The sequence below is a fragment of the Gossypium arboreum genome, chromosome 1, assembly GCF_025698485.1.
Source record: "Gossypium arboreum isolate Shixiya-1 chromosome 1, ASM2569848v2, whole genome shotgun sequence".
NCBI lineage: Eukaryota > Viridiplantae > Streptophyta > Magnoliopsida > Malvales > Malvaceae > Gossypium > Gossypium arboreum.
The window spans coordinates 109,848,090-109,916,663 of NC_069070.1; the positions used below are offsets into that span (position 1 = coordinate 109,848,090).

General features: G+C 33.0%; 10 protein-coding genes and 1 long non-coding RNA gene across 16 annotated transcripts; 3 read left to right on the forward strand and 8 right to left on the reverse strand.

Moving 5' to 3' along the window:
- Positions 1–736: 736 nt before the first annotated feature.
- LOC108480960 (protein HOMOLOG OF MAMMALIAN LYST-INTERACTING PROTEIN 5-like) lies at positions 737–3,267 on the reverse strand. The gene is made up of 6 exons (XM_017784117.2): positions 3,080–3,267; positions 2,880–2,980; positions 2,334–2,443; positions 2,008–2,083; positions 1,746–1,886; positions 737–1,626 (listed from the first exon to the last, which is right to left on the reverse strand). The coding sequence occupies exons 1-6, from the start codon at positions 3,171–3,173 to the stop codon at positions 886–888; spliced, it is 1,263 nt and encodes a 420-aa protein (XP_017639606.1). The 5' UTR covers positions 3,174–3,267; the 3' UTR covers positions 737–885.
- Positions 3,268–4,138: 871 nt separating this feature from the next.
- Positions 4,139–9,033, reverse strand: LOC108483404 (65-kDa microtubule-associated protein 1). The gene is made up of 10 exons (XM_017786780.2): positions 8,835–9,033; positions 7,777–7,871; positions 7,474–7,677; positions 7,072–7,323; positions 6,783–6,998; positions 6,390–6,545; positions 5,998–6,309; positions 5,544–5,631; positions 4,904–5,052; positions 4,139–4,720 (listed from the first exon to the last, which is right to left on the reverse strand). Exons 2-10 carry the CDS (start codon positions 7,846–7,848, stop codon positions 4,418–4,420), a joined length of 1,752 nt encoding a protein of 583 aa, XP_017642269.1. The 5' UTR covers positions 7,849–7,871; positions 8,835–9,033; the 3' UTR covers positions 4,139–4,417.
- An 11,533-nt stretch (positions 9,034–20,566) lies between these two features.
- Positions 20,567–22,375, reverse strand: LOC128285703 (uncharacterized). The gene is made up of 3 exons (XR_008276249.1): positions 22,324–22,375; positions 21,509–21,573; positions 20,567–20,745 (listed from the first exon to the last, which is right to left on the reverse strand). It is a non-coding gene; the product is annotated as an uncharacterized LOC128285703 (long non-coding RNA).
- Positions 22,376–22,931: 556 nt separating this feature from the next.
- On the forward strand, positions 22,932–27,126 carry LOC108483685 (phosphatidate cytidylyltransferase 1-like). The gene is made up of 12 exons (XM_053030273.1): positions 22,932–23,114; positions 23,438–23,566; positions 23,915–24,168; positions 24,252–24,403; positions 24,706–24,847; positions 24,962–25,118; positions 25,497–25,544; positions 25,630–25,704; positions 26,038–26,166; positions 26,270–26,326; positions 26,489–26,572; positions 26,719–27,126. The coding sequence occupies exons 1-12, from the start codon at positions 22,941–22,943 to the stop codon at positions 26,806–26,808; spliced, it is 1,491 nt and encodes a 496-aa protein (XP_052886233.1). The 5' UTR covers positions 22,932–22,940; the 3' UTR covers positions 26,809–27,126.
- LOC108483684 (trigger factor-like protein TIG, Chloroplastic) lies at positions 26,794–30,858 on the reverse strand. Its single transcript, XM_017787219.2, has 13 exons — positions 30,468–30,858; positions 30,245–30,328; positions 29,827–29,952; positions 29,629–29,717; positions 29,270–29,453; positions 29,010–29,100; positions 28,570–28,724; positions 28,299–28,391; positions 28,110–28,202; positions 27,931–28,011; positions 27,698–27,847; positions 27,488–27,583; positions 26,794–27,350 (listed from the first exon to the last, which is right to left on the reverse strand). Exons 1-13 carry the CDS (start codon positions 30,774–30,776, stop codon positions 27,273–27,275), a joined length of 1,629 nt encoding a protein of 542 aa, XP_017642708.1. The 5' UTR covers positions 30,777–30,858; the 3' UTR covers positions 26,794–27,272.
- Positions 30,859–31,380: 522 nt separating this feature from the next.
- LOC108483548 (uncharacterized) lies at positions 31,381–33,159 on the forward strand. Its single transcript, XM_017787004.2, has 3 exons — positions 31,381–31,830; positions 32,236–32,397; positions 32,697–33,159. Exons 1-3 carry the CDS (start codon positions 31,552–31,554, stop codon positions 32,823–32,825), a joined length of 570 nt encoding a protein of 189 aa, XP_017642493.1. The 5' UTR covers positions 31,381–31,551; the 3' UTR covers positions 32,826–33,159.
- Positions 32,736–35,801, reverse strand: LOC108483546 (grpE protein homolog 2, mitochondrial). Its single transcript, XM_017787003.2, has 6 exons — positions 35,516–35,801; positions 34,604–34,814; positions 34,308–34,519; positions 34,053–34,220; positions 33,588–33,716; positions 32,736–33,386 (listed from the first exon to the last, which is right to left on the reverse strand). Exons 1-6 carry the CDS (start codon positions 35,651–35,653, stop codon positions 33,273–33,275), a joined length of 972 nt encoding a protein of 323 aa, XP_017642492.1. The 5' UTR covers positions 35,654–35,801; the 3' UTR covers positions 32,736–33,272.
- Positions 35,802–37,383: 1,582 nt separating this feature from the next.
- On the forward strand, positions 37,384–39,963 carry LOC108483545 (GDSL esterase/lipase At4g26790-like). Its single transcript, XM_017787001.2, has 3 exons — positions 37,384–37,981; positions 38,068–38,557; positions 38,767–39,963. Exons 1-3 carry the CDS (start codon positions 37,616–37,618, stop codon positions 38,958–38,960), a joined length of 1,050 nt encoding a protein of 349 aa, XP_017642490.1. The 5' UTR covers positions 37,384–37,615; the 3' UTR covers positions 38,961–39,963.
- An 809-nt stretch (positions 39,964–40,772) lies between these two features.
- On the reverse strand, positions 40,773–45,088 carry LOC108480393 (EH domain-containing protein 1). 6 transcript variants are annotated; one of them, XM_053030275.1, is made up of 17 exons: positions 44,963–45,088; positions 44,716–44,873; positions 44,567–44,646; positions 44,209–44,277; positions 44,059–44,116; positions 43,824–43,879; positions 43,691–43,733; positions 43,543–43,604; positions 43,142–43,255; positions 42,926–43,028; positions 42,779–42,828; positions 42,447–42,575; positions 42,112–42,363; positions 41,914–41,993; positions 41,645–41,771; positions 41,403–41,546; positions 40,773–41,263 (listed from the first exon to the last, which is right to left on the reverse strand). In XM_053030275.1, exons 2-17 carry the CDS (start codon positions 44,798–44,800, stop codon positions 41,078–41,080), a joined length of 1,638 nt encoding a protein of 545 aa, XP_052886235.1. In that variant the 5' UTR covers positions 44,801–44,873; positions 44,963–45,088; the 3' UTR covers positions 40,773–41,077. The 6 variants fall into 6 exon arrangements, with proteins under 6 accessions (XP_052886235.1, XP_052886236.1, XP_052886238.1 ...); XM_053030276.1 differs by having other exon boundaries at positions 44,716–44,869; positions 44,963–45,082; XM_053030278.1 differs by having other exon boundaries at positions 44,716–44,814; positions 44,963–45,043.
- A 4,602-nt stretch (positions 45,089–49,690) lies between these two features.
- On the reverse strand, positions 49,691–51,603 carry LOC108481905 (uncharacterized). Its single transcript, XM_017784971.2, has 4 exons — positions 51,054–51,603; positions 50,510–50,959; positions 50,121–50,430; positions 49,691–50,004 (listed from the first exon to the last, which is right to left on the reverse strand). The coding sequence occupies exons 1-4, from the start codon at positions 51,450–51,452 to the stop codon at positions 49,868–49,870; spliced, it is 1,296 nt and encodes a 431-aa protein (XP_017640460.1). The 5' UTR covers positions 51,453–51,603; the 3' UTR covers positions 49,691–49,867.
- Positions 51,604–58,149: 6,546 nt separating this feature from the next.
- Positions 58,150–59,521, reverse strand: LOC108480230 (ethylene-responsive transcription factor 3). Its single transcript, XM_017783144.2, has one exon. The coding sequence runs from the start codon at positions 59,043–59,045 to the stop codon at positions 58,356–58,358; it is 690 nt and encodes a 229-aa protein (XP_017638633.1). The 5' UTR covers positions 59,046–59,521; the 3' UTR covers positions 58,150–58,355.
- Between the last annotated feature and the right edge of the window lie 9,053 nt (positions 59,522–68,574).

A 68,574-nucleotide genomic window follows, 5' to 3' on the forward strand; every position in this document is an offset into this window, starting at 1 on the left:
CAAATGACCAAAACCCCCTTGCTAAAACCATTTGATTCCATATTTTCATGGGCCGAACTTGTCATTTTTGGTAATAGTTAAGTTTTATCTTAAATGCCATCAACAAAACAAACAGGTTAGAACGCACTGTCTTTGACTTAACCACCTCTACGTATATGCTGCCAAAAACTTTCTTTGTTAAATTTGGTGAAGAAGGCAAGAAAACCAACATAAGTAGCTAGAAAAGTTGTCAATACACCCAAATAAGGATTGATTTGAATAATAAGAGCAATATATTACTGGTTAGCTCCATCTGATGGAGCAGTTCAGAGGTCCTTTGCATTTATCTCCAAGTTTCCAAGAACTAAGAATTTGGATATTTCTTTCCCTAGTTCTGAAAAAAAAAAAAAGAGATTATAAATATATGTAAATAAAGGCCAAAATATTTTTAAAAGAAAAGCCCATAAGTATCCAATATTGCCTTAGTATGATCAGGAAATAGTAGCAAGCAAGCATGCATGCATCTTGCTGCATTTGTTGCAGTGTTGCTTATTTCCAGTTAATCAAGTTTTTGAAGTTTTGAATATCTGTTTGAATAACTTGTTTATAACAGCTATATGATTAAGGATTGATTTCTGGCAATCATATTTGTGTAGTGATTGATATCTGAGTTATGTTTTTCCTATGTTTTTGGATTTACTTTGTTGATTTCTTACGGGAAAGGAAATGGGAGGAAAAAGCAAAACCCCGCTGAATCTTTAATGGAAAACCACATGAAATATTTTGATTCTCAAATGAAAATTACATGACAGGTAACAGATGTTCGGAATCTCCAATAAAACCTATACAAATCAAATCATATGATTCAAAGAAAAACCATGTGAATCTATCCACTGGGTAACCAGCTTACTGACTGGCTGATGGATTAGTCAGCAATTCAAGTGACTTCTTTAAGTAATCTATTGCAACTGACACATCATCAAATGCTAAGGCTCCAACCGCAAACCGTGCAGCCTTGTATGCCTCAGCAATTTTCTCCGGTGGTGGCTGGTAATTGCTGTCATATTGGTGTTCTTGAGACATAGTTGGTGCAGGTTCTGAGACTGTCTCATTTCTGCTAGTTGAAGAGTATTGGGATGTTGATGGATAGCTTGTTGTTGGAGGAGCAGACTGGGGAGTGTAAGAAATCTCAGCACCTTGATAGTAAGAAGGATAGTTAGATGGGGCAGAGGGTAAACTACTCTCAGAGAAACTTGGATAAGACTGAAAATTAGGATATGAATATGGGGGAACGTCAATGGATGGGAAATTATGTGGTAAATGTTGTTGCGGTTCTTGTGAATAGGGTTGATGGTGGTATGCATGGGGATATGTAGGATCTTCGGACTTGCTCGAGGGAGGTGGTGAAGGGAAGCGTCTTTGGGGATCTTGTGGAAAGGATTGTCCATGAGAAGGGTAACTGCGAGGAGAAAATGAAGGATGTGATGGTAAAATATCGAAAGAATGCTGCCGGTCAATCTTATCATGGAACTGAGTTGACGATGGAATATTAGCATGGTGCTGGTTATTTTTTTCATCATGGAACTGTGATGACGGATCAGAATCTTGCCTGGGACTGGTAACTGGAAGTTCACCAGGTCCATGATCCTGCAAGGATAAACATAAATGAAGGTTATCCAGAATTTCTGTTTATTTAATCAAGGCCAAGTATTGCCATTGTCCCTATATTGCTAATGACTAAAGCACTGTTCTGATAAGAAACATACATATGAACCGCTATGTGTACTTGATAGAACAGACAAATCTTCGTCACCATTAGGAGGGCCACAGGTAGGCTTTCTTCCTTCTTTCAAAGCTTTCCTAATATCAGCAGCTTTCCAGGCAGCATACTTCTGTTTCTGCTCAAGCTGTATAATAAAACCATAAGAAGTTCAAAACAAAACTAACCGAGTAATGCATCAAAAAAGTAAGAAATCAACATTATTAGCGCAAAATTTTAATGCGACTCTATAACAACTAGAAACTCACATCAGGCTGAAGAGGACCAAACTGGCTAATAATCTCAAAGAAAATGCTGGCAGCATAAAATGTCTTTGCTGTATTCCTGTACCAAGCACCCAAAAGTTAAATCTTAAGTCATTTATAGAAATATCAAAGTACTAAGGTAAGTAAAAGGGTGTAATCATGTAATGTAGCAATTAACAGAACTTTCTCATAATTTAGAGGGTAACACAAAATACACTAACTAAAACTACAAACATGCCATTCAGCTTATCAAATGAACTGCTTTTGCATCTTCTAGACAAAATACAATTTAGTGCAACATGGATATATTTGAAAGAAGATTTGCTTACAAGTCTGCTCGTCCAGCACGATCTTGTTTGTCCGCCTTTGCAAAGACATTCAAGGCAAATCCCTCTAGATACAAGTTATCCTCAGATCCCAACGTCAATGACTTCTTATCCTGCAAAGTACCAATACCCTTAGACACTGATGAAAGGTGATTTATTGTTTATCTATATCTATAAGCTATCTATAAGCTCCATATATATCATACAACAAACAATGCCATTGCAATGATCAATAAATAGCTATGTGATTCTAGTTAATGAGAATTGTTTAACTAGTAATCTGAAGCTTCAGCACTAGATCAAATACACAAAATAACAGCAACTCCCAGTATCCAAATTAGACCCAGTAGAGAAATACCAAGGTGTTAAATTTAAATATTTTCATGTAAAATCACATCAATCAATCAATAACAACATCTAATTCAACATATCCATTAAATTTTCTAGGAAAGTAAAGTAGACCCAATTGATTAAACAGCTCAAATAACACAACTCATAATTCAAAATCAGCTAATCATTAAAGAGAGAGAGAGAGAGAGAAGAACAGACCTTTTCAAGCTGTTTCATGAGAGAAACAAGAAGAGCACTGGTAGTTTTGGTTCTCTCACTGACGGGTATCTTCAATCCTTTTTCCATTGCATACAACCGACCTTTAAAAAAGAGAAAAGAAAATTTCCAATTAGCATCTACAAAAAAGATTAAAAAGAGAAGAGAAAAAAAAGAAGGTTTAAGATGTAATTTTCATTTACAGTAATAAGCGACAAGAGGCTCGTGTTTTTGAAGCTCATCGGCTCGTTGAAGGTACGGTAAGAGCAGTTTTGCTGGCTCATTCTCGTTTGCCATTGCCTTTGGGAAGGAGAAATGGTTTTCAATGTGGGGAAGTGAAGAGGAAATGACGTCGTTTATAATGTTACGACTCTTCTTAGTTAAGTTTTTGAAGATTAGATGACAACTTTGGAAGTTGTTGGAAGAATTGCTAGTTTAGTCTCTTTAGATTGAGGACTTTAACAAAACACCCAATAACTTTTCTTTTTTCCATAATTTGCAAACAATAATAGTGCAATTGTTATTGTTGTTGAATTTTTAATGGAAAATAGGCAAATTTATGTTCCACGAATATTAAGGGTTAATTGCATTACACATCTTTACATTTCAAAATGTTATAATCAAATCCTCAGAGTATTAGTATTATATTAATCAACTCCCTCCGTCGGCTTAGTCTTCAGTTTTGATATGAGGTGGAGCATTTAAAACCTATGAATCAAATTGTAAATAAATGTGTACATAATATATAGATAGTTTGAATTTATTTTTATCAGTTCAATATTGAGAAAGGAAATGAGAGATGACAAAGCATGAACCTCTATCATCTAAATGTCAAAGAAGGGTTCTAACCATTGCTCTAAATAAGTCTTAGTATAGACCACCTGAATTTGATGTATTAAGCACGAGAGTTATTTCTTTTCCCTTTTACTATGTCGAATCCAAGTAGTTTATAGAATAGATATACACCTATTTACAACTCAATCCACATATTTTAAATATGTTCCATGAAGTTGACATTTAATGTCAATAACAAAGTTGATACAACAATACTGGTAATTTAAAAACTCAATTCGTAACTCTACTATCAATATTTGAGAATAATAAAATAATAAAATAATAATAACTCTAATATCAATACATAACCGCTCCAATGGAGAATATGAGTTTTAACGTACAGCATGTTGATCCTGAATTAGTATAAAAACAGGTTCAAGTTGAATGATTTGAGTGAGTGCTTGAAAGGTTTTCAATGCCAAAACTGATTTATAGGGAAGAAACTTGTACCTTGTTGCCATTTCACCTCTTTCATAGTAGAAAATGTAATAACAGATCTGACTAATGCAAAGGTAACAACATGAATCAAAAACCACCTTCCAAATGCTAAATATCACAAATATTACACAGCTAATAACATTATACTCTCCAGTCACTGACTATATCCCTCTACTACGACAGCTCTTCGATTCGGGCCAATTCACTAATACTATCCGGTAATAACACTAAAAACAAGACAAGGGTGTAAAATCTATCAATTTATTATTTTAGGGTGATGCTGGAACTGGATCAGTTCCCGATACATGGGAGGCAGCGTCCTCTTTTGATATCGCTACGAAATTGGCAGGAGCTGCAAGTTTCATGCTGTCCCTCCTCCCATCTTTAGTTGCAGACCTGCTTCCATTTTGAGTAGCATTTAGAGACAACCGTCTGCTAGGGGTTCCATTGGTTCCTCCATTTGCTCGAGGACCCACCACCTTCTTTGTACCAGATGGTCGAGCAGGGCTTGGCTTTGAACCGAAGATGGCTTCTTGTTCCGTGTTTTGCTGCTCACCGTACTTCTTCTGATCCTGCAAGTCCATAAGTTAAACCATATTTAGCAGGAGTAAAAGGAAAAAAAGAAAAAGGACACTGTCTACATGCAAAGCAAGAGACATTTAGCTGAAAACTCTTTTTTGAGTTTACCTTCTTCCTATTTATCTAGGTCATGCTTTAAGTTATATAGTTAGAACTAAAATGAATCAAAACCTTACCCTAAGCTTTCGCTTTTCTTCTTCTCTTTCTTGCCTGAGCATGGCATATTCATCTAGCATAGCAAGGAGGGGAACACCGTCATATGAAAACGATGTGCCGCGATCTTCTTCCCAAGCTCGAGTTTTGGCAACCAAAGTGTCAACCATACCTACCAAAGGCCAATAAAACTGATTAGAGAGGAAAATAAGAACTCAGGCCATACGTGCATGATATGCAGATCTAATGTGGTAGCATTATAGCAATTCTAATGTGATATGCATGATATGTTAAGGCAAACATACCATCAATGGATGGAAACTAGGAATTATAGACTTCTGGGAAAATTTCATCTCTTAATATTGGAATCCCATGCAATTGCTGTATTTTGAACGCCTAAATTCAAATTAATTTTATCCTCAATAGAACCTTCATCTTTGAGATTCTTTTTTTTATCTGATTACCACATTCTAGATTGGCAAAAAGGAAAATGTAGGGAATACTTTCTATTGAACCTAATCAAAAATAGATTAGAAGAAACTTTAAGACCAGAAAATGAATTGCTAACGATGGTTCAAGGTGAAATGCACATGCAGATGCAAACAATATCTACCAATGGCATATGAATCATCATCCTGTAAATATGATTCTAGATGGCCCTACCTGGAATTTTGTTGACCAGAATGCGAGCTTTCTCGGCACGCTTGAGGTTTAAGTGTGCGCCCCTGCTTGAATTGTACCTGTTCTCGTCCTGTCTCAGCAAGAAAATATCAGTAGAAGCGTAACACTCAATGTCATTAGAGGTAGTAAGATATGAGCAATATTAGGAATGCTGACGAGCATGCAGTCACTAATATTTTAAGAGTCCAAAACATTTATCAGGGAACATTGGAATAAGACGAGGGATTCAAGGATCAGCATTAAGGCTCAGGCCACAGCACTCAGGCCAAGATTCTTAAAGGTATCATGTTAGTATAACAGGTTGGACAACAATATTATGGCCAGATTATTCTTTTCTATTTCCTAATCTTCAACCCAAATCGATAAATCCACCAACAAGGGAGATAGGGGTGGGAAAGAGAAGCTAGAGAGAGAAATGTTGAGAGATTAAAAATACCCGATTGTAGTCTTCGAGCCAACTTTCTTCTTCACAAGCTGACATCCATTTTTCAACCCTATCCAATATTTCTTTTCTACTAAGGACTTCTTCTTTTGCTTTAGCTATCTGATTATCCATGTCAGCTAGTAACTCAGTAGGCTCAACATTCCCAGAATCAATCAGAGCCATAATTTTCTCCCTAGCAGCCTCTGGATCTATCTCTATGTGAGCACAGGCAAATATCTCCTCAAGCTCCACTTGTTTTTTGAAGGCAATTTCCTTCATCCTGCTTGCTTTTAGCTGATCAAGCCTTTCAACTTCAACCTCCGCCTTCAGCACAAAAGGAAATGAAAATAAGTAAGCAACTGTTCTCTATCAAACTTGGACACCAATTGAGAAACTTGATTTACCTGCTCAATCAGATCCAGAGCAAGAGCACCAGGAACAGTCACTCCATCAACTGATGCAGAGGTGTGGCAGGTGACATGGTCTAATAATATTCTTTCTTCTTCAGGAGTGTCCATCAAATTCCAAAGATCAATTAGCTGAGTTGCTAACTCTTGAAGCTGTCAAAGGGGGAAAAACGTTAACCTTGTAATTTCATTTATTGGAACAAAAGCATGAAGTGAAGAAGAATATATTAACTCATATATCCATGTCCACTATAAAGATGGTTCCATAACGCCTTATATCAATGTGCAATGGTTCAAGTAGCAAAGCATCAAGAAGAAAAATGGGTGGTACATTTTTGAAGAGGGAAAAAAAAGGGGAATGAAAAGAACTGCTACATACAACAAAGATACCTTATGAAGCCTCTGTTTCTTATCTTCATTTAGAGCTGAGACTGTCTCGGCCAACCTCAATAGCGTGTCATTGCTGATGCTTTTGGACTGCACACCAGTAGTGTCATCTAAGCTCGGATGAACTTCAGTTACAGTACTCAAGAAGTCCATTCCAAGGACAGCACAGAGATCATGCACAGTGCTGACAAATTCAAGGACTTTATGCAGTCGATCACTCTGCAATGCAAATAAGTTAGTGAGTGATCCATGTAAAGACTAGAAACCAGGATATCCAGGGAAATAGATATACCTTCTCCTTTTGAAGTTCTTGAAGCTTTACTTGATATTCATTCAACTTCTTCAGGGACAAGTCAGACTCATCCACTGCTGGAGCACCTGTCTGCTCACTGTCATTCCCAGCAATTTCCCCACATATCTTCTGAATCTGAGACTGTACATCAGAAAATTCCTTAACTCTCTCCTCTTTCTGTTTCAACAGCTGTTCGAGTGCTGGTGCAATAGCAGCAAGTTGTTCATTGATTGTTCCCAATGTCGTCTCAGGCTGTAATCAAACCCAAAGCACTAATGAGGAATGCAGCAAACAGTATTTTATGGGAAACTTGTAAACAGCATTAATTTGCATATAAAGGAGTAATGACATCCTATTGTCTATAGTAACTTTGAATATAGGGTGAAATAAGTGAGCACTCACAATGCTAATGAAACTTTTGTCCCCGAGAGCTGATACAAGAGTAGAAAGCTCAAGCTTAGCATCTGACAAGGCCTGAAGAAGTTGCGCTCTTGATTTTGCAGCCTGTTCAACCTTCCTCTTGTATACATCCAAGCATTCTTGTTCTATCTGAAGAAGCATCTTGTCTCTCTCTTCGTCACTTTCACCAACTTCATCCCAAATTTCCTACAATCAATTTGCAGAACATTTTACCAGTTATATTCTACAGACGAGTACTAGAAACAAAGATTTTAAGGGAGGGAACCAACTTAAAAGCCACATTACCTGCAATTTCTGCAGTAAAGAACCGCAAGTGATTTCTCCTACAAGAGGATTGTCTGCCTCTGTTACTGCCATCGACTCTACCACGTCAAACTAGCCTGCACCAGGGGAACTATTTAATCGACATTTAACACAATTTTCCTTTGAATCTGGAGGCACACGTGAAAATAACAAACCAGGACTAAAGAACAATATATACATCTCACTGACCAGCTAGAAACAGTACTGTACAAGATTAAATGACATGAATACCTAATAGAAAAAATCGAAAGAATGGCAAACCATTAAGTTAGAAGAAGCTTCAAGAATTACAGTAGTAACTAAAGAATATCAAGGCAATAAAAGATTTAAATCTACAACGTATAAAGACATCAATTGCTAATGCATTGACATATTGAAATGGTATAAAAGAACCTCAAAGGAGTATACAACGTATGGTGCAACTATGGCATTTAGCAAACAGACTAGATAATGCCTCTTATTTATTGTTTTTTGGGAACTGCAACAAGCTGACTAATAGGAAGTATTTTTCAATTCAGGTAACACTAAAGAAGAAGTTAAAAGAAAAGACTTAATCAGAGACATAAATTGCACAAAGGTGCAACCATTGAAGCATACTAGCAGAAAATTTGGCTTCTCAAACACTGAAAAAATTACAAAAGTGGAGAAATAAATCTTTAATAACTTGTAGCAAAATCATCAACAACTCAGCATTAAAAAAAGTGCTGAACTCCTTCATCCCCACATTCCTCGATCAACAATCAGAGAAATCCTTACTTTGATTCACTAAAACCAAACAATCAGCTTGAACAATAAAAACCCAACCTCACAAATTCACTCATTTCTCATTATTCACCTAACAAAATCCAAGCTCCAAAACTTAAAATTTTCCAAATAAAACAACACACATTTAGGAAAAACAAGTGCAAGAACAACTCCAAAAACGCTCTAGATCTCCCTGCTACCAACAAAAAACATACTTTGTTTAACATCAAGATCAGAATAGCTGAAAATGCAGCAAAGAGAACAAAGAAGCCGAAAGAAGAAAAATTAAGGCATACCCAGATCTTCCTTTCAGCAAAGATTTCTGGGTGTTTTTTTTTCTCCTTCAGATCTAAAGCTTTGATATTTGCAGAGAGCAAGTTTGTGAGAGTGAGAGAAGCTTAGAATTAGATACAGAGGGGAGGAGTGGGAAATGCAGAGTGTGGGACCCACTAATATATCCAATGTCCAGACAAATTCTTTTGATGGATAAGTACCCGTGTTTTCTAGATTATTTACGATGATGGCACTACATCAATGTCTATCGTAATGAATTTACTTGTTTGCCCCCCAATTGAGATTTTGTTTTTTAATAAAAAGAGATAACAAGGAGTGTTAATGAGGTTTTACTTCGAATTCCAACGTAGTACAAAGATTATTAAAATTATGGGTTAATAATAATAAAATATTATTAAAATATTATTAAATAATTAAAATAAATTATAAATGATATAGTAAAAAGTTCATAAAATAAAATCTCGTAAATAAAATCCTATTTTCATATTTGTTATACATAAAAAAAAAAGTTATAATATCAAATAAGCTCCAGCTAGAATTAAGTTGATTTCAACAAATAACCTAAATATTGGAGAGTTTTAATAAAGAAATGGGTGGTGAGGGAATAGGAAAAGGAAGGCATTGAAAGGGACCAAAGAAGGGTTATAGTTGCATAGGTGGCATCACGAATGCAACACTTACAGTTGGTGTCTCTAATCTCTAGCTTACACATATAAATCATTAACATGCAAAAAGCTGAGATTGGTATTTATTAGTAGCTCTACATATTGCTGTCATAATTAAAACTCTTGCATGGGTCTTTTTTCTTGTTTCTTTTTTTAGATTATTATTTACTTTGTGTTTTTGGTTGTTAGATTTTACCAAACATATCCATGCACTTTTTTATTATTATACATCTTCCTCTTTATAATTATATTAGCTCCAATTAAATTTGATGTTAAATAAGTGGGATTTATAAATCATAATAGTAATAAAAGAGGACAAACTATATATTACATTCTTTTCTTTTTTTATTTACAATAACAAAATATTCACATAAGATGTGTCATGTGAATTGATGGTCATTACAATAAAATCATTGTTAAACTTCGTTGTGACTAAATAATTTCCATTGCATGGAGCAAGAAGAGAAAAGACAGTGGGGGAATAGTTATAGTCTCAATGAAATTTTATAATGGAAAAACTTGTGCACTTTAGAGATTTAAAAAGAAATATTTGATTAATTAAGTGGTGCTTAGAAAATCCCATACCAAAAGTAATGGAAATGAAAGTTTGACTAATGTTTTGGATGTTCAACATTTGATTGACTCAAAAACATGTGGACTATATTTTAATATATATATCTTTCACCCATAATCATGTTTTGTCCTCAAAAATCTATAATCTAAAAAAGGATGGGGACAAATGAGAAAAGAGATTATTTATTTTCTTTGTTATTTGCTTTAGGTAAATTATACATATGGTCACTTAACTTTTAAAATTTTCAATTTAGGCATTAATTGTGAATTCGTTCTTATTTTGGTCTAATTTGTATGATAACACATTTAATCCTCAATATTTACATATTCTAACAAATTTGATCCTAATTTAAAACAATTCATTAAATTTAACTCTTCATATTTACAAATTCTATCAATTTGATCTACAAACTTTCTAACCAAAGCTTTCAACTTTTAAAATAGAAATATTCCACGCCTATAAATTTGTAAAACCCAAAAAAAAAAAAACTTCTCCAATAAAACAAATAATTAGGATATAGTGCACCTTATATTTTAATTTAAAAATAATTAAAATATTTTTTGTAACTAATTAAATTTTTATTATTTTTAATTGAATATTATTGAATATAAAATGAAGATAACAAAATAAATAGAATAATGATTAATTAATAAAGGGTATAAATAGAATAATGATTAATTAATAAAGGGTAAAATTGTTCTTTTATTTCAAACTCATTTAACTAGTGGATTTTCCATCAAACTTTAGGAGAGTGATTTCGTATTTTCAAACCACAAGGGTAATTGGATTTTTATCGATGATTTTAATAATTTTTCTATATTTATACTCAGTGGTACCCGAGAGTATATAATTTTCTTTTTATCCATTACTAATGAATCAAATGATGACACATCAATTAAAATAAAATTAAGTAATTGTAAATTAATTTTTTGAAAATATTAAATGATGTATTATCGTATAATTTATTGATAATACATAAATTATACTATAAATACATCAAATTTAACTTATATATATTATGCTTATACTTCTTTAAAGATTAAAACTGAAGACAAATAAAAGTCCAATAAACTCAAAACTGAAAAGCTAATGGTCCAAAACGGAAGTGTCATATGTCCACACAAATACTTGGTTCAATGTAAAACATAAACATATATCATAGTTTTTATCGTAAATTGTATTTTTCTTTTTTGGGTTTTACAAATTTATAGGTGTGAAATGCATTTGTTTTGAAAGCTAAAAGCTTTGATTAAGAAGTTTGGGAATCAAATAGATAAAATTTGTAAATGTGAAGGATTACATTTATTGAATTATTTAGAATTAGAATCAAATTGCTAGATTATGTAAGTAATAAGAACTAAAATGTTTTATTATACTAATTAAAAAAGGTTTTCCTTTATCAATTTAACGGTACATGATAAAAACTGAATAAATTTAAACAATAATGCTCAAATTAAAAATTTAAAATTTAGATGGCTAAAATAAAATATAAATATAATTGAGTGACTATTTATAGAGTTTACCCTTTATTTTATGACGTCTGGATGGAGTACTGTTTAGGGGACATTTTTCACCACTCAAATCCCTCACATGACTTTTGTCCTTATTTACATCAGCTCAAAATTACAAATATCTCCATCGTTTAACATTTTAAAGACCATATAGCATGAATGAGTTCTTCGGATAATATTCGCAAAAGTTGGAAGATTTGATTTTTCAGTACTTGCATTTATTACACGGTTTTTAGACTTATGTACCAATTTTATCGGTCTATTTTATAATTATTTGAATATTTGTATTTATAGTTATATTATAACTCTACTTTTTAACTTAAAAATGAATTTTAAGAAAATTAATAAAGTTGATGATTTAATTGGGCATTTTGGATTATTTTCAATTTCCAATAAAATTTAGTTTGATTCATTAAAATAATTTCTAAAAATATTTTAATTTTCGATAAATAAAATTGATATCTTCTAATATATGGTTAATTTTGTTAGGTGTGGGTCCCACTATGTGGGAAACTCATAATTTTTGCCACATTTTATTGTCTCTTTTTGGTTTTGTCAAAAGCCATTTTTGGGGGGCTTTTAACGGGTGATGTGGGCAGAAATTTTTGTAGAGCTAAAACAAAAAAAAAATCTCAAATTAAAACAGAGAGAAAGAGAGAAGAAAATTTCAGTTTTTCAAGCTTGGTGCAGCAGTGATCAACTCTTCAATCGAAGGTACATCCGTAGTTCGATTGAGCTGATTTTTGGACAGCAGCTAGGCGATAAGGTGTTCTTGACTTTGTACGGTCGGATTTTTCATCCGAGTCTTGTAGCATCGAAAATACCCATTTTTCAGCAGCTGCGTTTTTGGTGATATTCTCTCATTTTTCTCTCTTTTGCTAAAGATTATATATTGTTAGCCTTGTTGGAGTTGAATGTTTGTTGTAGGCTTGATATTGTGATCTTGTAGTTGAACATTTGATGATAGTGGAACTCTTGATCGGACTCTAAAGTCCCGTGGTTTTTACCCTTGATTTAAAGGGGTTTTCACGTAAAATTACCGGTGTCTCTATTTATTTTTGTTGTGGTTGCATTAGTTGATTTGTGGTTGATTAAGGTTGCTAGAGAACATATCTTGTGCTATTGTGCTTGCCATAATTTTTGACAGGAGTTATAAGGAGAGAAAGAACACCGGTTGTGCTTTCGCTTTGTTTCGGTTGTTCGGTTTCTTCCCAACAAACTGGTATCAGAGCTTGGTTATTGTGTCAGATAATTATGGAAATTAATACGAGCAAGATGATTATGTTGAATGGCACAAATTATCAACTTTGGCGGAATAAAATGAAAGACTTGTTGTTTGTGAAGGCTTTGCATCTTCCGGTCTTTACTACTCAAAAACCCAATTCGAAAAGTGATGAAGAATGGGAATTTGAGCATCAACAAGTGTGTGGCTTTATTCGGCAATTTGTTGAAGAAAATGTTTACAACCACATTGATCAGGAGACACATGCTCGAACATTGTGGGAGAAGCTTGAAAGCTTGTATACTTCGAGGTCGGGCAATAACAAGTTGTTTTTGCTGAAGAAAATGATGGCGCTGAAATATAAAGAAGGAATGTCTATAGATGACCATGTTAGTGAATTTTAGAGTGTGATGAATCAGTTGCTTGGTATGGGTGTCAAATTTGATGACGAGATTTTAGGACTTTGGTTGCTTGCTACTCTACCAGACTCTTGGGAGACCTTTCGAGTCTTACTCATTAATTCTGCCCCACAGGGTATTATTACTTTGGATTTGGCTAAGAGTGGTGTGTTGAATGAAGAGGTAAGAAGAAGATCTCAGGGTTCTACATCACAGTTCGAGGTGTTGGTTATCGAGAATAGGGGGAGAAACAGAGACAAAGATGGAAAGGGTAGAGATAAAAGCCGAAGCAAGTCAAGATCGAGATACAAGAATCTTGAGTTTCATCATTGTGGTAAGAAAGGTCATATCAAGAAATATTGCTTCAAGTGGAAGAAAGAGAACAAAGGTGGTGGTGATAAACACGATCGGAATGACGATGAAAATCCGAAGCGTGTTGCTATCATACTCGTGAAGATCTGTTAGTTATTTGTGATGAGAATTTGGTCAACCTAGCATGCGACGAGACTAGTTGGGTGATTGGTACTGGTGCATCACTTCATGTCACGTCGAGGAAGGAATTCTTCACATCTTATACTCCGGTGATTTTGGGGTATTGAAGATGGGTAATGATGGTTTGGTTTCGGTTATTGGTATGGGAGATGTTAGCTTGGTGAGTAACAATGGAACAAAGTTAACTCTCAAGGATGTCGACATGCACCGGATGTCCGCTTGAATTTGATTTGCAGAAAGCTTGATGATGAGGATTCAGAACACCTTCGGTGAAGGGCGGTGGAAGTCGACTAAAGGCTCCTTAGTTGTGGCTCGAGGAAAGAAGAGCTCAAATTTGTACTTGATGCAAGCTTTGACTTCTCGAGAGACGGTGAATGTGACATCGAATGATGACTCAACCGAAGTTGTGGCATAAACGACTCGACCACATAAGTGAGAAGGGCTTAGCTGTTTAGCGAAGAAGAATAAACTTTCGTGTTTAAAGAATGCTACATCAAGAATTGTGCCCATTGTCTAGCAGGAAAGCAGAGAAGAGTTTCATTTAGAAGCCATCCTCCTCATAGGAAATCAGAGTTGCTAGAGTTGGTCCATTCAGATGTTTGTGGTCCGATAAAAGTAAGATCACATGGTGGTGCACTTTACTTTGTGACTTTCATTGATGATTGTTCAAGAAAGCTATGGGTTTACACTTTGAAGTCTAAAAATCAAGTCTTTGAGGTGTTTAAACAGTTTCAAGCATCGGTTGAAAGGAAACGGGAAGAAGTTGAAGTGCATTCGATCGATAATGGTGGCGAGTACAGTGGTCGTTTCATGAGTATTATCTGCGACAGGAATCGACATCGAGAACACTACCAAAGACTCCACAGCTTAAATGGGTTAGTGAAAGAATGAACCGAACATTGATTGAGAGAGTCGATGTTTGTTGTCGATGCAAAGTTACCAAGATCGTTTTTAATGAAGCTTTGAATACAGTGACACATGTGATAAATCTGTCTCCTAGTGTTCATTTGAAAGGTGATGTGCCAGATAGAGTTTGGTTTGGTAAAGACGTATCATATGATCACCTACGTGTGTTCGGTTGTAAAGCATTTGTTCATGTTCCAAAGGATGAAAGATCCAAGTTGGATGCCAAGGCTCGACAATGCATTTTTATTGGTTATGGTCTAGATGGTGAGTTTGGTTATAGACTCTATGATCCGATTCGTAAGAAACTCGAAGAAGCGAGATGTTGTCTTCATTGAGGATCGCACCATTGATGATATTGATAAGACGGAGAAAGTGGATTCACAAGGTAGTGGTGACTTGATCGATGTGAATCCGGTTCCCTAGACTCTTCACCGATCCTATCCGGATGATGTGCATGGTGATGTTAGTGGTGACCATCGACTATAGGTGACTTTGATACTCCCATGGATGATGTTGTGAATGATCAACAACAAGCACCTATAGCTCCACCAATAGTTCCACTTGAAGGTCTTCCGAGATCGACGATCTTCCGTCGTATTCTCCTGATGAATATGTTCTTTTGACTGACGGGGGAGAACCTAAATGTTATGAAGAGGCTATGGAGAGTGAATGCAAAGATCAGTGGGTTGAAGCGATGAAAGACGAACTTCAATCCTTGCATGAGAACCATACTTTTGAATTGGTGAAACTGCCTAAGGGCAAAAGAACTTTGAATAATCGGTGGGTTTACAGGTTGAAGCAAGAAGAGAAGTCTTCATCTCCACGATACAAAGCTAGATTGGTCGTCAAGGGTTATACTTAGAAAAAGGGGGTTGATTTTGAAGAAATATTTTCTCCGGTTGTGAAGATGTCCTCTATCAGAACTATATCGAGTTTGGCGACTTGTTATGACCGGAGGTTGAACAAATGGATGTGAAAACCTTTTCTTCATGGTGACTTGGAAGAAGAGCTTTACATGGAGCAGCTAGAGGGTTTTGTTGCACAAGGAAAGAGGACTGTGTGTAGATTGAAGAAGAGCTTGTATGGTTTGAAGCAAGCTCCAAGGCAATGGTACAAGAAGTTTGAGTCTGTTATGAGGGAGCAAGGCTACAAGAAGACTACTTCTGATCATTGTGTGTTTGTTAAGAGATTCTCTGGTGATGATTTTATTATTCTTTTGCTCTATGTTGATGATATGCTTATTGTTGGCCGAATGCTTCTAGAATTGAGAAGTTGAAACAAGAGTTGAGTAAATCCTTTGCAATGAAAGATTTGGGGCAAAGAAAGCAAATTCTTGGCATAAGACCGACACGTGATAGAAAGGCCAAGAAATTATGGTTATCACAAGAGAGGTACATTGAGAAAGTACTTCAAAGGTTTAGTATGGACAAAGCTAAAGCGGTGAATACTCCCTTTGCTATGCACTTTAGATTGAGTGTTAAGCATAGTCCTTCCACGAAAAGGAGAAGGAAGAGATGCGAAAATTCCTTACTCTTCACCGTGGGTAGTTTGATGTACGCAATGGTTTGCACGAGACCGACTTGGCTTATGCCGCTGGTACGCTTAGTCGGTTTCTTTCTAATCCAGCAGAGAGCATTGGAATACAAATGAAGTGGATTATGAGATATCTTCGTGGCACTTCCAACATGAAACTTTGTTTCAAAGAATGAGAAACCCGTTTTGTTGGGTATCTGATTCGGACATGGCCGTAAACATTGACTCGAGGAGATCTACTTGAGTTACTTAATCACTTATGCAGGGGAGCCGTGGCATGGCAATCGAGATCGCAAAAGTGTGTTGCATTGTCCACCACCGAATCGAGTTCATTGCAAAGAACCAAAACGTGTAAGGAGATGCTTTGGATGAAGAAGTTTGTGCATGAGCTTGGTTTTACTCAGGAGAAGTATGTCCTGTACTGTGATAGCCAGAGTGCTATTCATCTTGGTAAGAACTCAACTTTTCATGCTAGATCTAAGCATATTGATGTGAGGTACCATTGGATACGAGATGTTCTTGAAGCTAAGCTGTTAGAGCTTGAGAAGATACACACTAATGATAATGGTGCTGATATGTTGACGAAGGCCTTACCAAGAGGAAAGTTTGAAGCATGTTGTTTGACCTCCGGCATGGAGGCATTCCCCACATAGTTGGAGGGGGAGATTTGTTAGGTGTGGGTCCCACTATGTGGGAAACCCATAATTTCTGCCACATTTTATTGTCTCTTTTTGGTTTTGTCAAAAGCCATTTTTTGGGGGCTTTTAACGGGTGATGTGGGCAGAAATTTTTGTAGAGCTAAAACAAAAAAAAAATCTCAAATTAAAACAGAGAGAAAGAGAGAAGAAAATTTCAGTTTTTCAAGCTTGGTGCAGCAGTGATCAACTCTTCGATCAAAGGTACAGCCGTGGTTCGATTGAGCTGATTTTTGGACAGCAGCTAGGCGATAAGGTGTTCTTGACTTTGTACGGTCGGATTTTTCATCCGAGTCTTGTAGCATCGAAAATACCCATTTTTCAGCAGCTGCGTTTTTGGTGATATTCTCTCATTTTTCTCTCTTTTGCTAAAGATTATATATTGTTAGCCTTGTTGGAGTTGAATGTTTGTTGTAGGCTTGATATTGTGATCTTGTAGTTGAACATTTGATGATAGTGGAACTCTTGATCGGACTCTAAAGTCCCGTGGTTTTTACCCTTGATTTAAAGGGGTTTTCACGTAAAAATACCGGTGTCTCTATTTATTTTTGTTGTGGTTGCATTAGTTGATTTGTGGTTGATTAAGGTTGCTAGAGAACATATCTTGTGCTATTGTGCTTGCCATAATTTTTGACAGGAGTTATAAGGAGAGAAAGAACACCGGTTGTGCTTTCGCTTTGTTTCGGTTGTTCGGTTTCTTCCCAACAAATTTTACATAAATATTTATATTGTTTTGATAAGTTTTTAAAAAACAATTAGTGAAAAATTATTTTTAATAAAACAAACTTGGCTTAAATTATATTTGTTAGAACAAAATATTACAAAACATTGTATTTTGTAAATTGAAATTTATCTTATAATAATGATCTTACCTTACATATAGCAATATTTAATGCCTAATTAAAAACTTAATTCGCATGTATGTGAGTTATAGTGGCACATAGAAGTTAGAGGATTAAAGCAGCATTTGAAAAATACTTATATTTGATTCGAAAAAAATTATATTTGTATTATTAAAATATTCATACTTTATATTATAAAATATTTGTTAATGAATATTTATAAATTATAACCTATATTTTTATTATTAAAATATAAATATAAAATATTTTTCAATAAAATATTGAAAATGTTATTTAAAATTTAAATTTAGCATGAATTCTGAAATTTATTATTAAAATAAAATTGTAATATCAAATAATTTCATTTAAGTAATTTATTATTAAATATACATTCATGTTTACATTAGTGTACTCCTCAAGATATGCAATTTTATCATTGATTCTTTTTTTTTTCACATCCACGTGATCTAATTTTTACCATTTGGGATAAGAGGTAACACTTGATGAAATTCACTTCCAAAACCAATTACTTTTCCTAAAAAAATTATACTATTCATAATATTTCTAAAACTTTAATCAACTATCAACTTTTTCAATGCAAATATTTTTGCCATAAAATTAAAGACGTTCTACGTAATAACTCTATAATTACATCTTATTTAGATAAATCATAAAATTTTATCTCTTTAGATTTAATAACAAAACAAATTGTAAATATGCTGTTCACCTTTCAAATAATATTGTTGCAACTACATTAGATGTCATAGCATTGATCTCACATATGCTAGTAAAGCTTAATAAATAAATGTTTTACACGTACCTCTCGGTTCATCAGTAAAAAATGCACAACTTTTCTTTGAACTAACTCTTTCAATTATAATTTTAAACAACGCATCTTGTTCAAGATTTAATTTTCTTTCTCTTGTAGCTATTTTTCTTCCATTAATTGTCAATAATTGATATTTTCATATTTCAAGAAATTAATATGTGAAAAAGTGAATAATAATCGTGTATTGTTTTGTCCCATACTTACAAAGAATTAAATAATATATAAAATCAATTTAAACTACAAGATATTAAAAACAAAATTGCATGGACAACATTATTGGCTTAAAAAATACTCTTGAATTACCTATACAAAGATGAAATTAAAAATATCCAAAAAGCAAAAAGAAGAAAACTTAGCTTGAGTTACTTTTAGCTTTAGTGGATAAAAACAATCTCCAATGAAAGGTATTTTTACTATTTAAACCTCGTGATAATTTGTTTACATAAAAGCTAACTTTTTTTTTAAATAAGGCAAATTACATCACAGGTCATCCAACTATAGTTCAATTTTTTTTAGTCACTCAACTATTGTTTATTTTCTTTTTGGTCAACCAAATATCAATTTTTTTTTTAATTTAGCCGCCCAATTAATCGAGATTTTTTTTTTGGTCCATTTCAATTAAGTGTCATTAAATCTTTGATGGGAGAGTGACATAACAGTTAAAAAATCGATATAATAACAAATTTAGCCCTCAATTTTTACATATTATATCGATTTAATTATAATTTTAAAAAGTTAACCCTCAAAAATTTACAAATTGTCCCAAATTGATCCTCAAAATTTACCTTATTCTTCCGCTTCTTCCACCACCACTACTATCGTTGCCTCCACCTCTACTTCATCTACCTTTCTCGAAAAAAAACTTCTCTTTTTTCTTGCTATTGGAACATAATTTGTCGTTAAATAGTAGCACATATTTTGAGCGCAAATAACTTTAGTTCTTCAAAATTTAACGATAAATTAGGTTTAAATAGAAACAACAGAGGAATTTTTTTTGGAGAAGGGTGGAGGTGGAGGCAATGATGGTAGTGCTGGTGGGAGAAACAGAAGAGGAAGGTAAACTTTGAGGATTAAATTGAGACCATTTGTAAATTTTGAGGGTTAATTTTTTAAAATTATAACTAAACCGATATAATATGTAAGAGTTGAGGGCTAAATTTGTTATTATTCCATTTTCAACTTTCATGTCACCCTCCCATACGAGATTTAATGGAACTTAACAGAAATGGATAGAAAAAACAATCTCAATGAGTTGGGTGACCAAATTAAAAAAAGTTGATAGTTAGGTAACCAAAAAAAGTTGATGCAGCTTACCCTTTTAAATATTGGCGTTAGTTTTGATTTTTTGATTTATAAGGTTTTAAGTCATTTAGGTAATATTTAATCATTTACACATGTAATTAAGCATTAATCACATTCAATTTATGTTATACAATCATTTCTAGGTCTTATACGAGCTTATGAGAGCTCTTTTATTAACCCGAGCATGAAATAAGACGAAATTGTAAAATTTGAAAAATCTCGGGCCAATGTCACGACCTCACAATTTTCATGTCGTGATGTCATCAATACAGTAAGTCACGTCGTAACTTCATGCATATCAACGTCGCGACGTCATTTCACTATTAGCCAACGTTATGACATGGGATGTTAGTCATCAAGACGTAGCCCTTGTTTTTGACAAAATGCACATTTTAATACCTATTCCATAGCTTCAAACCAAAACCTTTCAACATTAACAACCAACTAGCAATCTTACCTAACCAAAACATGCCAAACAAGTTCACTACAATTTCAATCAATCATTTAACATGACATTCAATACGCATTCATCATTTAGACCTAACCAATTTTCTAATTCAATCATTCATGCATTAATCATTTAATTTACTATCTCAATCCTGTTCAATATGCAATTAAGAACCAATCAACTTAATAAACTTGACTTGAAATGATCAAGCACATACCAAACTATATAACATGCTTAATTATATAAATATATATATATATATATACCATTTATAAGTTCATTCATCCAACTAGATATTCCAAGTAAAAACTTTGGCATTCAAAACCACACCAAAAACTTATGATCATTAATCACAAAGGCATCAACTTTGACCATTTACTCAAAAAGATACTACTATATCGTAATGTCTAAACTCAAAATAGACACAAATCTAATGTTTGTTGATAGTGCATGATTCTTAGCTGATTCAGCTCGACAAGTTCCACAATGTGACAATCTACAAGGGAAGGAAACAACGGGAGTAAGCATTTAGAATATTTAGTAAGTTCAAATGGAAAATACTACGCTCACTTTATTTTACAATAAGCATTAAAGCTACCTTACTTTGACCTAACTTTGGTTAGAACATGGCACTAAATACACCAAAAAGTTGAGCAAATATTTATAACATGAACTTTAGATGCTACATGTAACTTAGCATTCCAATTCATGTTACTTTCATGTAACCTATCAAAATGGCAATTTCATTAAATAAATCATAAGATTATATCAAGCTTACATAATTCAATTCAATCACATTTGCTATCAACAAACATAAGAATATATAATTTATAATTCAATCCATTCAATGACTTTTCAATTTGAATATCAAGTCCATTTCATCACATTTTCAATTTTCAATTTTCAATCCCATATCATTTTGCGCTATGAAACCTAGTAAATAGACTCAGATACATAGGTAAAATACACCATACTAATTGCTCGTCTGAGCTGAGTATATATATCAGGTTACCTGTTCGAGCTAAACCAATATCATAACACATCAGGTTACTTATCCGAGCTAAACCTGTGTCACATAATATCCAAGAATCCACAATAATGTTGGATCTCATTAACATCTGTGATATATCCTGTACAAATGCGCACAAAACTTTACTGACATGCCAATCGTATCTTAACTTTTACTAAGTTCACACGGGCACCAAGTTTTTACATATTTCAATATCAACCATGTAATCATTTATACTTATATAACATACCTTATAAAGGGGTCACATAAGATGTTTCCATATCATGTAATCATCCATATTTACACATTTATATCCTGTATTATTAAATAATAACCAACATTACAAGTAGTCCAATTCAGTCCATTATTAGCCAGTTATATCAAATTCCATGATATTTCAATTATATACAAATATTTATACTAAATTAAACACAAGCATACACATATAATACAAAGTGAAATAGTAAGTTCTATATGAATTTACCTGATGAAAACATCAAACAAGTTGATTCTTTAGGGACTAATAAACAATTTTAGTTTTTCCTTGATTAACTCCGCTTTGATCTGATTATTGATCTATACAATTATTTTATACATTCAATCAATACTAACTATTTTCATATTATGCCATGACATGAATAAATCTATACAAACTCATTTTACGATACTCCTAAAATTTTACATTTTATTCAATTTAGTCTCTGAATTCTAAATAACCATAACTTCTAATTCCGAGCTTCGAATTAGAATTCGATTTCACATACTTTCATTAGGGACTTTATACTTTCTATTTCTAACATAATTTCATGATATATTTTAATTTATTCAATTTGATCCCTAATGTAACAAAGTTAATAATTAAGCTAGATTAATTTACAATCTAGTCATTTTCTTAATCCAAGCTTAAAATATATCAATTTCACACCTAATTCTTCAAGAAATCAAAAATGATAACTTTTCAAAACTTTAACACTCTTACACATTGGTACATAAGCTAGCTAAATCAAACTCTTATGAACTCAAATCTATAAAAATTACAAGGAAAAAAAAACTAATTTTACTTACCTATTTATGGTCGAATATGTTCGAAAGTTTGAAGCATTTCCCTTTTGTTTTTCTTTCAATTTGGACGGTAATTATCATATATATATATATATATATAAAGGAAACGCAACAAAATATCAAAGTTCAGATAATGGCACATAAGATACGGCAATTAAAGTTAAAGCAACGAATCACCATCTCTTCAAATCCAAAGAAAGGATAGATCATTAACCAAGAGAAAGTTTTGGACCCACAATCTAAATGTAGATTCTCTTTGGATGGATTATGTGTTTATTTATAATTAGTGTAAAAGTAGTGGTGATGGTGAGATTAAATACTATAACAGTATTATAAAGTGAAACAAAAAACAATTAAACGCATCACACTTGAGATAAACACTCATCTAAATAGACCCTTAAAAACGATGCTATTCTGATTAGTCAAAAGGCCCATCTTCAAAAATCATATTATTTAGCTTCAGACTTGATCGGTGATTTGAGCCCATTTGAATCATGTTGGGCCAGAACAGTTTAGAGATGAAATAACACGTGGCCACTAGAATGGAGAAATCCACGTGGCTGTCTAACGGATGGAGTTGCAAATCATCTGGGTCCCGTAAAGAAGAGTAGAATTTGTTCATGTTTCTTCTTTCACTCTCTTTTGTTTCCTGTCCCATGAATCGGTGGAACAACCAAATCCATAATAACATTCTTTCACTTCCTTCTTTCTTTTTCTCTTTTTCCATTTTGATCCCTAACAATTTCTGGGTTTGCAATCAAGGAACGTCTAAACCTTTCACATTTATTACAACCGTAAGGCTTCACCTTGATTCTTTGTGTAGTGTAATCGATTTGCATTTTATTGTTTTCATTTTCTATTATGTTGAAAATGTTGTGTTTCAGTAGTATACGTTTTTGAGATTCTTGAAAGAAAGTTGAAAACACTGATATAAGAAAGAGCAGTGAGTTGAATTTCCCTTTCAGTTTTTTAAGAAACAAAGGAAGAAATCTAATCAAATAAATATGTAAATGGGTCAATGCCTGCTACTCTAATTTTATTCCTAAAAATTGCATCCTTGCAGTGGTTTCTTTCGTGTGTATGTTTGCTTCACATTTCTTTGCTGATTGGTATGCAGGGGTCTGTTTATATTGTCTCAAAGGTTATCATAAGGCTATATAATAATAAAGGAAACATGCAGAAGGATAACAGTGCACCATCTACACCTACTAGTGCTCGAGCTCGGCACCGAAGACGGTCCAATGAGGTTCGTACTCTATTACTACAGAAATATATGCTTATTTTCATGTCCTGTCTCTCTCTATCTTTGTTGCTTGGCATAGTTCAGGCATGTTTGTAGGTGCTTTTCGTATGGATTTGCATATGAACGAGTGAATGAAACATATAAGTTAGAAGCAGATTTGGGACTGTGTTGTGCTATTCGTATCATGAATTTCAGAACTTGGTTGGGAACTGAACATCTGTGGCGAGTTCGGATGCATGTTATGTTGTGCCATTTGTGCTTTTTTAAGTGCTAAGATCCCTTTTTCTTTCTGTTTTCTCCTTGAGTGGTGAAAGTGTCATGATGATTGATGATGGTGTTCTTTGCAAGCAGTTTCCAGCTGATGAGAGCAAAACAAACGGACATCTTTTACTAGTAAATGATCACAACAAATACCGGTCAATGTGGATTCGAGCTTGTTCGTCTCTCTGGATGCTGGGGTTCTTCCTCCTCGTTATCTATTTGGGTCATCTTTATGTATTGGCCATGGTTGTTATTATCCAAATATTCATGGCAAGGGAGCTCTTCAATCTACTCAGAAAATCTCACGAAGATAAACACCTGCCGGGGTTCAGGCTCTTGAATTGGTAAGAATGATTATGATGCAAGTTTCTTGTTGTGATAAGCACCTAAAAAGATTGATATCTGGTGGTGTTTTATGTCCTTGCAGGCACTTTTACTTTACGGCTATGCTCTTTGTATATGGTCGCATTCTTAGTCACCGGCTTGTGAATACAGTAACTTCAGATAAAATTTTCTACAGGCTTGTGAGTAGGCTCATCAAGTATCAGATGGTTATTTGTTATTTCTCATACATAGCAGGTTTGTATTTATTTCGATTTTGAGCAAGACACCCGTTCCCTGTGCATATAAGCCCCTGAACAATTTCATCTTGATTGTCTGTGCTTGCTTTTTTTGAATTATAATAGTGTCTATTAACTTGCCTGGCTGTCTAGAAATTTAAGTCTTGTGTTACTTTTCAGTTTTCTGGAATTTGAGTCAATCAGAATAGTAACCTGCATTCCCTTGTTATCTCCATTTCCCTGATTATCCTAACGATCTGAGAACTACTGAACTTATATTCTCTTCGGAATTGAAAGGGTTTCAATTTGTTTTGGATTCAGGTTTCATGTGGTTCATTCTTACACTAAAGAAGAAGATGTACAAGTATCAATTTGGGCAATTTGCATGGACACACATGATTCTTATTGTTGTTTTCACTCAGTCTGCATTTACTGTGGCCAACATTTTTGAAGGCATCTTCTGGTAATTTGCAAACCGAAATAACATTGTAGATGCTCAAGTAATTTTATTGGCACTCCCATATAGGATATGGGTCATAATTAATTGCTGATTAATTGATTTGTTTCATTTATGCAGGTTCCTTCTCCCAGCATCACTAATTGCTGTCAATGATGTTGCAGCATATTTCTTCGGTTTCTTTTTTGGGAAAACTCCTTTGATCAAGATATCTCCTAAGAAAACATGGGAGGGTTTCATTGGTGCATCGGTTGCAACTACAATCTCAGCATTTGTGGTAAGAATTTTTACTTGGCTAGTGTGACATAGTCTTCAACTTGTTTTGGATAGAACTGAAAAAAAAAAGATTCCTAATTCCTGGTTCGTTTTTGTTCCATTGATGTTAGATTAATTCTTGAGATATAAGCCTTTTATGCTGCAAATGATATGCAGTGTGTGCTTGAAATAGGTGTTTATAAATCCATCAATTGAGTCTAATCACAAAGTGCTTTTTATCATCTGGGGGAAACCGTTTATCTGAATTGTGTTGAAAATAGAACTAGTAATAAATGTTGTCAACATCTGATTTATCAATGGGAACCGGGATGAATCTCTCAACAACCTTACGTTCTGTGATGTATTGGTGACATAGATTCTTCACAATCATTTTATGCAGCTCGCAAATATCTATGGTAGCTTTCAGTGGCTGACATGTCCTAGGAAGGTAACACATCATGGAACAGATTCGTCTTTAATCAAGAAAAAAGTTGTATATTCTGATAATGATAATATGACTTAAATGCATGCAGGATTTATCAACCGGTTGGCTTCACTGTGATCCTGGTCCACTTTTTAAGCCAGAGTATTATCCGTTGTTACCATGGGTGAGTGAGCCATCTAGAAACAATAATATGAATGGTCAAATTAGATAAGCAACCAAAAATGAAATAAGCCCTTCAAATATGTTTATGTCATTGATAAATTTTCCTTGACTGTGGGATGTTGTCTCACTGGTCACAATACATGGCACTAGCAACATCTATACCTAACAATTTGCATGTAGATGAACGAAATGGACTAACAAGCCCCGCTTGTTGTAATAGCCCAGTATAGTCAATGCTATCCATGGCCGAGTTCTTGACATTAGAATTATGAGTATTAATCTTTCTAACAAAATATGAGCTGCTGAGTAATTTACTTTTGGTAATATGTTGCAGTTGCCATGGACAGAGATAGCAATTCTGCCAGTTCAGTGGCATGCTTTATGGCTGGGCCTATTTGCATCAATTATTGCACCATTTGGTGGCTTTTTCGCAAGTGGTTTCAAGAGAGCTTTTAAGATTAAGGTGAACATATTGTTTACTATTGTGCTGTCTAAATAGTAAAACTGAAGAACTTTTTCCATGCCCCTGCCAACCACGTTGACCAACTTCATGTCGGGTTACACAGGATTTTGGTGATAGTATACCTGGGCATGGTGGACTTACCGACCGAATGGACTGCCAGGCAAGCTGCTAGTTGCATGACTTGATTTCTAAAACATAACGGCATCCTTATATTCTACATATCAATTATCATGTTTTTGAATTTATCTTCCGTTTATATTGTCTGTGGCTAGTTTTCTGTATCATTGTTTCTGTTAAATATGGTTAATGTGTTGTATTCCAGATGGTAATGGCTGTTTTTGCATACATCTATCATCAATCGTTTGTTGTTCCCCAAGATTATACAGTTGAGACAATTATGAGCGAGGTAACCACTTATTCTCATCATATATGGAAATTAAAAGATTCGATTCTTCTCCTTTTCTTATCTAGTTTCCGAAACATGAGGCGTCTTTTCATACAAGAACCGAGTGTGATCTTATGTTTGTCTTGCTCCCCCCTCTTCTGCTCTAGATATTAAGCAGCCTTACCTTGGAAGAGCAGCAAATACTGTATATGAAGTTAGGACAGATATTGCAGGAGAGAATGTTTGGATGGGACTGAAGTTTATTCAAATGCATTTTGAAGGTGATTGCGATCAAAACACTTTTTGCTTCTCCAGTTACAGTTGGACTTGATTACAGTCTTCGGATGTCTCCTGCATGATCCTTCCATCTTCAACAAGGTAAACTTTTACAGTTGGTGAACTTAGTCTTATGACACCAAAGAGTAGGATTATATATTCATGTTTATGATGAAAAAGGAAAAAAAAAAACATAGGACCTAAGCAAACTTAGTACTCGGGAAAACTCGATGTTTTGAAAGATGTTTGTTCTGATACAAGGTTGATCACAAATTGAACTGCTTCATCTTTTGAAAGAATCTACGTCTCATAGTTTCTCAACCAAATGCAGATTCTATTCTGCATAAATGAAGATATTACTTTTTGTCGGCAATTTGACAGTCACCCCTAATCCGAATGCACCCCTGATTCGGTCCAGGGCAGAATTTTCTTCTTTCTTTTCTGTTTATCTAGTTACATACTGAATATCTGCATGTTCTTTAAGCCATTCAAGCACTTTTGCACCCTCTAGCACATCTTGTACCTAAACAATTTCAAAAGGACATCATCATATCATCACTGCACTAAATAATCTTCTAGTGGAAAACAAGGAAGAGTGAAGCATGTTTCCCTCAGTTTAAAATGTGTAAGGAAGTAAAAGAAAAGAAGTGAATACTGGACCTGTTCCCTCACGCGTTCCTCATCATATTCTTGCTTGTGTCGTTTGAATTCGGCGACCGAATTCTGTACCTCTTTCACAAGCTCCTCAGTTGAAAACTACATAGAAAACCCGAGAAGGAACATATTGAAAAGGAATTTTGATGTTCAATTATTATTAGTTACAAGTCAATCATATCGATTATGTCAAAAGTTGGAAGCAATATACATTACCTGCAAATTTTCACGTTTGAAAATATCTCCTACTGCGAGATTCTGCTTTATCAAGTTTATTATGTTCTCTCTCTGGTTCTCCAGAAACTCATTCACCGCCTTAGGACTTGATAGAGTAGCCAACTGTTGTTCATTTAGCTTTACATTCGCCTGCCAATGCCAAAATAATGAACAAATGAAAAAAGCAGACAAGTGACAAACATAAACAGGTAAATGGTTTTTTTTTTTTTTACCTGAATCTCTAGAAGTCTAGCTCCATAAAGCTGCCTACCTTGTTCCTCAAACAAGGATTGGGGAATATCGATCTCAACCATCTGATTCAACATCATGATGTAAAAGTTTAGTATTCTAGGAAAAGACGAAGAGAGACCTGAAATTACATTAAACTAATAATCGTCAGTATATCAATAACCTTGCAAAGCTGGTCTAGAATTGCAGTATCCGTTGCTTGGTCTTTCGCAGCTTGCTCCATTTCTTGGCACTTTTGCAATAACGACTCCTTGACCTGCAGATTTGTGCGGCGGAAAAAATTCGTGTCAATGCATTTTTCGGATTTAGAATTGGAAAATAATGGTGTGTGAGTTCATATCATATCGATAACCTGGTTTAAGTCGGTGCAACCGGGAAAAAGCTTATCGGCAATAGAGTCATTTAACTCGGGTAAATCCCTGTAGAATAGTTCTTTGCATTCAACCTATAAGAAAACCAAGAAAGGTAATAAGATTAGAGTTTCATACCATTGCATATAAATTCCATTAACACCAAATCAATTACCATTGCGTGTCAATTCCTTTAACTGATCTTTTTCATTAAACTTAGCAAATGAGAAAAACTATGACAACTTGGAAACCATAAAACAAAATGGAACTCACAGTAAATTGAGCTTCAACACCCCGAAGAGTTTCTTGTTGCCATGTTTCTGGGAATACATATGGAAAGGACTTGGTTTCACCTTGTCGAATACCGATTATTGAATCAAGGAAACCGGGAAGTACTTTATCATCATCTTCTGTATCAAACTGAAAACCTACAAAAAGAAGAAAAACAGCTAGTAAACAGATATGCAATATGCAGAAACAGTATTGGAAACATAGAGACATAATGAGATCGAATGCCAGAAATTTTCAACAAGTCTTTGTAAATCGAAAGAACTGGCATTTTCTTTTTCAAATATTCATTCTAATATCAATTCCGACCATTGATATATTTTGACATTCTGGAGAGAATTGAATAAAATAAAACTAGGGTAGACATAAACATGCTTTGTGCAGTAAAAAGGAAAAAATGGGCAGTTGGACTCGTATTGGCAGACCTTTACTCTCTGCAGCTGGAACTTTTTGAACCTTAGACTCATCTTGATCAATAGTTGTTGCTGATATATCAAGGACTGCGAGATCACCAACCTGAAAATATTTGAACCTTCCATAAGTTATAAGACCTCTATGATAACCATCTTTCATAAACAAATATGAGACAATCGACACCGAAAACATCGATTGCAAGGAAAGTTAAAGCGTCAGCGGTTAATACTATTTTGAACAAAGAAAGGGTTTTTTCTAAAAAATGAGTAACCTGTAGTCCTCGGTCAGTTACAATTTTCAGTGTGCCTAAGGACTTGTGGCGGCGTTTTATTTCCTGTTCACAGGCTTTTTCAGCTTCTATGTCATGGTCTATTTCGACGACAATCTTCATGCTTTTGTATCCGTTCTCGGATATCCATTTGACTTCAGGTGCCACATCTACAATCACATCGTAACTGCAGAAACAAATCAAATTAATAACCATTTGTATCATTGCTGGTAGAGGCATATGCATACTAATATTGCAAGTCTTGCCACCTATTAAAAGCCTCTCCCTGTCTCTCTCAAGTATCTAACAGGAATGATTTTGAGCATATGAAAGTGATATTTATGGATGTAATATTTACCAACCTAAGAGAGCTAAGAGAAGAGTAGCTTTTTTCCATATCGGAAAATTTGGTGATTATTCGAACCGAATCTCTCAAAGCTCTTCCGGTTACCTATAGAATAAGATCAACCAAATATCAGCAAGTTGATTCTTAACAATGTATAGGCCGAAGCTCGGGAACAATAACCAGACCAGACCGGCCTAATCATTAGTAACCATACCGTAGACATCGCATGAGGGAGGGTTCTTTTCAGAATGGATTCTACTGTGGCCTTCTGAACACTTTCCTCACCTACATAATTAAGAAGAATACTCTCCGGGATCTTCCCTGGGCGAAATCCGGGTATCTGGTTCATGTTAAAAACGAAATGAATTTCAGCATTCAAAATGAATCTAAAAAAGCAAACAGCTACATAAGAGCATCTCAGCATACTAACAAAGAATGTGCTAGTACTACATATAGCAAAGTGGGGGAGAATTAAACAGCAAAACTATGGATATTATCATATAATCAACATAAAAGTTTGAGGCATGAGATCAAGAAATTGTAAACGAAGAAGGCTTTATCATGAACCAGATGACCTTACAAATGACAAAACTACAGCACCACTTAAAACTGAACTTTGACCAAGAAATTACCTTCGCTTGCTTCATAAACTCCTTTAGGACCCTTTTGTAACAATCCTCACCTACTGCAGCCGGAACTTCTACACTCAACCTTACCTACAAAAGAAGTCAAATAAAACAAAGAAAACAACTATTAATTGTCTCAGTAAAAAATAAAAAATAAAAAGAAATTATATTAAGAAACACAAACTTCAAATTATGAAAATATCAATAGAACAGACCGCTAAAATCTTACTCTTGAATTAGGCTCTTGAGTCTCAGTGACCATTATATCAGCTGGAAGCTTATCTGTCTCGGATCCAGAAGTCGCTGAAGAAGCTGGTGCAGCCTTAATCCGAGATGAGATTGGCCGTTGAAGCGACCGAATTTGGCGGGAAAAACAAGAGCGTTGGTTAAGAGGATAATTTAAGGGTCTTTTTTGGACATTGCTATTGAATTGGAGAATTGGGTTTTTTAAAGAATGAGAAATGGAGTTTCTGGGAACGAAAAAACGGGTGTTTTGGTTCAAATTGAGGATTTTTGTGGAGTTCACACAGACCTCCATTGTGGCTGCTCTGTGGTAAAGCTTGAAGCTTTGGCTGTTGAAGATAAAAAGACTTGACAACCTTGCTGTGTGATATTTATTTTTGATAGGATTTTCAATGAAGTAAACGGTGCGTTTCATTAACCATTTGATTTTGAACAAATAAATTCCCTTCCGTCGTTTTCCAATAAATTTTAAAATTATATAACAACTTTGATTTGATTTAACGTGTAATTTGATACATAAATTATAATTTGATGTAATTATATATATAAAATTTTAATTGCAGTTCAAATGTATATATAAAATTTTAATTTTGATTCAATCATATATATTTAAATAAATAAATATATAAATTAATTATTATATTAGATAAAAATAATTATTTTTGTATTTAATATATAAACATAAAATAAAATTATATCATTAATTATATTAATAATATGTAAAAATTAGATTAAATTATATAAAATTTTACATTAAATCAAAATTAATGTATAATTTTAATTTTTCTCTTTCATTAAACTTTGTTTTATGTTTGCTTAACACGTGGACTTAATTAATTTATTACCGGCCTAATCACAAGTACAAACTGAACCGACGCCGTTCTCTTACAGGCTTGATTATTGTCTTTATTAATCTCGTCTGTCTGGTTTTAATTACTGAACCGAACCCAACACCTACAACTGTACAAAACGAACTTAGCACTTTTAAACACTTCCGCTTTCACTCGAAAAAAAATTCTTCTCTCTGCTTGCAACTCCTGATAATTATCTTCAAACTCTGGAATATAGAAATGGAAGGAGTGGGCTCCACCAGGCTGGGCCGAGCTTCCGCTAGGTACGGAGGTTCAACGGCGGTGTTCAATGGACCAGTGAGGAAGTGGAAGAAGAAGTGGGTTCACGTATCGCCTTCATCCACCGCTAAACTCTCTCAGTCCAACGGGAACGGTTCCGCCGCCTCCAGCATCCTACTTTGTAGGTGGACCCCACTCTCCTTTGCTGATTCCGGGTCCTCCGCCGTCGATGGCGAGGACGAGGAGCAACCCCCAAAGCGCAAGTACCGTTATACCCCTGTAAGTGTGTGTGTATGAATATACGTATATATGCTTGTAAGTACACGTATCTGTCCGTGTATAAAGCTTCGTGTCCTTTTTGTGGTGGTTTTAGCTAGGGTTTTGCTCACTGTTATTTAAAATTTCATGTTTTTGATTCAATTTGGAGCTAAACCATTAACTTTTCTTTAGTAAATGATAACCTGTTTACCCATTTTTTCTTGGAATCAAACATAAGACTTTGAATTTCCAATATATTTTATTGTTAAAAATGGGTTTTTTTTCCCCTGTAGTTATTCCACTAATTTGTTTATTCTGCTTGAATATTCTCACTTATTTTTTCTGACACAGTGTTTTGGCTTCTGTTCTTTAAAAAAAAAAAACAGTGGTAATCATAAAAATGGTTGTTGATGGTCATTTTTGCAGGTTGCTGTGTTAGAGGAAGAGCGTAGAAGGGCAGCTGCTGCAAAACAGGTTGAAAATGAAGCTAAGACAGATGAGAATAAGACCAAGCGATCCCCAGATTGGCTGTCTTCCAAGACTGATAACGAGCTGAACATGAATAACATTTTGAAGAAAGAAACTCAGGTATCACCTTTAATTCTTATTTGAACTGTCTTAATTGCGTTTGAAAGTTGAACTTAACTGTAATATGACCTTTTCAAATGGAAGTAAGAATTAAAAATGGTGGTTGACAATTCTTGTCTGGAAAATTTGACCATGACAAGGGGTAACAGCACTTCTTAAATTTGTCATGGTTTATGGAAGAACATTCTTGTCCCGTAGTTGGTATTGTTAAAATAATAGTTGAGTTGCTCAAAGTTGAAAATGAAGCATTGAATTCCCTTTCAAGACTGGATTAAGATAAAGACCTACCTGTTTTGCAGGATTCAAGCATGGGTAATTTGGACTTAGGTTTGTGTCTGAAAGGCCATGACGGCAGCCACAATTCTGTTGGCGAGAAGGTGGATCAGGTGAAGCCAGCAAGCTCAACGGGATTTTGGGCAATCGGTTGACTTGTAATTAGTTCAAGGGATAGGGTTCATGTGCTGAAAAGAATCCGTATATTTGGTCACTCCATATAGTAGTAGGTACATACATATGCTTGATCGTATAATCAGTGTGTGGTGTATATTCAAGCCTTAGCAGTCGTTTGCAACTTATCAGACCTTGTCATTGTAGCTATTATACATAGAATAGAACCCCTAGATTTGATATATATATCTCCTTTCATCATGTGGATTACGCTTTAAGGCAGAAGTATTACATAAAGGCTTAGCCTATTGTGACATCTTTTATTAGGCAGTGAAACAAGATATTGAAGGCCAAAAATTTTGATAAGGAAACAAATTTTCAAAGATGAATCTTTAACATAAGTGAAAACCTCATTATGATATATAAATTCTTATGACATAGGCAAAGTTTTTGAAAATTTGCCCATGGAAACTTTACCATGTTTATCATCAAGCATCAGAGTCTTTGTTACTTGTGTTATTCTTGTCTGCATCAGGATCCAGTGCTTGAGTAACACCGACCTCCGCTGGTCGAATAACTCGATTGTAGAGCATGTATCCTGCCTGTAATAAAGGAGGCAAGATCACTTAAGGCTGTTTGAATAGCAGCTCATGGTTAAATTCTATCTGGTAAATGATTATTATATTTGAATAATCTTCTTGGTTATCAATCATATTTCTTCACCCAGATTTAACTTTGAATCGGCTCTAACGGACAATACGTAAATGGAATGGTTTCAATAAAAGTGGATTAGAAAGAGATACCTTCAACACATGAGCAACAGTGCCCGGAGGCTTGGAGTTATCAGGAACTTGGAATACTGCATTGTGCATGTTTGGATCAAATGGTTCACTTGTAGGGTCGAATTTTTCGATCCCGTACTTTCTAAACACCTGAAAGCAAAAACATTTCTAACTGGTCAGTAACAATTCTAACATGTTATGGAACACATGTTGAGTCCAAACATTGTCAAGAGTGACAAGAGACAACTTGTTGCAAATTAACTTCACAAATGGCTGTGTATAACAAACTTTCGGATGAAGCTGCAATGGTTGAATTGATTTTAGTTTGCTAATTTTACTCTCTTACTAAGAACAAATGCCGAAATCAAACCTACTAATTCAAGTATAGGAAGTTACCAACTCTAGCTTGGATTGACGAGAACTCACAACACCATAGGAAGCTGTGAAACAAACTACTGAGTTTTGGTTAAGAGTCACAAAAATTACCTCTCCAAGCTGTTTCTCAGTCATTTCAACTCCTTCGAGGAGTGTCTTAAGGAGTGGTACAGCTCCGGCAGTATCATTGGATTCGTCGATCTTAGAGAAACTGCCTTTAACATGGGCAGAAGCCCTTTCTAAATTGTCTGCAACATCTAATAGGTCCTTCGCAAAATTCTGCAGCATATTGACAAATAATTCTCATCACTTTCATAAGATCCCGAATACAACAGAAATCAAGTGATGTTGTGTCACCAACAATACCTGTACAGCAAACTTTTTTGAGTTGTCTGCTTCACGTCGTGTTCTGGCCATAACATTCTCCATTTCTGCAAGGGTTCGAACAACTTTGTCCTTCATTTGTTCAATCTCCTTTTGTTTTTCCTCCAAGAGTCCATCTTTTTCCTCCACAAGTTTGATCATATCAGCCATTGATAAGTCACCATCACTCTCGGAATCAGAATCTGAACTTGAATCTGAATCAGAAAATACAGTCCGTTTAGCAGCTCTCCTTCTTTTATCAGATTAAGGCATTGTATCTTGGAAACCTGGGTTAAAACCTGATTCTTTTGCTTGATCGGTAACTTCAGCCCCTCCAGGATTTGTACCCCCACTTGGCCCTGCAGGCTCTTCACCATTACTTTGTGCAGAATTCTCATGCTCCCTTTTCGGAGGCTCAGGCGGCGAGGCAGTCGAAGAGATTCCATATTGTTGGAATGCAGAGAAATTAAGGCTTGAATGATGCAGCAGAAACACATCGTTTGTAACCAACTGCACAGAGAAGAAAGCACATACAGCCTATAATAGTGCATCAAACCTCAAAGAAAAGGCAATATAATGAAAAATTATGTCAATATGTAAGGGTGATTATGTTTTGCAAGAACCAAAAATATGGGTTTAGGATCCTAATTCCTATATGATCACTCAATTACTTAAAAAACATGAGAACCTTAAAACTAAACAAGATCTTAATCAAAAGTATATGAAGAATGAGTCTACAAGTTTTAAATCACAAATGAAATATCTGCATTAAGGCAATTAGTAAAATTGCTCCTTTGTTATGTTTCATCCATAGCAATAACAAAAATTATATCTTTTACTCCTTCGTGTTAAACTTTTACACAATCAAAACATACAATTTAAATAAGAAGGCAGCAAAATCGATCAAAAAGACCAAAGAAAAGGGGAAAAAAAAGATAGTGTGAACTGTGAATCTTAAGATCCTAAAAGGAACTTAGTTTCATAAGAAATTAAACCTTCTAACTTGCAAACAAAACCAGCGAATTTCAACATGATAAAACAAATAATATACAATAAAAAGCCAATGCCCCTATGAAAAAAATAATTAAAAAATCATCAAAATTGAGCTAATTGAACGAAACCCTAAACCCTATCAAAACCCTCTCAGAACTAACCATAAAAATACGAGGGTTTTATTTTATTTTACTTCATTTGCTGACAATGTTTAGTACCTTATTCGAAGATTGACAAACAAGAGAGTGAAACTGAGTGGGAAAGCTTGGCGTTTGAAGCTTCTGCAGAGCAGAGAGAAGCAAGGAGCGTGCACCAACGCTCTTTGAAACGCGTGACAAAGCCCTAGACATCAACATCTCTGAAGATGAAGGATGACGGTTCTAGAGGGTCAAATTTGGAAATAAAAAGACAAATGAGGGGCATTTAGAGAGAGAGAATAAAAAAACAAGGGGTAAAGGAATTAGAGACAAAGAAGGCGCGTGAAGAGATGGAAGTTGATTTTACTCGTTGCTGGACTTAACCATCTCTTAGTAGGGATAAAACAACGTCGTTTTGATATGTGGATTGGTGAATTTCGACATTTCCTTTGTTATGTTTTTGCCTTGTCAAGATTTTAATTTTCAATTAACATTTGAAATAGTATTTGTTATATTGTCACTGGTTTTAAACTCTACTTAGAGGGAAGATTATAAGTTGAAAAATACAGGGAATTTTTATTTTATTAGCGTTTCCTGTCATATTATTTATGGTTTATTTTAGTTATTTAATGATATTTTAATAAATTTTTATATTATTGATATATAATTTTGATAAATTTTTAATTGAACATTAAATTTCGAATCTTAAACTTTAAACTTTGAACTTTAAATCTAAATTCAAGTTTAGGATTCAATGTTTGAAGTTTAAGATTCAAAATTCAAAATTTAAGGTAAAAGAATACCAAAATGATGTATAAATTATATAGAAAAATTACTGAAACATCATTACATAATTGAAAATAAACTATGAATAATATAATGGAAAGAATTTATAAAATAATTTTTATCTTATAAAAATATAATAAAATACTTTTAAAAAAAAATTTAAGATTGAATCCTAAAACCACATAGTTGGTTTGGAGGGGAGTTGAAAGATGGAAAGTAAAGAAATGGGGAGTCACATTTGACATGTGACTCAAGGGTTGCGTTGCAATGCCAACTTTCTTAAATCCTACAAGCAAAATAACCAGAAACAACATCATTTCTTCTGGGTTTCTTGTAGGCGTTACAAACTTATAACTGCATGGATTCTCATCCCCTTATAGAAGCAACGTTTAAAGCTGTTCTAAAGCAATTGGCCCTCCCTTCAAGTTTTTCATCACTACCCCTCCTCATGTGGGTAGGCAGGCTCAACTGCTCGTTTGAATTTTAATCCCTCAAAGTTCATCAGTTATTTTTTAGGGCTACCCACTTTAAACAAGTTTAGTATTATTCTTAATTAGTATTTTATCTTTTAATTTTTGTCAAGAATTTTGACAGGTTTACAAAACGAGAGTATTTTAAAATACTTAAACCAATAAAATCATAGTAAACTAAAGAGTTTATATATGTTCTAGCTCGACATTTTCTGACCTTTGGCATTTAGGTTAGTGATGAGGAAGCATATTGCTTCAGTCTATTCAGGCACTACAAGATACTCCCATTATGTAAATCTGTTAAGGTTTTTAACAAATTTAAAAGACAAAACTTAAACAGAAGACAATATTCGATTTGTAAAATATGTGATGAAGCACATAAAAAAATAAAAAAATATTAACAAATGCTTTAGTTTACTATGATTCTCTTTTATTCAAAGATTTAAAATTTTTTTAATTTATCAATTTACCAAAACTCTCCTAAAAAAGAAAAAACAAAATTTGATCGAGAATAATACCAAATCCATAGAGAATCCGACCATCAACAAAAAATAGGCCATGTGTTTCATATAAATATTTCCCAATTTATTAATTACCGAATAAAAATCATAATTTATTTCATTAATAAAATTTTGCTTCAAACCCATCATTATAATTGGTATAAATACTATGTAGGGAACTCAAAAACAAGTTGGTTCATCCCAGCCAATAAAACATTGTTATTGTCATGAATGATCATTGTCTCAAATAATACAAAGCTCTTTCACCTACTTTGAGCAAAATTTAAAGTCACAACAAACTTCATCTGTCTAATTGTCTATTAACTTCCTCTCACTCTTCACTTTCATCAATATCCCACCAGCTTCACCAAACCCTTGTTGCCTATTTATATATACAAACCTGCAATTTTGGAAAGAAATTAAATATGGCAATTAAGGTCTTCTCATTCTTCTTCTTTGTTTATCTACTTGTGGAAATGCGTGAAATAAGTGCAATGGTGCCTGCTGTTATAGTCTTCGGAGATTCTACGGTGGATCCAGGGAACAACAACCAGATATCCACTGTTTTGAAGAGCAATTTCGCGCCTTATGGTCGGGATTACTTCGGTGGTCAGCCAACCGGACGTTTCTCCAATGGTAGGATTGCCACGGACTTCATTTCGGAAGCATACGGTATCAAGCCAGCCATACCAGCATACTTGGATCCCAAGTTTGACATAAGAGATTTCGCTACCGGAGTCTCGTTTGCTTCGGCTGGAACCGGTTACGACAATGCAACTTCTGATGTCCTAGTAAGTCAAGCCATGGATGGCTGATAGTTATAAAATTATCGGTTTCTTCAGCTATTTTCTCAATTTTTTTCCCATTGATTTTGCAGTCAGTGATACCATTTTGGAAGGAAATGGTGTACTACAAAGAATTTCAGGATAAACTAAGAGGGTATCTAGGCAATGATATAGCTAATCATCACTTGAGTGAATCACTGCACCTGATAAGCATAGGAACCAATGACTTCCTAGAGAACTACTATACTTTTCCAACCCGATCTTCGGAGTACCCTGTCGATAAATACGAGATTTTTCTAATAGGAATTGCCAGCAATTTCATCAGGGAGCTTTACAATCTGGGAGCTCGGAAGATAGCAATAAGCGGCCTTCCTCCGATGGGATGTTTACCGTTGGAAAGAACGACGAATATCATGCACGGAAGTGCATGTATCGAAGAGTATAACGACGTGGCTAAAGATTTCAATCAAAAGTTGCAGGATTCTGTCACGGAGCTGAATCGGGAGCTCGGTGGAATCCAACTCGTGATGTCGAACCCCTACTATAAGCTCTTAGAAATGATCCAAAATCCAATTCTGTTCGGTTAGTCCTTAGCAATAGTTCATAGTACTTGCATAGAAAAGGAAAGTCCTAGGACAAGGAGATATATGTCTATAATTGAACTTCATGCATTAAAATGGTAAAGACATAGAAGGACAACATAAATTACCCAACCATATTTGTCTGAAACATGAAATCATAGTTAAACCTGCATGTGTTTCTCGACTGATGAAATTTCTACGACATGACAGGATTTGAGAATGTGGCAACAGCATGCTGTGGGACAGGATACTTCGAGATGAGTTACCTGTGTGATAGGATGAACCCATTTACATGTTCGGATGCCAATAAATACATATTCTGGGACTCCTTTCACCCAACAGAGAAAACCAATTTCATTTTGGCTGATCATGCTTTCAAAACTACCCTTACCGTGTTCCGATAATTACTATAAAGCACAAAACAAGAAGAAGCAGTGTTTCATTGTTGTAGAATTCAACATACTATTATTATTTTCATTGCAAAGAAATGGGTCAAGCTTTTAACCACGTAAGATTATTATCGATTGAAAATGACTGGAGCCTCCATTGCCTGTCTCCATCAAACACCCTCAGTTGACAATAACTATACCTTGTAATGTTTATTCCTAAGATCCAAATGCCATTATATTTATAGTATATATGGCTGGATGTACAAGGGAAATAGTTCTGAACCTTCTTCACAGTTTCGTTGAAATTTCATCTCCTTTGCAAACTCATCTCCTATAAGTCATACACGTTCTATTGCCGCCCAAAATGAAAATTTCGAAGTTCTATTCATTTCCAGGGTTCTTTTTTTTCTTTTTATTTTCTGTTTTGTTAAATAAATGGGATCCAAGGTCTCTAGTCTGAGAGTTAAAAATGGCAGCGGTTTGGGGGAAAGCAAAAAATCAACTAAGCCACCAGAAAGAGTTGAAGCTAACATTAATGGTTCGAAGGGGAATAAAAGAGATGGGTATGCAAAGAAGGCATTATTTTATGTAAAGAATATGATAGAGAGGTGTGCATGTAAGTTGAAGATCAAAAAGTATATTGGAAAATCTGGGCGCAGCAATAGCAAGAAGAAGTCTCCTATGAAAAGGCCATGTTGTGCTTGTATTTCATCAGAGAAAAGGACCCAGTTGACAAATAATTTATTCAAAATGAAAACATTCTTGTTGAAGGTTGGAGGTGGTCATGATCATGGTGGAAGCAAAGCCAATAACATCAACGGTTGCAACACTAGTGGAGGGAATCATGGAAAGGGAGATACTGATAAGAAACAGATGTAAATTTCACCCTTTTATTCTTGGTTTTCCTTTCACTTGTATGTTTTTTATCAGGACCAGGATTTGATTTTTTTTTTTCTTTTAAAGTGCACTTCAAGTTCTTAGCAAAGTAATAAAATTAATGGAATTCTCTTTGTTGTAAGATTTGTTGACGTCGCCTCAACAGGTATAGTTGTTAATTGTGAATTTACTTTTGATTTTATCTATAATGCGTAAAGGAGAGTCTAATATCATCTAAATAAATTTTATCATAATAAATCGAATTGTTTGGGCATGATTAGATTCGATCTTATAACCTACAACATATAACTATCTCAAATGATAAAGCAAGGTCTTCATAAATGATCTAAATGCCATAGGTAATGAGTTTGAGTTAGACTATAGTTTGTGCATGAGTTTATTTATTCCAGCACTTTGACACGCTCTCACTTTATAAACTAGTAAAGGCTTTCAATAGAATTAGGAGAAAAAATCCCTTTTGGATGTTCTTCTTTGTTGAAGGGTTAGACCCTCGACAAGTCTACTACGCACATGATTCTAACTATTTAAGCATTCTGTAAAATCAACGAGACTTCCTGTAAAGTAGAAAGATAAACCCCAATCGAAAATAATACTAAACTTGTTGAAAGTTTGTAACCCTCAACAAAAAAAGAGCTCTACCTCAGCTAGTTGATTGCACCTGTTCAGGCACAAAATACACTCTTACTTTGTTAATCCACCATAATTTTCAATAGTCGGAAAACAAAACCATTACTGGAGACATGTTAAGGTTATGCCTCTCAATAAGAATGCAAATTTTCCAAAAGAAAAAGATTGGCTTCTTCTAGCACATATTTTTACACTTTTTCTTTCAAAATCATGGTCGCAATCTGATACGAGGACAATTTGAAGGACCGTAAGACTTCCAATAGAAGAATAAAAATCCTCAAAAACTATATCAATTACAAAACATTTAAGAAAATTTAACTTTTATTGCACTTCTAGTGGTAGTTTAAGGTGTGAGTATCAGACCCACAAAATCTTTGATCCCATAATTATGTCGTAAAGCTATCAGCTTAGTTTAAGGATCATCGTTTTTTACATGTTTAAGAAAAATCGAAACATAAAACTCGCCAAGAACAGCAGCTCTAGGACCTAATACAAGATATAATCTACAACAAATCTGGCTAAAGATTGCTAATGTAGAATTGAGATATTGTCGTTAATCGAATCAAATATTGAGCATCATGTTCGGTATAAGAAATTTGTAGCAGTCGTTAGTCATAGGGATTCCTGAATGTCTTCAAAAGTTCAGGGATATCATAACCCAACATGTCATCAACAGCTTGAATCATTTTAGGTTTTAGCTTCTCGAATTTGTCGAAGTTGTAACCAGACAAAATCTCCTTAAAATGTTCCACATTTGGAAAATCCCCTGGTGGTAGGTGATGATCTCTTTGAACCTATATAACAAACAGATTTTTTGCATAAGAAATTGATGCATGATAAACAAATTTAATATTCAATGTAAACTTGCAAGCACTGATACATGCACGCACACGCATGCACACGCGCACACACACAATAGAGAAGAGAGAATACTTTTCCGAATTCGCCTTCCAAATTATCGATCAGTCTCTGTTGAGTTTTTGCTTTCCCAATCATAGCAGGCATTTCCTTCTTAAGGTGAGCGATGATATAAGCATGTATCTTGGCAGCTCTAGCACGCTTCACAAACTCATTTATCTGCAGGTAAACAAAGTACCGAAACTTCCCCTTAACACGTATCTTTTTTTTAGAAAACTTCATTTCTTTTCACAGGAAAATTAGTACAATGAACTTACTCGACGATCACAAGCCTTCTTTGGAATGTCTTTCAGGTCGGAAAGAAGGTCCTCTTGTTCTTTTTCGAACAACTCTTTCCCAATTGGTCCTGTTGCAGCTTCATTTACAGGCTTGTCATTGAATGAACTGCCAAAGATGAGATATTAACATCAAAAAGTTTAAGACCAAGATGCATCATAGTTTAAAAGAAGTTTCAAGTAATATGCAACAATGAACATTTGGACACATTTGTTTCAGTCATTAAGATTGACGAGCAGAAAGAGCTTACCCAATATACACACGCACAACCTCTGGGGTGTTAAGGACTTTCCCAAGTGACCACATTAAGGCTCCATAAACCCTCATCAACTGCAATAAAAGGCAAAGATGGGTACATGAAAATCCAACCATACGTGAAAATCCAACCATCAGTAGTTGCATCTAAGAAAGACTAGTGGTTCAGAAACATGGCTGCCAAAATGCTTACTTGTTGCGTATCAACTTGATCTGCCTTGTTCAAAACCACACGAATCTTATCATCGTGACCACGCAGAGAATATATCACGCGCTTGAATTCATCACTTACATCTAACTTGTGAGGATCAAACAGAAGAAGAATAAGATCGCATTTTGCAGCAAACCATGACGTTACACCTGTAAAATCATAGGCTCGTTGTGTTCGTTGTTTTTCTCCTGATAACACTCCAGGAGTATCTACAAATGTTACGTGCTCCAACAGCTTCAGACATGAAAAGAAGGTATTAAATTCTATATAAGCAGAAAAATTAATCACAGCAAACTAGAATTGAACAATTAACTCACTGGATGTGGCATTTGAGAACACTCAAACTTCGACAAAAATGCAGTTCCGAAAGTAGTGAGGCCACTGAATGGCATATCTGCCTGGACAGCGATAGTGTTCCCTGGAACACTTCTTTCATCAGTTCCCGACTGCATAAAGGGAAAGAGAGTATGTGCATAACACGCGAGATCAAAACAAAATTCCACAATTACAGCAAACATCAAATGATAACAAACAAAGCAGTATAGACAGTATACAGAAAATTAAGATTCAATTTCCATAATTGATTTTAAAACCACCAAGTAATGGAAACTCTCCAAGCTAGATCTGCAGAACAGCAATTCTGAATTACCATAACAACAACAAATCTGTCAGTCGTTGGTTCAGGTCCAATGTGAGCTCCTGAAAATGATAACAAAAATATATGAATGAAAAAGGAGGGGGGGCTTCTAAATTAGTGATTTGTCTGAGTGAGAGTGAGAGGGAGGGGATCACTTGCCTGGATAACTAGTCTTAAGCAAATGTTTAATGAAGGTTGTTTTCCCAGTGGAATATTGACCCAAAAGCATAACCATTGGTTTGGCATCAAAATCACTGTTTGTCTGCAATAAACGAAAATCAGAACCAGCTGATTAGCTTTACAGAGCTGTTAAATAGAACTTTTGGCACATAGTCAAGGATAGTTAAAACTGAGTAGGATCTACAACTCACTCACCAACAATGGGGATACAAAATCATTAAAATGATATGCAACTTCTAAAGGCTTCAACTTCTGAAGGTACAATCTCTTTAAGCCGTCTATAATTGAAGTCACAGAGGACAAAGATATCTGTTCTATACAAGAAAGGATTAGTTACACATGCTAAGGATGCAGACAAATAAAAACAAACTAAAAAAGGATCAAGTAAAGGAATTAGACAGATATTAACATCATTAACAACACAAATACCAAAGCTAAAAAAAATAAGTGTTATGGAAGTAAAATAAAGAGACAAATATGAATTTGATATAAATAAAGGAATTATTTATAGCCCTAAACCCTATACCTAGACTAAAATGGTAGTAACAAGAGCATCAGCAGAAAAGGAAGATCAACTATAAAATGACAAAACAAACCTTCTTTGATGATTTTGAAGAAAACCATTGAGATGCAGGTGATGTTTGATTTGAAGAACTACCTGCAAGCCCCCAACTAGTAAAAATAACATATGATAGTGAAATCGGAGTAAACTAATCATCAAAGGTTACAACAAGAAAGTCATACCATTGCTTTCAAGGCTAATTGACTTTGAAGATTGTTTCTTTCTCTGAATAAATCAAGCAAAATGATAAGAAATTCCAGACGCTAAGCATATGGAACATAGAGTTTAAGAAGGTAAAAGAAAGAAGCCACATACCATGATTAATGTATCTAAGCCTTCCATCACAGGAGGTTTAATATTCTCAAAGTCTACTGCAATATATCAGCATACCTTAACATTAGCTCTGACTATTATGCAAGACTATAAATGTACTGGCAAAACAACCAAAAAAACAGCTTCTAAATAAATAAATGCACCTCAAAAGTTTTCAGCACGAATTAAACATTCAAACCATGCAATTCAGAAAGAGGTACATGCTAAATCATCATACCATCACCATTCAGGAGATCATGTGATATTTGATGACCTTCTTGCGCCAGCGAAACCAGCTAAGCATTAAAAGTAACAAGAAGTCAGATTAGAAGAAATCAATAAGCAATATATACTATATCGTAATCCAGAGAAACTTGCAACTCCTAACCTGCATAGCAAAAACAAATTCTTTGAAACCAAGAAATCCCTGTCTCTTAGAATCAGCAGTCGCCCACACCTTTAAGGAATCAAAACAAGAATGTAGCTGAATCATTTAGAAAATAGCATAAAGGAAACAAGAACAGTAATCAAACTCTAAGTTCCCTTGGATTTTGACTAAATTTACGGAAAATCAAACTTCAATTATTCAATTAAAGACTTACTTTTGGAGATTACGATCAAGTAACAGAAGCAATTAAAACTTCCCTTATGTTTTTTTTTAATAGATACTTCAAGTTTAAGCTGAACTTAAATAAATAAATAAAAATAAAAATAACCAAAAACGATGAAAATAGAAGAATATTGACCTGCTTGAGATCTGGTCGCGATAAATTTGATATACCAAAAAACTTGATTGCATCATTTCCAGTAATGCGTCCATCATTATCTACCGAAAAGAAGATATTAAAAATTAGTAAAACGAAAATTTGAACAAAAAGTAAAGCTAAAATCGTACCTGAATCAGCGAAGTTGAACCACTCTTGATAAATTTTCTGGTGTTCTTTAGAGCAGGAACCGATCCGACCGCTCCCAATCTCCATTGCTGAAGAGAAAACTGTAGATGTTTTTTTTTTTTTTTGAGTTACTTCAAGCGTTCGATAAAAGAGAAGCTGGCTTCGAAACAGTGGAGAGAGAAAGAAAATAAGTACAAAAAATGGAACAAAACTGAAAAAGGAAAAAAAAATACAATGCTGTAGCCGTACCACCGTCCGCGTTTTTTCCTGCGAGGGAGAGAGTGCTTTAACACCACGAAAAGGGGAAGTTCATACGTCGTCGTATAAAGGCTTCGAGTTTTAACGGCTTTTTGAAGGTTTTTAGAACGACAGCGTTCTGATAGGTTTTTTAATAGTTGCTTTCTCTTGACACTCGCGCCAAGAGTGGTTATTATTGAAAAATGTTAAAAATGAAAATAGAGCCGATTTGCAGTAACTTGAAGTAAATTAAGAAAATGAAACTACATTACATTTTTCTTGCTTGAATAAAAACATAATTACATTAAATTAAGTTCATTATGTCCAAACAAACTCTTTGCTTATAAAAAGCTTAAACAATTTACATTAATATCTTTTTAAAATAAGAATTTGATTTAAGAAAGATTGAGTGGCGTATTTAGAAGCTGGTAGGGCTCGACTCTCCTTAAAATAGAAAATTATTTATTTAAATTCTTTAAAATTTTAAAATTTTGAATTAATAAAATTAAAATTACACTTTAACCCCTTAAAAATGATAAAAATTTAATTTAATCTTTTAAAATTACAAAGATATAGACTATTAAAATTTATAATTTAATTTCGATCCTTAAAAATATTTTCTGAATTTATCCATGAATGGATTAATTAATTTTAAAATTAATTAATATTTTAATACTATGTCGAATAAATAAATAAAATGCTCCTCTTCATTTGGCTGCTTAGTATAAAATCATAATAAAAGCTTATTTAGTATACCAATATTAAAATAATGTAATAACATCACTAAAATCCTCAAAAGAAAACATCACTAAAATAGTTCATCGTTGAATTCAAAAATAAAAAATAAAATAAAATGCAAGTATTACTTTCTAAAACGGCATTTTTATCCTTAATGAGAAGGAAAAAACCCAAAGAGGTTTTTGAAAGGTGGGTGTGCTATGCGTGGAAAATATTGATGGAAATTGATTCGATTTTGTTATTAAAGAAAGGAAAATGTATATTTTATTGAAATTAATAAGGATATGGTGCTCTTATTTATGAAATGATTAAATATTGATAAAAGGAATATCTAAATTAAATGATTCAAAGTAAAGATAATAAGATACTAGAACAAGCAAATATACTTTTCCATTTCCTTAACAATTACATTAAAATCAACATCAAAATAGATTCTAAGCTAGATAAAAAGAAAAAAAAATGATTTGTTTTTAGTATTTTTATAATTATTTGACTTAAGTTACGACGGTACAAAGTAGATGATTTGTTTTCAGCTTTTCAGAGTTATTTTCATCTGCACAATTAAACTTATATGAAGACCTAGGATATATTGAAGACCTAGTTTGAGTTGCTAACATTTCTATAAATAAGACTTTAGGGGTTTGATGTAACTAAGTTGTCTTAGACGCATCCAAAAACCTTTGTAGTTTAGTAGCATGATTTAGATTTTATTTTTTTTCTTAACGATTTGTTCTTTTCTTTTGGAATCGATTTCGATCCAAGTTGTCTTTTTGTATTATGAACCGACCATATAATACCGTTTAGTATTAGTTAAACGTTAGATAGCCAATGAGTCAATATTTATTTCCATTTTTCTTTGCATGTAAAAACATTGAGGACAATATACAAAGACTATTAATGTTATCAATTGAAATTTTATTAAACCGATTTGTTCAAAAAACACAAGTATACAAAACGAATATACTATACTTAGGGTATTAGATCAAACACTATAAACATCTCTAATCCTCTTAAAGTTTTATACCTCAAAAACCTTCTTAAAGTTTTATACCTCAAAAACCTTAAGTATAATCTTTACAACTAAAAGAAGACTAGCTAACTAACAATCAACCTCTCATAGGTATATGTTTGGAGTGAAGCTATAAATACAATTATATAAGAGTAAGAAAAGATTTTACAGTAAGTAAAAAAAAAAAAAAAACTATGCACAAGAGAAAAATGAGAAATGAAAAATTAGAAGTTTTTCTCTTGACTTTGATGCTTGCATATGTTTCGTACCTTTCTTCAAGTGTTATTGACCTAGATTTATACCCTCTCATTGATTTTAAGAAGTTTGGAGTCATTGGAGGGAGCTTCTAGCCATTGGAGACATTAGTTTTGCACATTTAATGCAGTTTGAAGGATCAAGACAATGTATAAGTCTCAATACTTTTTTGAATAGGTCTCAATACTAAGAAGAACATGTATCGTGACCATCTTGTTCTCAAACGCCTTGTGGCTACTGACTTTGAATGTATCAATACCATACTTTTCTTAAAAGCTTTGTTAGATTCTCTTTGAGAGATCTTGAGACTTAGCTTAGAGATTGTTTTTTAAAGGCCTGAACTTAGGAGTACACAAAGACAGTTATAATTTGTTTAAAATATTTAGAAACTTGTTTTTTTTTTTAGTTTTCAACACTTGAAAATAATTAATGTGTTGTTAAATTAATTTTTGCAAATTTAATAGAGGAATTTAAGAATTATTTTATTATATCAAAACATTTAAAAATAAAAATTAATCATATAAAATAATTTTAAATTTAAATCATGTAGAGTGTAATTGGATTACTATAATTACATTTAATTAAATGAGACCCACTAATTATAATAGTTATCCAAACATGACACGAATATGTAATTATAAGCAATTATTTCCTCAATTTATTAGTAAATGGTTTTTCAAACTGTCATAAATACATTAGAATAAGATAATTTTATAATCTCGCTTGTAAAATAAAAATTATCACGAGTGCATCGAATAATAATATTTTTAATAGTTTATCTTTTATTTTTTACACCAACCTAAATGTGATATGAAATTATTATACCAGCATTTCCTACCACCAAGTCCAGCTAATTAAATTAATCCACGTCATATTCTTTTTCCATGCTAAGCCCTTCAAATTACTAATTTATTTTCACTTAATGTTAACAACAAACAGAAAGAAATTGATGGGGACGGCCTTCAGCCATTAATATTGAAATTGTTGATTTTCCTACGGATCAAAATGCAACGAATCAAGACAAAAACTAACTTAAACCTATCCCTAAACCTTAACCCTTAACCAATGAATTAATATACGGTTGACACAAGACAATTAAATTAGGGTGAATCTAAAGGATGAATCAAACCTAGAAGTTAAGAATTCGAAGCAATTGATGTAACAGCCTGTTTTTGGGTCAGATCGGAACAGTAGTTTCGGGACCACAGATTTAAAGTCAAAAATATTTATTTTATTATTTTAATAAGATAAATTGGTCATTGGATATGTGATATTATATTTTGATTCATGATTATACGTATATGAGCGAAAATATATGTATTATGTTAAATGTGGATTTGATGTATAGTATGTGCTTGATAAATGTATTTTACGATTGTGGAAATGTACATGAAAATTGAAAACATGATTTGATTTTGTGATGACCTTGTGATTATGGGTCTATGCTTATGTTGTATAAATATGTATTTATACCATGATGGTGGAAATGATTGGTGAAGGTGTGATGAGCTTATTTATCATCATTTTTGTACTAAAACTGTTTTGGACAGTAGCTGTAGTCCAACTTTGTAAATTCACCAAAAATTGTGGAAATTGAGTTAGAGGATGAATAAAATATTAAATTATAGCTTATTGAATCTATTTTTACATAGAATAAACGGTGTACGTAAAAGAATTTCAGATTATAAGATATTTAAATTTTCGTGAGACAGGGTCAGAATGATTTCAGAATCCCCTGTTCTGATTTTGAAAAATCATTAAAAATTGTAAAAAAATAATTAGGGGTTATAATTTATATGCTTAGAATCTTTGATGAGTCTAACTTATATATAGCCATGAATGATGGCTTATGCTAATCATATGATTATTCATGTGTATTTGCCAATGTTTTATGGTGTGATCATGTTGTTTGATATAGATGACTGTGTGCATACGACTTACGTACTCAATGATTGATTTTGGCATAATTGGCATATGGATAGATTATAGCATAAGGGTGAAATGTGAAAATGTATTAATGATAATCTCAGTATGAAAGTTGTTATGATTAATCTTGATAAAGTATGATGCTTTGTGTATGCGTAAGTTCTTATGAGAATGTCGTGCATAAGCTATATTTACGATTATTAAGTGTTCATTTATGCCATGTTGGATGCCATTGAGATATGTGTGTGCATGTGTTATGAGGGTGGCAAAATGGCTTGGAACATAGCCTACCATTTGTCCACACGAGCATGTAACCTTGCTTCATGATGAAATTTTCTAAGTTTTTCCAAAAGTTTTTAAAATTTCCTATTTAGTCCCAAATCATCTTTGATACGTACTTAGGGCCTCGTAAGCCCGTTTAAGGGACATTATACATATGTATAAATATTTTTTATTTGAATGAAATTTTATGGTCCGATTTTATGTGATTGTGTATGTTAAGTCCAATAATACCTCATATCCTGTCCCGGCCTCAGACATGGATAAGGGGTGTTACAATTAAAGAAGACATGAATACCCATGTTAAGGGGGGAAAGTGGAAGATAACTGAAAAGTATAGTAAAGAAGGTAATTTATCGAAGTTTTCTGACAGATTTATTAAACTTAAGTGAAAAGTGTGACTGGTTTTGTTTAATGGTGAATATGGTTTAGATATATTACTGCTTGATTGAATATATCAAAAGAGCCAAATAGTGGCAGCCAGGTTTTGCAGCTTATGTGTTAATTTAATAGGAGCTTCAATAATAGAGAAGTTTCATATATGGAACTAAAAACTCCTTTATAAACAGATCAAATAATTTTCCTTCTACCAAATATCAAGATACGAGGATTAGTAATAAAACCCATAAAGTAAAACTGTCCCATGAGCTCAAAATCTTAGAAAAGTTGTGCAAGAAAGCATTTGATTCAATAATCGATCTAGTTGAAAATCAAGAAATACCAATGGTCTTTCCAAGTATCCATAGAACAAACGATAACTCAATCCCAAAAATGGTGTGCAGTGTGCTCCTATCCAACGCTATCCCATATACTGTAATCCCACCTTGATTCTTCTCAAAATACGTCACTGTCATCAAAGCAACCATCAATGCAAATCAACACCGATACTAAAACCAACACATTCAGCTTCTTCTTCTTCTTATTCTTTTTTTTTTATTAAAAAAGTGACATAAAATATATTACCTAGAGCTTGTCTCTTGTGGTATGAAATGGTACTATAAGCATATGCTGGGATCAGCTTGCAGTTATCCAACTCGTCTTCTTCTTCACCCGGATCGTCACCTTCAGATTCACCATTTACACCCACGTGTGGTAACACTTGTTGGTCATGGATGGCCGGAGTCCTCGGGGTCTCGCCTTCATCAAAGGAATCTAGTGTTGCACAAACATGCCACTTTGAAGCAAGGGATGTAACTGATTGTGCTTTGTGTGTTATCTTTGTTGCACTTCGAAGCAATATACAGAGTCCTGTGAGAAGAGTTATAGAGCACAACTGCAACAAAAATGAAACAGATAAATCATCTATGTTAATCGAATTCGGTTATGTTTGATTTTTTCGATCGCAAACTTACAGCAAGTTCTCCAGCTTTGTAAATATTCAATCGAGAATTACTCTTTGTAGTGATAAGCAATGAAGTGAATTGGCTGAAAGTCACCAAGATGAGGCACCATACTATAAATGCTCGATACCTATGGCTAATGATCCGCAATTGCCGCCTGATCCTGAGGTGTTCGCGCAACACCGAACCCACATCGGAATCGACATTGAAAACTTTGGCGAAATCGTGGAGCCGGAGAACCTGGAGATTGCAGATGAGGCGAAACAGGACACACACGAGGAAGAAGACCGTGGTTCGGTAGAGCCAGGAACATAACTCCATGACACAGGCTACTGTGTCACTCAACCACACAATGCCTAAGAAAGGAATTTGGGAAGCACCAGAGGCATACCACCATACTTTGTATGCAGTCTCAGCTATGAAACACGGCAGGACAAAAAATGACACAATCTTCAGTGACCTCTGCATATATTGGATTAAAGAACATCCATAAACTTTCAATTTAAAAGAACAGGCATGACAGCAGAAATTTTTTAGGAAGAAAAAAAAAACATACATTGAGCTGAACAGTGTATTGTTTCCTAACAGTCTCACTTTCATCACAAAGCTTATCAAGGAACAAGAACCTCCTCAGACCATGTTTTTTCACGAACCTCGTCAAACAAACGAAAGACAAGGCCGAGACACTGCTTAACGACAGCTGAACCACCCAATCATAAGGCCTTGTATGTGTAGCATCACAAGTGGAACAAGCTAACATAAAGTGGGACACCAAAGGAACAAGGAGACCGAACACGATGAACATAAACCAAGACAAACAACCCATCCAAATGTTGGATTGATCAACGCACATCCATCTGAGGTATGTTCTGAAGCTTTTTAACTCGTCTTGTGCGTGAGAAATGGTTCTTGCAAGCCTAGTTCGTTCCACCAAAGGTTCCATGTTGTCCCCCATGAATGAAGGGCTTGTTTGAAACACTGGATTACATATACGATCAAGTGGTTCTTTGTTGTTTACAGATCATCAATGACACGGCTTGGAGAAGGGACTTAAAAAATTAATGGAGGGGGTAATCAGCCTAATCACCATCACTGTAGATGGCAAAGATCTATCTCATCACATGATACTGCCACATGGGAAGTCAGACAATTAATTGTTTATTACTATAATTTGTATATTTAAATACTAAGACTTGGGTTATAGGTGTTGATAGTTCATTGCAGATTTAGGTATTTAACAGTTGATTATTATTTTAATAGTATAGATGGGGGAATAAAGCTGGTTGGAGGTGGGGTTACCTTTGCTACTCTGTGATATGGTCATTGGGTAGGGGCTATTGATTGATTGATTGCTTTCCTGATTTTATCTTTTTGACATATATTAAAATAGGATGATAAATTATTTTATTTTCATATTTTTATTAAAATTTCAGTTTATATTTTCATATATTATAGCTTTAATGAATTTAAATACATAAAATTTTTTTTATTTTACAAAATTAAAATTCTTATAAGCATTTTTCAAACCCTAAGTCATTGTATTCCAACCAAATCTTGGTAAATACTGGTTTGGCCTTTAGATGATGTTTGCACCTGATCTGTCACTCATCTTCTTGCACAACATAAGTCCAAAACACTTTGTTCAAAAATTGCATCTGGAAAGATGTAGTCTGGTGTTCTTTTATTATTTTATAACTTTAAAAATGAATACACGTCTTCATAATTCATACATTTGTAGTAATATCAACCGGAATCAATTAAAGAAAAATTTAGGACATAAATCATAGTGGTATCCAAAATTATAATCCCAAACTTACTATGAATCTCAATTGGAACTCACTTTCCACTTATCGTCTCCTTTCTCTTCCAACCACTCCTCTCATGCTTTCTAGTTCTTCAAACTCAAACCAAAATGTTATTACGTGGCCCAATTTATATTAAACAATTAAATACAACAACTCTATGACTACTTCGGTGTTCACAATGTTGGGACGTGGTATTAAATTTTACGGATTTGATTAAAATTTTGAAATATTTTATCAATTTCTTTTAAAAATATTAGGATCTAATTAAAATCTTAAAAATTTTAAAAACTTAATTAAAATTTTGAAAATTTTAAACTACATACAAATAATTTAAAAGGAAAATAAAACATCTAATTAAAAATTTTAACACTGAAAAGGATTTCTCAAAACTCTTATGAGGCTTTAATAATAAACGAAGATTAATATTTAAAGGTTAAAATATATTTTAAGTCTCTATATATATATATATATATATATATATATATATATATATTTTAATCTTTATATTTGTATTTTTATAATTTAATTCTTTTATTTTTAAAGATTAAAAAGTTTAGGTTCAATTGTTAACACCATTAAATTCTTCTATTAAATTTATTAGTGATATATTTTAAATTAAAAAAACGCTATTGATAGTCATGGAAGAAAAAATGCCTTTGTAATGGACCTTAATTTAGTAGAAAATTTTAACAGTATTGCTAGTTTAGTGAAAATTGTATCAATATTTTAATTAAAATAAAATATTTAGACTAATAAATGACATTATAAAATTGAGATATCAAGCTATCATAATTAAAGTATCAAGATTGAATAATAAATTTTAGCATAATATAAATACAAAAATTGAAAATTTACCATTATTATATAATCTAAAAGAAAATATAGAAAGGTTTTGAGTAGTGACATGTGTCACGTAAAAATATTACATCATAAATTTTTTAACATTAATGTCATGATAGGTTTTTATTATATATGCTCTTTTTTAAATGATACATAAAATTATTTATAATCCCTCTTCAATCCTTAAATAAGAGGATAATGCACTTTAGTACTCGAACCTACATCGACTTACACTAACAACAATATCAATATTAATTAAGCTAAGATTCATTTGGCATGATTAGATCACAATTTTGAATATATTATAAAGATGAAAACTAAAATTCCATCATTACTATATAATTTTAATAAAATAAAATAACATATCAGCGTCAAATAAGGAATGACAATAACATTTAATATAGGCATAATGATTTATTTAACCTCTAACTTTACAAAAAAATCATTTTAGCCCCCATTTAATTTTCACTTCTTTTAGCTCTTAAACTTGTATTATTTGTCAAATCATCCTAAAATAGATATAAAATTAACGTCTATTAACTTTGTTGATGTGGCATTAATATGGCGATCCACATGTATGTCAACAATTAATTAATTTTAAAAATTAAAATATTAAAAATATTATAATTTTTATACTTTTTAATTTTAAAAATATTATTTTTATTAATTTTTAAAATTTTAAAATTAATTAATTGATGATGTGGCATCTACATGCATGTTACATCACCAAAGTTAATAGATGTTAACTTTTCATTCATTTGGGGTGATTTAACAAGCAATACAAATTTAAAAGCTAAAAAAGATAAAAATAAATAAATAAATAAATCATTATGCTTTTAAGATGTATATTAAAATTAGAAGAAATTAAATATATAATATAAGAATTAAAATATTATTATATTATCTAAAAAAATTATGACCAGGAATGCCTCGTTACTCCAAAGTAGACTTGTTTATGGGTTGGGCTACTCAAAAAGTAAGAGGGTTTAAGCAAAAATATAGGCCCAAAAAAATGAGTTTGGACAAAAAAAAACTCGTTTAAAATAGGCCAGGCATCGAGTAAGGCATTTTTTGCCTAGACCCAAACCAGCCCAACCCAAATTCACAAAAGGACAAAAAAAAATTTACTATTTTCTTATTGTTTTATCCTTATTTTGCTATCATTTCACTATTGTATTACTACTATTTTGTTGTTATTGTTTGAATATTATATAATACTTATTTTATTGTTAATTTTGTTATTATTTTAAAGGCATTTACATATTAAGTTGCATCTATTTTAGTGTTAATTTAAGTATACATATTTTTTAAAATTTATTTTTAATTTGTTGGAAAATATTTATTTTAATGTTTTTAGTATTTTTGTATATTATATATATTTAAAATTATATAAAAAATTACTATGAACAGACTAAACTGGGCTTGGGTTTTAACATATTTATCTAAGCTGAACTTGGACAAAATTTTAAACCCATTTTTCTAACTCGGGCCTAACAAATGGGCCTAAAATTTTTGTTAAACCCGATCCGGCTGATAAATACCTCTACCTCAAAGGCATTCCTTTTACATAGAAGATAAAGATTAAATAATAAATTTGAGTATATAGACACGAAAATTGAAAATTTATTATTACCGTATAATGTCAAAATAAAAACGGTGATGCCTCCCTTACAGAAAAAAATAGCCACGCCTTCCTCATGAATAAACCTTTTGGACATTTTTTAATTTAGAATTAATATGTAATTTATTAATTTATCTAAAAGTATTTAATTGGTTTTTGAATTTTATTTTACTTAGTACTTAAATTTGTATTTTGTCATACAAATTGTCTCAATTTATTAATTTATTTTTTAAAGATTAATATATTGCTTGTCCCCGAACTTGTCTCGAAAGTATTTAGTTGGTACTTGAACCTATAAAAAAGTACTTAATTGATATCTGAACTTATCCAACAAATTATACTTTTTAAAATTATTTTATATCTTTTTTAAAAAATAATTTTTTAATTTGTATCAGCCATGTGTTATATAGAAAGACTGCCATGTATCACTATAGGATGCCGTGTGTCACGTCAACTCAAACTAATAGTGTTAGTATGGATGTACCAACCTGGTTGATGGAATACAAATTTAGATACCAATTAAATACATTTAAACAAGTTCAAAGGACAAACTACGTATTAGCCCTTTAATTTATAATCTATAAATATACAGATAGAGAGTAATGGTGAAACTAGAGGGGCTGGCAGGATCTTCCAAAAGGAAGAAGATTTCTGAGAGCTGTTTCCTGGATCCGAAAGAGATTACTTGGGTTCTCCCAATAACTAAAAAGTGTATCATGCCTGAATCTAACCGGGGTTCGCGGTAATAGAGGAACTGGATCGGAAAAAAGAAGGATTTTAGTTGTAAGATATCTAATGAAATCGTCGCTAGAATTGAGATCCCATTCAAAGAGAAAGATATCAAACATCTCGAATTTCTTTTTGTATATTATATGGATAATTCGATCCGCAAAGACCATGATTGAGAATTGTTTAATCGCCATTCTCCGAGTAAGAGGCGAAACATAATCAACTTAAACTCGAGACAGCTATTCAAAATCTTAGTGAAAGACTAGATTTGTTATCTCATGTTTGCTTTTCGTAAAAAAATACTAATTGAAGTAGAGGGTTTCTTCAAACAACAAGGAGCTGGGTCAACCCAACTCCCTTAAAATGAAAACTTTTCCATATAATAAAGGTAAAATTATATTTTAACTCCTTAAAAATATAAAAAATTTATTTAATAACTTAAAAATTATAAAAATATAATCTATTAAAATGATAAAATTACTTTTTTTTATCACAAAAATTATAATTTAATTTCTAACTCATATAACAAATTTTCTGATTTCAGAGAGATGCACCGATGAATTGAAGAAGGTTTTTCTCCCATTAAACATAATCTACATATGTTTTCTTTGACAAAGAAAGTTGTTATGCATAATGCATTGATTCATTTGTTTTGGAGCTCGAAAATCATTCTGCCAAACTTCTACTTTTACAGCCACTCATTTTTTTTTTCGAAGAAAAAGCCTGAAACTTGGTGGCTAGTATCGATCACTGGAGAATATGATTAAAAAAAATCACTCTAAAGAGAAGAAGGAAAGACGAAAAGCCAACCAAAGGCGATCAATAACTTTTTAATATTCCTGTTTCGCAGTTAGATATGTTGACAGCACAATAAATTATGTTCATAGGTAAAAATCACATAAAAATGGATTAATTTTATCATTAGGAGTCTATACATAAAACTGGTTGGAAGAACTTAGGTGTATAACTTTGAACAAATAAAATCACCATTTGAATCGAAGTATTATCCAAGATAATATGACACTGAAACTAAGGCTTTAGATGTTATTGGTTTGGGTAAAGCTGAGTATATTACCCTTGAGCCAAGCCACAGTTTTAGGTGGCCCAGTATAGAAACCTAACCACGAATAAAAAATATAAGTTGGGATTGAACTGTTAAAAACTTGCTATATCTGTGAATTTCTGATACATCCCATTTTCCTGTGAGGGTAAGAAAATGGGGCCTAAAACTATGAAATTATAGTATTGAGTTGAGTAAATAGAGAAGGAACCATTTAAACAGTTACCTCTATACTTCCTGGTTTCCAATGCTACACAAAGGAACTTTCCTCCTTTTTATCATTTGGGATCATTAATGTGCCCTATTTCTCCTCATCTTCTTAACTGAATTTGTTCTCTCTTTATGTTATTGGAAAATAATATATATACCAACTTCACCAAGCTTTCTTCAATTGGAATTTGGAACCATTTTGTTTGCATATATCATAATAATTATGACCCAAAATTTGGTACACCCCATTTAGACCTCAATCACAAAAATTTGATAAGTTCGTGAACTAAAAAAAAAAAAAAAAAGAAATATAGCAGAAAACCATCTCATCAGCTCACTGGATGGCATTGGCAACAGCTGCAAAGATGCATATGATTGGTTCCCTATCTCCAACATCAACTTTTTCAACTCTTTAGGTCTCTGTTTAATTTTGTTTATATGATTTTACATAATGTTATTAGATTAATCAGAACATTTTATGCTCAAATCCATAAACAAGAAACACCACATCAGAAAAGGAAAGAAAAAGACAAATGAATGAATGCATGAATGAGGCACCAAAGGCAGGCGAAATTAGAAATGCAAAAAATGCAAGGCATATGCCATAGGAGCTGAAGTATCCGTGAAACATCTCAATCCTGAATATTAGGTCATTTTCAGTCAAAACCCAGAAGAAAATAAAGGAAAACAAGTCCATAAAAAACAAACCACCAACAGTGCAATTGGAAATTTCCATCAAGTTAGATCAAATTTCAAGGTTCCTTCCGATTTAAACCAATGTTGATTCAAAACAATCAAAAATGCAATGCAATTATCATTCTTCTTTTTCTTCTTTTACTTTTATTGGAAGCAAAAATGATATGAAGAAAGTTTTTTAAATTGGTATCACAGCTAGGGAATGAAAAATCCTCTATTGTCACTGAATATATGCTTAAATTCTATGCATCTACCACATTTATTAGTTTACCCATACATCAAAGATGCAAGACTTCCAAAATCTACCCAGTTTTTTAAATTAAAAATTACTACATTATAATGTTGAAAAAAACAAAGAACCCAAAATACAAAATCAGAGCTAACAAAAACAAAGCACATAAATGTTTCGAATGAAGATTCAACCCAAGAAAATGAGACAAATTTGAAGAACAAAAGCAAGATGTCAAGAACCCTAAATCTAGATCTGATAATAGCATCATCATTATCATTGAATGAAGACCCATTTGTTCATTTTGATCCTGGTTTCATATTTTTACTTTTTTCGTTCTAAATAACAAACAAAAGAAAGCAAAAAAAAAAAAAAGCAGTAAATGGAGGGTTTTAATCCATTTGTGAGGGATATTATACAAAGAAAGATCCGTAACACCACAAACCCTAAATCATCATCATATTTCTAGCAACAAAGATTTCATCATTTGATAAAAATCAAAGGGATTCAATTTCATACTCATAGGGAGATTAAGACCATTTCATCTTAACCATGTCTCATATTTTTTTTCTCATCTTTTTTTTTTCCGCTTAAAAAAAGCTAACATTTTTTAAAAAAGAAAAAGAGATCCAATAATCGATCATCATCATTCATCACCGGCACCGTGATCAAAGACATAAAGCGGTACACTGGAGATCTTCATCTTCATCCAAGGGTGGAAAATTGAGATCGAAAGGCAAAGTTTTCCGACACGAAGACAACGCGATATCCCCATCATCAACCACCGACGATGATGAATCACAGTCACTATGACAATCCTCTGGCTCTACTGGCGGCGGCCTCGGATAGTACTTCCTAGTCGAAACCACCGCGAAGTCCGCCGATTTTTGCGGTGGTTGGACCGGTCTGGGTCCACTAAACGATTCCACCGTGCTACTCATGCTACTCCTCGTGGGTCTCTGTGGATTCACTTCGGGGTCATGAAAATCGCCCATCGGATATAACCGGCGTTGGTCGATGAACCCTTCGTTGTGGTGATGATTGGTTTCGAAAGGAAAAGCCGGGATATTTGAAGAATTTATGGGGAAATTTGTTTTAGCTTTGGGTCCACGGAGTGTCCTCGCCGCCGTATCGTAGGCTCGAGCGGCTTCTTCGGCTGAGTCGAACGTCCCTAACCAGACCCTGGTCTTCTTCCAGGGGTCTCGAATCTCGGCCGCGAATCTGCCCCATGGCCTTTTTCTAACACCTCTGTATCTCGGCTCTTTAATAGATCCGCTGGGTTGCAGTGCCGGTCTCCTAGCTACGGCGTTTGCCGCGGAGGCAGGAGCCGCCGCTGCGGCACCTCTCCCTCTCCTCATGGAAAAAAAATATTTAAAAGATTAAAAGAATAGCAACAATCTATATGACAAACAAAAGGGGTTGATGAAAAGATCACGATGAAACAAAAAAGAAGGGAAGTGAGGAAATAATCAACCCAACCAAAACGAACTTATCTATGAATCTAAGAAAAAAACAGAATACAAAAGATTGAAGATAAAGGGAAGATAAAGCAAGAAGACAAAGGAAAGAGGAAGGAAAGATGGAAAGAAAGAAGGAAGGGAAAGGGAAACAAGGGAGGAGGAGGAGGAGGAAGAAGAAGATTGGTGGGCTAAGAACTGGATGGTACCAGAAGAGAGGGCCTTCTCTTCAACACACACCCAAACAAAATAATGATAATTATTAATTTTCTTCTTTTTGGGAATAGAGTTAATATTTTATGGCTAAAATGGGTTTTCCTTCTTTTTCTCGATTTCCCTTACCTTGTCTTGCCCCCACATACCGACTCGCTTCTTTTTTCTTTTAATCTTGAAGAAAATAATGTGATAAATGAAATGACATAAAAGCCCTTTGTCTTTTTTTAATTAAATTTGTCAGTAATTAAAATTGCCTCTTATGCTTTTTGGTGGATTGGTCTCCATCACCCTTTTTTTTTCTTTTACAGCTCTATTTGCTTCCTTCCAATTTCAAACACAATGGCACTCCAAATTATACCAAGGGTTTTATTGAGTTTTGAGTCTTTTGACCAGCTTTGCTATTCTCCTTAATACCATTGCATGGCATTGGAGTATTAAAATGAGGGCCACTTCTTCTTTTAAAAAGAGGAAATAAAAATCTTGGGTTTAGAGAAGGTTTTGATTTCATCTTATCCTTCCACCCATTTTATTTATAAAGTATTTTTTTTTTGCAGCTTTTTCCCGCCAATTCCTCTGCATTTCCTTTTATCTTACTCGATTCTTTTAAACCCATTTTACATTTCTATCTACTTCTTTCATCTTTATTTTATATAAACTTTGATTAAGTGTGGTGCGATACATTTAATTTATTTTTTATCTTATATTATAATATTTAATTTCATTTTATTATCATGTTTACATTAATTATAATTAAAGATACTATTTATCTAAACTTACCCTTCCCTCTGCCTTTAAATGCAATCTGATTAGAAAAAGGAAGAAAGATTTGAAGCGAAATTAAAGCAAGGTAATGTTGAAATGTGGATTCAAGGGGACGAAAAAGGCATTATTTAAAATTATGAATGTGATGATGGAAATATTGAGTCCAATATGTTGCTTTTCTAAATGACCTGCCACATCATTGAGCAAAACTTCTAATTCTCAATATTAAATTAATAATCTTCATTGAATAATAATTTTATCATAGTAATTTTAACTCAAAGTTAAAAAACCTATTCATATATTTTATTTTTTTACATAAGAACTCTAATGACGGAAAATTCAAAAACACATCAAAAAATTTATCAAAACTCAATTTATTTTAAACTTTGATTTTAATCCTTTCTCAACTCAATTCAAAAATCATATATTATTTTTATTAATTTTCTATATACTTTACATAAAAACAGTTAAACCTTGGTAAACCTCTACAATAAAAAAAAATCCAAATAAAACATAGAAATCGTAGCATTGGGAAGAAGCTTAGTAGAAAAAATAGTCACAGAATTGCAGAGAAAAATTATGTAATAGTTATAAATAGTGTGTTGAAAGAGAAAAAAGAATGGGAGCATAAAAATTCAAAGGTGCTTTAATTTAATTTGTTCTTTTATAATCTAATCTAATTTAAATCATTTTTCAATTTAAATTTAATTTAAAATTGTCATAATTTGCGTAACAAAGAATAATTCAATACCAATTTAAATAATAAAATAATGCAAATAAATAAATACTAATTCAAAAACAAGTATAATTTAAATATGATTTTGTAATATCATTAATTTTCTTCTCCCTAAAATGGGGTTAACCATACTCTCCATCACCTAAATTAAAATCATCGTCTAATACTCACATTCTTATTCAACCAATGCCCAATCTCTTACAACAACAATAATAAATAATAAATTTTATATAACTAGATGTATTTTTCTAATATTTAAATATTACTACTTGAGATAATAATTGATTTATTAGCCTATTTTAGAATTTATAAATATAAATATAGAATAATTATATTGTAATTTTAAAATATATCTAAAAATTACAATATAAAATCGAATCAATTCATGAAATAATTTAAACAATTAATATATATATATATATATATATATATATATTAGACCCAAATTTAGATATTTAAAGACTTAAAATCTTAATCTTTACCGATAATATTTATGTTTCATAGACAATTTATTAGTAATTTAATAATAATGAAAATAGTATATATATATCTGATTAAAATAATTCTTATCTTAATATTTAAAAATAGGAAAATACTCAAATTTAATTATCTTGATTATTCATTTCATGTTTTGTGGTTTGTGTCTAAAATCCTTGATATTTATTTGCCAAACCCTATAGTTATTGGTATAACTACCGTCCATCATGGCTCATGATGACTCCACTCTCCACCTGCCCCATTTCTATCATATGCTTGATTCAACATCTTAGCTAAATTTTAAATGATTTTCTTTTGGGTTTATTATAATATGAGATTAAGTCCAAGTTTCATTTTAGAAGACTTTCCTTTTTGTTCCTAATTAAAGTTGCTATGTTCCCAAAATAAAATTCTAAAAGCATTGTATATTTATTGTATTCCGTGAGAAAATATGCTTTTAAATTATTTAAGAAAAATATCAATTAAGATAAATTTAAATTTTAAAAATACAATGTTGATAAATGTTGAAATTCTAAGAATTTAAGTACATGGGTTTTAATTACATTATAGGAATGTGTTTGATATACGAACCAATGATTTGCACTATATTCATATTTCAAATTTTTTTAATAAATTTCATAATTATAATGATTTATAGTCATCATTAACTAGAATTGATGCCTCCTCATTTCTCGAATATATAATGATAAAATAAAATTCAAAAGAAAAATACAAGTATAAGGGATTATAATTAAGGATGATGAGAATTAAACAATGTTGTTAGCTTTTAAGTAATTCTTGTTTATGTCCTTAAGCACAAGGGATCCTATGAATAGATTTATAGTTAAGGTGGGGGTAAAAATGGGAATTTGCAAAATGCTAAAACCAAATTATGAAGGTACAAGGCACAATCATTTTAATCTTTATTTGGATTTTGTGTAAAAGAGCAAAGATTAATATTGAAGCAACCATACAAACTCTTAATTAATATAAGTGTATATAACAATAATGAAAATAGGATACTTGAGAATTAGTCAATGGCAGTGGTTATTTGCTGATCAACTCTAATACCTTCTTTACCTATTCATCTTTATTTTCCTTCAAATACAATATCACTTTATAATTATATATACAAAATTTTATATATAGGAAATTTATAAATGCTATTAAGAAAATTATAAGAAAATTCTAAATACTTATTAAAAATATAAAGAAATTAGAAAAATACTTAAAATTTAAAATACATGTTTAGAATGAACCTGGACAATTATCGTCCAGATTTATCCTATAAAATATAATTTTTTTTAAAATTTGACAACTTATTTTGAAATTATAAAATATATAATTATTTTAAAATCATGTTCATAATGAACTTGAAAAAAAAAATAGGTATGAGAGAGAACTTGAATGCCCATTTTTGAGAATAACGTAAATCTTTTAACTATTTTTAAATTAATTTTATAAATTTTATTTTTATAAACATTTTCAATTTTTAGATATTTTATATTTAAAAATTATGTGATTACATGCAACATGTTTAAAAATTAAATTGTTTTACAGAATTAAAGATATTAATATGAATAAAAAATACAAATATTAAATTGAGAAAAATTATTAAATTTAAAAATTAAAATTTACTTTATTTTTTTATTTTTTATTGCCTTTATAATAAAATATAATAACAAAACAGTGTTTTTTTTTTTGCCCTCATGGATCAACCTTAAAATTTTAGGTGTGCAGAATTCTTTTTCTCCTTATCGAAGAAAAATATTTGTCTATGTGACAGGTTTTGTTGTAGTCTTTTATTTTATGGAGCGTTGTAAGATGTTTTATCCCGTGGATGCGTGGATTAATTATGCGTATTAATTTTATTTTTAAAAAATTTGTACATTTTCACAAATAATATAAAATAAAATAAAATAATCTAATTATTTTATAAAATATTGTATATTATTTTATAAAATAATCTAAATAAAATTACACCAATCAATAAATTTTTTTGATAAATCTTCATAATGTTGTTGTTCATTTTAAGCTTTTCAACATTTTTTCATTAATTTTAATATGCTCATTATACACTATCTTTTACGTCTTTGATTTATAATTTTTTTGTGTTTCATCATATTTACATGAATCCTATTTATAGACCTTCGTACATGCATAAAATGAAAGGAAGAAAGGTGGGCTTTGAATACTGACTCTATTTTATATAAATTATCCCTTAATCGTTGTTATTTATCTCCCATATTTTTTACCTTAATTTTTGTAATCAATATTTTTTTTTGTGAAAAGAAACATAATAAAATTAAATTACATGAAATATTCGAGAGGTACAAAAATTCCTCTCTTTATTTGATTTAAGAAAATCTAACACAACATCTGAAGGGGTCTCAACCAGTTATAAATCCTCTTTCCTTTCAAAGGCCAATTTGGCAATATAATCAACACATTGGTCTTCCCTAGGGATATATCTTAAAGTCCAATGACTTTCTTGGGATAAAATACGGTGTATTCTTCTGATCAGAGTAGAGTTTGAAATCTTCGAAACATTGCCATGAATAGCCTTGACTACCTCCAAGCTATCTGAGTGAATAGCCACATTGCTATGACCTCTACATTGGATAAGTTTTAAGCAATCCAGAATACCCCAAAGTTCTGCATCAAATATTAAACAATTCATTAGGAATCTATTATAACCAATCACCCAATCACCAATACCATCCCATACCACTCCTCTAGCAGCTGCTCTTTCTGATGTTACTTGAACAGCACCATCGGTATTAAGAAAGGTCTAATCCCTGGGTAAAAGCTCCTCATGAGGTAGAACTATGTTATCAATCGAACCATCTCTAAGAGCCAAATAAGATTGTTTGGCCTAACACATGGAAACTTTAATGATCTCGCTAAAACTCTAGGATTTCCTTTGAAAGATGAAAAGATTTCAATTCTTCCATAAAACACCTAGCTAATAATCCGAAGAAGCAAGCCCAACTGATTCCCCATCATGAAGCATCGAAGTATCCTGCAAATTAAAAGAGATCCATTCGTACAGAGATTCAGAGAAAAAAATAAGGTTGTTGTTTCTTGGGACTACCTGTTTCCAGACTTTCATAGCCACTATGTAATCTCGAATAATGTGCAAAAATGTCCTCAGAATCATACCCATAGATCGAACAAGAATAACCTACAGCTAAGCCACGCCTAACTCTTTCTACATTGGTGAGAAGTCTTTGCTTAAGAACTGTAAAAAAAAAGAAACGTACTCTTTATAGACCCAAAATTTTCTATGCTCTCTTCCATAACTCATCTCTAGAGCTCCAAGAATCCTCATACAATAGCCTGTATTCACTTTTAATAGAGAAAGTGTGGATTAAAATATGACGCCAAGATAGTCTATCATGTCCTTCAGCTGGAAGAGGAGGAGAAATTCCTATAATGTGAGTAATAATCTCCTCTGGTAGCCAAATCTGCAAAAAATTGAGGTTCCAGTTACCTTCTCCTGTGACCAAATCACTAAGCAAACAATCAGTATTAACATTAGCACAGGCAGGTAAATAATTAATCAAAGGTCCAACATTAGGAATCCACTGATCTTTCCAACAACGAATTTTATTCCCATCACTAACAGACCATATCAGATTTTCACGTAAAAGGGTCCGCACTTTTGAAAGCAACTTCCATAGAAAAGAGTTTCTCGCATTCGCTATACTTATTGGTAAAGAACCATTCAACCCATACTTAGATCTGAGAACTCTAACCCAAAGAGCTTCATCATCAAAAACCACTTTATAACAAAGTTTCAGCAAAAAAGAGATGTTCTAATCCTGTAATTGTCTCATGCTAAGTCCCCCACACCATCTGGGTTGGCATATAGAATCCCAACCTACTAACTACATCTTTTTCTTACCATTAGATGTCCCCTAAATGAAATACCTCACCAGACATTCAATCTTGTCACAAATCTTCCTAGGAATCATCATAAACTGCATGAAGTAACTAGGTATGGCTAGAAGAACTGATTGCACTAAAGTAGCCCAACCAGCAAAAGACAATTGACAAGCATCCCAACTTTGTAGCTTTATTTGAACTTTCTCAATCACAAAATGTAAGGTGCTATTAGTGAATCTCTTATGGAAAATGGGAACTCCAAGATAATGACCAAGATCGTGCACCATTTGGAAACTAAGCAAATTACTAAGTATACTAGCCATGGACTCCTCAACTCTTTTGGAAAATAATATATTAGTTTTCCTAGGATTAACCTTGTATCCTGAGAGCTCATAAAAATCATTCAGAATTTCCTTAAACAATCTTCCATGTTTCTCAGCCGCTTTGTAAAAAATAACAAGATCATCGGCGAAGAAAATATGCGAATGAGCCGGTCCAGAACGAGAGAAACATATGAGGCTCTAATCCCCTTTGGATAAAGCCGAGCTAATAGGATGCCCTATCCATTCCATACATAGTACAAAAAGGTAGGGAGAGAGAGAAAGACCTTGCCAAATTCCTCTGACAAGCCTAAATTTAAACATTGGAACTCCGTTCCACAAAACCTGTATGGTAGAGTTAGAAATAGCAGAAACAATAACATTTCTGAGATAACTGGGGATATCTTTTGCTTGAAGAGAAGCATCAATAAAATCCCATCACATACGATCATAAGCTTTTTTCAAATCAATTTTTATCGCCATCCACTTCCTACTTTTACAACTCTTCATAGAATGAAAGACCTCTAGTGCAATGACAATATTATCAGTGATATTACATCCTGCAATAAATCCTGCCTATTCCTGTGCAATAATTTTTTGGGAAGATAAGCTTAAAACGATTACGTATTACCTTTATTACTGACTTGTAGAGAACATAACAAAGACTTATAGGACGAAATTGAGAAAACCTCTCAGAACTATAAAACTTGGGAATAAGAACAATCAATGTGTTATTAAGCTCAATATCAATAAAGCCTCCACTAAATACCATTTTCACCCAATCATAAACAGCTGGGCCCACTGTACCCCACTACTTCTGGAATAAGAGGGCATGAAAGTCATCATTGCTTGGAGCTTTTAGAGGAGCCATGTCAAACAAAGCCTTTTTAATTTCTTCATCAGTGACCACTCTTCCCAAAAAAGTCGATATTAAAAGAATCAAACTGAAGAAACCCATTAAGAGGCAAAGATCGCATGGGCCCAGGATTTTCCCCATACAAATTTTGGAAAACAATTAGACGCTTCTGATTCAATGGCCTTCAGATCAAACAACCAATTACCAGAAGAATTACGAATGGTAGAAATACGGTTATTTTTTCTCCATTGTAAAGTGTGAGCATGAAAAAACATAGTATTTTTATCCCCAAAATGTAACTAATCGCATCTTGCCTTTTGCTTCTAGAGAAGTTCCCTGTGGTGCAGTACATTTTCCAAATCCTGTTTGATCTCCATTTCTATAGAGGCCAAGCGATTAGAACTTGAGAGATCCATTTGCTTCTGAATGGCCAATAATTTATGCATCAGGTTCATCTTATGAGAGGTGATATGACCGTAGGTAGTCTTATTTCAATCCTTGAGATTTGCTGTAAATTTAGCTAAAGAAGCTGACATGTTCCCTTGAAAGTCCCACCGATCTTTCACGAGGTCACCAAAGTTAGGGTGCTCAACCCAACTCGCCAAGAACCGAAATGGTCTCCCCCTAGGTAAGGCAAAATCCGAATTGATATTGAGAAGAAAGGGTCTATGGTCAAACTTAATCTTCAAAATAGAAGTGATTAAACTATTTGAAAAATAACTAATTCAAGCCTTATTCCCCAAAGAATGATCCAATCTCTCAAAAAGATTACCACTGTCCCAAGTAAAGGGAGGTCCTATGAACCCCAAGTCGTGAAAATCAACCAAATCCACAAATTCACCAAAGTAAGGACATCTCTTACCAGACGAGGAATAACTTGTTTTCTCGTTAAAGGATAAAATAACATTAAAGCCTCCGATTGCCATCCAAGGAATTTACCCGACAAAAAGAAAAGCTCTTAGATCTAGCCAAATGTCGTTCCGCTTTTGATGATTTGGGCTCCCATAAACGAAGGCAATTAAAATCGATTTTGAAGAAGAGTTAGGCCAAACCCGAGTTAAGATAAACTAGGGTTGATTCTGAATAACTTCAACTCGAATAGAAATTTTCCAATAAAGCCAAATGCCCAGTGTAACCAATAGCCTTCACACGGTGCGAATATTGGAAACCCAACTTTGCAATAATTTTATTAGCATTGGACCCACTAACTCTAGTTTCCAACAAACTAATGATATCTGGTCTATTCTACATAATGTATTCACGGAATATGCAAAGAAATCTAGCATTGGTATAACCCTGATAGTTCCAAGAAAAAATTAAGAGATTCATATTAAAAAATTGAGACATACCATTACTGTCGAGGTGCAGTCGAACCACTAGAGACAAATTTAACTTGCACTCTTACTTCTGCTTCATTCTTTAGTTTAGAAGAGTTAAGCTTTATCACCTCTTCCATAGAATCAGCTAAAGGAACCCATGAATTTCTAGAGGCTTTGAAGCAACTCCCTCGTCCCCTTAAAGCATTACTATTTTTCATTCTCCCCTAGCAATGTCAAATTTACCATTAATTTTTTGGTCCTTATTTCCTATACTACCTACAGCCAATGACTCAATAGGATGACCTTTAGAATGATAAGGGGAATTAGGAATTCTTTTAAAAAATAACAATAGAGTGCTTCCAATGATCTAAAATAATTTCGATCAACTGAATTTCAACCTCTACTGGACCTTCAAAAGTCAGGTTGAAATGTGCTTTAATGCCATCCAACTTATTGACTTGTATTTTTGTAATCAATATTGAGGACTTTTCTATTTCCTTTTACATTGAAGTATATATATATTTTTGTATTTATTGTTGTATATGAAATTAATTTACTTAAAATTAATGTTTGACTAATTTAAAGAGAGAAGTAGCAAATAAGATTTAATATGAAATGAATAAATATATTCACTATCTATTCTTGTGATAATCAATCGGTTTAGTTATAAATTGTATTAGTAGAAAATTATAATCCAAAATAGAGTATCAATGATAAATAATGCAAATAAGAAAAAGTATATTGAGAAGTTATTTATAATATTTAATAATTTGAATTTTATAATTTTGTAATAGCACATAATTAATGGCAAGAAAATAATATTTAAAACTTCATTTTGAAAGTGAGACCCATTTTT

What these genes read in the sequence shown, in the direction of transcription:
- LOC108480960 (XM_017784117.2), bottom strand. Translation starts at nt 3,173, where the DNA reads ATGGCAAACGAGAATGAGCCAGCAAAACTGCTCTTACCGTACCTTCAA. An exon ending in TCATGAAACAGCTTGAAAAG is followed by an intron (nt 2,444 to 2,879) that starts GTCTGTTCTTCT and finishes GGTACTTTGCAG; the next exon opens with GATAAGAAGTCATTGACGTT. An exon ending in TTGGTCCTCTTCAGCCTGAT is followed by an intron (nt 1,887 to 2,007) that starts GTGAGTTTCTAG and finishes TTTATTATACAG; the next exon opens with CTTGAGCAGAAACAGAAGTA.
- LOC108483404 (XM_017786780.2), bottom strand. Translation starts at nt 7,848, where the DNA reads ATGGCAGTAACAGAGGCAGACAATCCTCTTGTAGGAGAAATCACTTGC. An exon ending in CTCTGGATCTGATTGAGCAG is followed by an intron (nt 6,310 to 6,389) that starts GTAAATCAAGTT and finishes TTTGTGCTGAAG; the next exon opens with GCGGAGGTTGAAGTTGAAAG. An exon ending in AAGAAAAGCGAAAGCTTAGG is followed by an intron (nt 4,721 to 4,903) that starts GTAAGGTTTTGA and finishes ATGGACTTGCAG; the next exon opens with GATCAGAAGAAGTACGGTGA.
- LOC108483685 (XM_053030273.1), top strand. Translation starts at nt 22,941, where the DNA reads ATGTTTCTTCTTTCACTCTCTTTTGTTTCCTGTCCCATGAATCGGTGG. An exon ending in ATTTTTGAAGGCATCTTCTG is followed by an intron (nt 24,848 to 24,961) that starts GTAATTTGCAAA and finishes TCATTTATGCAG; the next exon opens with GTTCCTTCTCCCAGCATCAC. An exon ending in AGAGAGCTTTTAAGATTAAG is followed by an intron (nt 26,167 to 26,269) that starts GTGAACATATTG and finishes CGGGTTACACAG; the next exon opens with GATTTTGGTGATAGTATACC.
- LOC108483684 (XM_017787219.2), bottom strand. Translation starts at nt 30,776, where the DNA reads ATGGAGGTCTGTGTGAACTCCACAAAAATCCTCAATTTGAACCAAAAC. An exon ending in GTTGCACCGACTTAAACCAG is followed by an intron (nt 28,203 to 28,298) that starts GTTATCGATATG and finishes ACAAATCTGCAG; the next exon opens with GTCAAGGAGTCGTTATTGCA. An exon ending in CTAGACTTCTAGAGATTCAG is followed by an intron (nt 27,848 to 27,930) that starts GTAAAAAAAAAA and finishes TGGCATTGGCAG; the next exon opens with GCGAATGTAAAGCTAAATGA.
- LOC108483548 (XM_017787004.2), top strand. Translation starts at nt 31,552, where the DNA reads ATGGAAGGAGTGGGCTCCACCAGGCTGGGCCGAGCTTCCGCTAGGTAC. An exon ending in GCAAGTACCGTTATACCCCT is followed by an intron (nt 31,831 to 32,235) that starts GTAAGTGTGTGT and finishes TCATTTTTGCAG; the next exon opens with GTTGCTGTGTTAGAGGAAGA. An exon ending in TTTTGAAGAAAGAAACTCAG is followed by an intron (nt 32,398 to 32,696) that starts GTATCACCTTTA and finishes CCTGTTTTGCAG; the next exon opens with GATTCAAGCATGGGTAATTT.
- LOC108483546 (XM_017787003.2), bottom strand. Translation starts at nt 35,653, where the DNA reads ATGTTGATGTCTAGGGCTTTGTCACGCGTTTCAAAGAGCGTTGGTGCA. An exon ending in CGATCAAGCAAAAGAATCAG is followed by an intron (nt 34,520 to 34,603) that starts GTTTTAACCCAG and finishes TTTCTGATTCAG; the next exon opens with ATTCAAGTTCAGATTCTGAT. An exon ending in CTGTTGCTCATGTGTTGAAG is followed by an intron (nt 33,387 to 33,587) that starts GTATCTCTTTCT and finishes CCTTTATTACAG; the next exon opens with GCAGGATACATGCTCTACAA.
- LOC108483545 (XM_017787001.2), top strand. Translation starts at nt 37,616, where the DNA reads ATGGCAATTAAGGTCTTCTCATTCTTCTTCTTTGTTTATCTACTTGTG. An exon ending in ATGCAACTTCTGATGTCCTA is followed by an intron (nt 37,982 to 38,067) that starts GTAAGTCAAGCC and finishes TTGATTTTGCAG; the next exon opens with TCAGTGATACCATTTTGGAA. An exon ending in CCAAAATCCAATTCTGTTCG is followed by an intron (nt 38,558 to 38,766) that starts GTTAGTCCTTAG and finishes ACGACATGACAG; the next exon opens with GATTTGAGAATGTGGCAACA.
- LOC108480393 (XM_053030275.1), bottom strand. Translation starts at nt 44,800, where the DNA reads ATGGAGATTGGGAGCGGTCGGATCGGTTCCTGCTCTAAAGAACACCAG. An exon ending in GTTCTCAAATGCCACATCCA is followed by an intron (nt 42,364 to 42,446) that starts GTGAGTTAATTG and finishes TCATGTCTGAAG; the next exon opens with CTGTTGGAGCACGTAACATT. An exon ending in ATCAAGTTGATACGCAACAA is followed by an intron (nt 41,994 to 42,111) that starts GTAAGCATTTTG and finishes CTTTTATTGCAG; the next exon opens with TTGATGAGGGTTTATGGAGC.
- LOC108481905 (XM_017784971.2), bottom strand. Translation starts at nt 51,452, where the DNA reads ATGGGGGACAACATGGAACCTTTGGTGGAACGAACTAGGCTTGCAAGA. An exon ending in AATACACTGTTCAGCTCAAT is followed by an intron (nt 50,960 to 51,053) that starts GTATGTTTTTTT and finishes CAATATATGCAG; the next exon opens with AGGTCACTGAAGATTGTGTC. An exon ending in CCACAAGAGACAAGCTCTAG is followed by an intron (nt 50,005 to 50,120) that starts GTAATATATTTT and finishes CTTTGATGACAG; the next exon opens with TGACGTATTTTGAGAAGAAT.
- LOC108480230 (XM_017783144.2), bottom strand. Translation starts at nt 59,045, where the DNA reads ATGAGGAGAGGGAGAGGTGCCGCAGCGGCGGCTCCTGCCTCCGCGGCA.